Source organism: Triticum urartu, chromosome 6A, assembly GCF_056163025.1.
Source record: "Triticum urartu cultivar PI428250 chromosome 6A, HENAU_Tu73, whole genome shotgun sequence".
Classification (NCBI taxonomy): domain Eukaryota; kingdom Viridiplantae; phylum Streptophyta; class Magnoliopsida; order Poales; family Poaceae; genus Triticum; species Triticum urartu.
The window spans coordinates 22958912-23031000 of record NC_141878.1 but is presented as its reverse complement, the minus strand read 5'-3'; the positions used below and the strand labels follow the sequence as shown (position 1 = coordinate 23031000).

General features: G+C 45.6%; 2 protein-coding genes and 2 non-coding genes across 4 annotated transcripts in view; 2 read left to right on the top strand and 2 right to left on the bottom strand.

Annotated features, from left to right (window-relative positions):
- The first annotated feature begins 22356 nt into the window (after positions 1-22356).
- TRNAI-GAU (transfer RNA isoleucine (anticodon GAU)) lies at positions 22357-22430 on the top strand. Its single transcript has one exon. It is a non-coding gene; the product is annotated as a tRNA-Ile (tRNA).
- Positions 22431-26437: 4007 nt separating this feature from the next.
- Positions 26438-27439, bottom strand: LOC147963419 (uncharacterized). The gene has a single exon (XM_087529565.1). It carries the CDS (start codon positions 27437-27439, stop codon positions 26438-26440), a length of 1002 nt encoding a protein of 333 aa, XP_087385691.1.
- Positions 27440-40397: 12958 nt separating this feature from the next.
- Positions 40398-40471, top strand: TRNAI-GAU (transfer RNA isoleucine (anticodon GAU)). The gene has a single exon. It is a non-coding gene; the product is annotated as a tRNA-Ile (tRNA).
- A 31290-nt stretch (positions 40472-71761) lies between these two features.
- The window catches only part of LOC147963417 (uncharacterized), a 957-nt gene continuing 629 nt past the window's right edge, over positions 71762-72089 (bottom strand). The window contains exon 1 of the mRNA XM_087529564.1: positions 71762-72089. This exon is cut by the window's right edge and continues 629 nt beyond it. Coding sequence (XP_087385690.1) covers positions 71762-72089 — 328 coding nt within the window.

The following is a 72089-nucleotide window of genomic DNA, read 5'->3' as shown; positions in this document are numbered from 1 at the left end:
ATTCCGGACATCACGAGGAGTACCGGAATGGTCCGGAGGTAAAGATTTATATATGGGAAGTCCTGTTTTGGTCACCGGAAAAGTTTCGGGGTTTATCGGTAACGTACCGGGACCACCGGGAGGGTCCCGGGGGTCCACCAAGTGGGGCCACCAGCCCCGGAGGGCTTCATGGGCCAACTGTGGAAGGGGACCAGCCCCAGGTGGGCTGGTGCGCCACCCCCCCCCCCACAAGGGCCCAAGGCGCAAGGGTGAGGAGAAGGGGGCAAACCCTAGGGCAGATGGGCCCTAAGGCCCATCCTGGTGCGCCTCCCTCTCCCCCTCCCCCTTGGCCACCCCCCTTAGATGGGATCTAGGCTGGCCGCCACCCCTAGGGGTGGAAACCCTAAAGGGGGCGCAGCCCCTCCCCTTCCCCTATATATAGTTGAGGTTTGGGCTGCTCATAACACACGAGTTCCTCTCCCTGTTGGTGCAGCCCTACCTCTCTTTCTCCTCATATCTCGTAGTGCTTGGCGAAGCCCTGCTGGAGTACCACGCTCCTCCACCACCACCACGCCGTTGTGCTGCTGCAGGATGGAGTCTTCCTCAACCTCGCCCTCTCTCCTTGCTGGATCAAGGCATGGGAGACGTCGTCGGGCTGTACGTGTGTTGAACGCGGAGGTGCCGTCCGTTCGGCACTAGGATCTCCGGTGATTTGGATCACGACGAGTACGACTCCATCAACCCCGTTCACTTGAACACTTCCGTTTAGCGATGTACAAGGGTATGTAGATGCACTCTCCTTCCCCTCGTTGCTGGTTTCTCCATAGATAGATCTTGGTGACACGTAGGAAAATTTTGAATTTCTGCTACGTTCCCCAACAGTTGGTTCACTTTTGTTTGAAGTTACTAAAAATTTCAGAATTATTTTCAGAGAAAACAATATGCTTAGGAGGATGTTCCAAGGTGGTTCTTTAAGGAAGCAAGGTCCCAGACTTGCAATGCGTGATGGTGACGAGGAACCACCAAGAGACGCTCTCGTGAGGCCCTGTGAATGGCCTTCGGAAAATTTTATGAATCAAGTGGGAATTAAAGAAGAATTTTACGCATATGTGCGTAATGCCGGTCTTGAGGAGTTTGAAGCTGATAAATGCCCCCAGTATCGTTATCTCACAAGTTCATTTGTGGGGAGGTTTGATTATTCATCTTCGCGTAATTCTCCTTCAGTCATGTTTGACCTTTATGACAAGTCTTATACCATGGACTTAGAGGATTTCACTCGTGCATGCAAACTTCCATCTTGGGGTAGTATCAGGGATCCCCCTAAATCTGAATATAGAGATTTTCTTGCTAGAATAACTGTGGGGGAATCTAGAGATATAGCACAGGCCACTATAGGGAGCATTCACTTTCCTGCTATACATTATTTTGCTCTCTTCATTGGTAGATGTATAACTGCTAAGGATGAAGCATGTCACATGTGTGCCCCTAATCTCAGCATTCTCAGAAGTGTTGTGTTAGGGGACCAAGCTTATCATATGGGAGCCATTGTAGCTCGTAGGTTGCATCTTAATAGACGTAACGGAGATTTCTTTGGAGGAATTTATGCAACCCGCTTAGCTAATTTTCTTGATGTAGACATTCGTGAGGGCGATGTGGAGTTTCCCACTTCTTATTTAGATCTTGATCCTATGTTTTCCCACCAGTTCATTGAGAGGACTGGACCACCTTACCAGTATCGACTAATCTTTGACAGACGGCGTGTGGTCCGTGTTGCTCTTCCTGCTCCTACCTTCTTTGATTTTCAGGCGAGAGGAAGATATATTATTACCAGAGAGGAGGCAGATGAGTACGAGAGGGGAGTGGAAGCAGCCCGACGCCGTGCTGCTGCTCAACAGGCGGTAGCCGCTGCATCGCAGTACGACCCCAGCTTCGCCTACGGATATCAGCCAGGTTATCCCTGGCAATAGACCAACTTAGGCCAAAAGCCTAAGCTTGGGGGAGTACGTATTTCCCACCGACATTACATTCATGTTCAAACTCATTGCTAGATGTCGGTGCTCATACTCTTTCACTGTAATATCCATGCTAGTTTATTTTCCTTTTTCCTGCTTTCTTCTTGTGTGTTTAATAAACCTTAAGAAAAACAAAAAAATTAGTGTTAGTCTACTTTCCATGCTTGTAGTAGAATTAAAAAGAAAACCCAAAAATATTTCCCGTCCTTCTTTTGCTTGTTGGGAGCTTTCCTATGTAAATAGTTTTTATTTTTCTTTTCCTTTCTTTGGGGGTCGAGAAGACTATATTGAAAATGCTTAGTGGCTCTTATATGCATGATTGTTTATTTAACTTAGAGCCCATATTACTTGTCTTCTCTCTTGAGTCGAATGCTTGCAGATTCCAGCTTAGTCCAATGCACGTGCACTCTTATTATTATACACACCGTTCAGTCGTGCAAGTGAAAGGCAATAATGATGATATATGATGGACTCATTGGGATGAGAAAAGCTGGTATGAACTCGACCTCTCTTGTTTTTGTAAATATGATGATTCATCGTTCCTGATTCAGCTATTATGAAGTAAACATATTTGCAATGACATTTAGAGATTATAGTTGCTTGTGCCATGCTTGATTAGTTATGAGTTATAATGGTTAACCTTGCATGCCAACATGCTATTGAGATGATTATGATGTGGTATGATAGGATGGTATCCTCCTTTAAATGAATTGAGTGACTCGACTTGGCACATGTTCACGCATGTAGTTGAATCAAATCAACATAGCCTTCATGATATTTATGTTCATGGTGGATTATATCCTACTCATGCTTATATTCGGTGTGAATTAATTTTAATGCATGTTTACGACTGTTGTCGCTCTCTTAGTTGGTCGATTCCCAGTCTTTTGCTAGCCTTCACCTGTACTAAGCGGGAATACTGCTTGTGCATCCAAACTCCTTAAACCCCAAAGTTGTTCCATATGAGTCCACTATACCTTCCTATATGCGGTATCTACCTGCCGTTCCAAGTAAATTTGTATGTGCCAAACTCCAAACCTTCCAATGAAATTCTGTTTTGTATGCTCGAGCAGCTCATGTGCAACTATGGCTGCCTATATCTTCCATGCTAGGTGGGTTATTCTCAAGATGAGTGGACTCTGCTCCTCATTCACGAGAAAGGGCCGGTAACCTGGATGCCCAGTCCCATGATCCAAAAAGATCAAAGCAAATCAAAATAATTAAACAAAACTCCCCCTAGGACCCATTGAATGTTGGAGGCACTCGTTGTTTGGAGCAAGCCATGGACTGATGCTTGTGGAGGAGGGGGAGTATAAACCTTTACCATTCTGTTTGGGAACTGCCTATAATGCATGTAGTATGGAAGATACAGCCATCTCATAGTTGTTACGTTGACAGTGAAAGTATGCCGCTCAAAATATTATTTATCTCTATTTCAAAAATCGAGCTCTGGCACCTCTACAAATCCCTGCTTCCCTCTGCGAAGGGCCTATCTATTTACTTTTATGTTGAGTCATCAACCTTCTTATTATAAAGCACCCGCTGGAGAGCACATTGTCGTTTGCATTCATTATGATTGGTTTATATTGGGTATGACTTGACTGGATCTCTTTTACCATGAATTACAATGTTTAGTCAGTCCTTGATCTTTAAAGGTGCTCTGCATTTATGTTTTGCGGTCTCAGAAAGGGCTAGGAGATACCATTTTGTTATATCATGTTATTATTATTTTGAGAAAGTGTCGTCATCCGAGTTATATTATTATGGCTCGCTAGCTGATTATGCTATTGATATGAGTAATTGTGAGACCTACGTGTTATTGTGAGTATGGTTAGTTCATAATAATTGCTGAAACTTGAATGCTGCCTTTTTCATGTTTACAACAAGAAGAGCAAACAGAGTTTGTAAAAGGTTTTCTTTTTCTCTTTCAGTTTGTCAACTGAATTGCTTGAGGACAAGCAAGGGTTTAAGCTTGGGGGAGTTGATACGTCTCCGTCGTATCTACTTTTCCAAACACTTTTGCCCTTGTTTTGGACTCTAACTTGTATGATTTGAATGGAACTAACCCGGACTGACGCTGTTTTCAGCAGAATTGCCATGGTGTTGTTTTATGTGCAGAAAACAAAAGTTCTCGGAATGACCTGAAACTCCATGGAATATCTTAGAATAAATAATAAAAAATCCTCGCCAAAGATGAAGACCAGGGGGACCACTGAAGGAAATATGCCCTAGAGGCAATAATAAAGTTATTATTTATTTCCTTATATCATGATAAATGTTTATTATTCATGCTAGAATTGTATTAACCGGAAACATAATACATGTGTGAATACATAGACAAACTTAGTGTCACTAGTATGCCTCTACTTGACTAGCTCGTTAATCAAAGATGGTTATGTTTCCTAACCATGAACAAAGAGTTGTTATTTGATTAACGGGATCACATCATTAGGTGAATGATCTGATTGACATGACCCATTCCATTAGCTTAGCACCCGATCGTTTAGTATGTTTCCATTGCTTTCTTCATGACTTATACATGTTCCTATGACTATGAGATTATGCAACTCCCGTTTGCCGGAGGAACACTTTGTGTGCTACCAAACGTCACAACATAACTGGGTGATTATAAAGGAGCTCTACAGGTGTCTCCAAAGGTAGAAGTTGGGTTGGCGTATTTCGAGAATAGGATTTGTCACTCCGATTGTCGGAGAGGTATCTCTAGGCCCTCTCGGTAATGCACATCACATAAGCCTTGCAAGCATTACAACTAATGAGTTAGTTGCGAGATGATGTATTACGGAACGAGTAAAGAGACTTGCCGGTAACGAGATTGAACTAGGTATTGGATACCGACGATCGAATCTCGGGCAAGTAACATACCGATGACAAAGGGAACAACGTATGTTGTTATGCGGTCTGACCGATAAAGATCTTCGTAGAATATGTAGGAGCCAATATGGGCATCCAGGTCCCGCTGTTGGTTATAAAGGAGCTCTACAGGTGTCTCCAAAGGTAGATGTTGGGTTGGCGTATTTCGAGAATAGGATTTGTCACTCCGATTGTTGGAGAGGTATCTCTGGGCCCTCTCGGTAATGCACATCACATAAGCCTTGCAAGCATTACAACTAATGAGTTAGTTGCGAGATGATGTATTACGGAACGAGTAAAGAGACTTGCCGGTAACGAGATTGAACTAGGTATTGGATACCGACGATCGAATCTCGGGCAAGTAACATACCGATGACAAAGGGAACAACGTATGTTGTTATGCGGTCTGACCGATAAAGAACTTCGTAGAATATGTAGGAGCCAATATGGGCATCCAGGTCCCGCTGTTGGTTATTGACCGGAGATTTGTCTCAGTCACGTCTACATTGTTCTCAAACCATAGGGTCCGCACGCTTAATGTTACGATGACAGTTATTATGAGTTTATGCATTTTGATGTACCGAAGTTAGTTCGGAGTCCCGGATGTGATCACGGACATGACGAGGAGTCTCGAAATGGTCGAGACATAAAGATTGATATATTGGACGGCTATATTCGGACACCGGAAGTGTTCCGGGTGATTTCGGATAAAACCGGAGTGCCGGAGGGGTTACCGGAACCCCCCGGGGAAGTAATGGGCCTTATTGGGCCTAAGGGGAGAGAGAGGGCAGCAGCCCAAGAGGTGGCGCGCCCCCCCCTCATGGGGAGTCCGAATTTGACTAGAAGGGGGGGCGCGGCCCCCCTTTCCCTCTCCCTCTCCCTCTCTTTCCTTCCCCCTCAAGTCTCCTTGTTGGACTAGGAAAGGGGAGTCCTACTCCCACTAGGAGGAGGACTCCCCCTCCCCTTGGCGCGCCCCATAGGCCGGCCGGCCTCCCCCTTGGTCCTTTATATACGGGGGCAGGGGGCACCCTAGAACACACAAGTTGATCCACGTGATCGTTCCTTAGCCGTGTGCGGTGCCCCCTGCCACCATATTCCACCTCGATCATATCGTTGTAGTACTTAGGCGAAGCCCTGCGTCGGTAGAACATCATCATCGTCACCACGCCGTTGTGCTGACGGAACTCATCCCCGAAGCTTTGCTGGATCGGAGCCCGGGGAGCGTCATCGAGCTGTACGTGTGCTAAGAACTCGGAGGTGCCGGAGTAACGATGCTTGGATCGGTCAGATCGGGAAGACGGACGACTACTTCCTCTACGTTGCGTCAACGCTTCCGTTGCGGTCTACGAGGGTACGCAGACAACACTCTCCCCTCTCGTTGCTATGCATCACCATGATCTTGCGTGTGCATAGGAATTTTTTTTTGAAATTACTGCGTTCCCCAATAGTGGCATCCGAGCCTAAGTTTTATGGTTTGATGTTATATGCACGAGTAGAACACAAGTGAGTTGTGGGTGATATAAGTCATACTGCCTACCAGCATGTCATACTTTGGTTCGGTGGTATTGTTGGCTGAAGCGGCCCGGACCGACATTACGCGTACGCTTACACGAGACCGGTTCTCCCGACATGCTTTGCACAAAGGTGGCTTGCGGGTGACTGTTTCTCCAACTTTAGTTGAACCAAGTGTGGCTACACCCGGTCCATGCGAAGGTTAAAACGGCATCAACTTGACAAACTATCGTTGTGGTTTTGATGCGTAGGTGAGATTGGTTCTTGCTTAAGCCCGTAGCAGCCACGTAAAAATTGCAACAACAAATTAGAGGACGTCTAACTTGTTTTTGTAGGGCATGTTGTGATGTGATATGGTCAAGACATGATGCTAAATATTATTGTATGAGATGATCATGTTTTGTAACCGAGTTATCGGCAACTGGCAGGAGCCATATGGTTGTCGCTTTATTGTATGCAATGCAATCACGATGTAATGCTTTACTTTATCACTAAGCAGTAGCGATAGTCGTGGAAGCATAAGATTGGCGAGACGACAACGATGCTACGATGGAGATCAAGGTGTCGCGCCGGTGACGATGGTGATCATGACGGTGCTTCGGAGATGGAGATCACAGGCACAAGATGATGATGGCCATATCATATCACTTATATTGATTGCATGTGATGTTTATCTTTTATGCATCTTATCTTGCTTTGATTGACGGTAGCATTATAAGATGATCTCTCACTAATTATCAAGAAGTGTTATCCCTGAGTATGCACCGTTGCGAAAGTTCTTCGTGCTGAGACACCACGTGATGATCGGGTGTGATAGGCTCTACGTTCAAATACAACGGGTGCAAAACAGTTGCACACGCGGAATACTCAGGTTATACTTGACGAGCCAAGCATATACAGATATGGCCTCGGAACACGGAGACCGAAAGGTCGAGCGTGAATCATATAGTAGATATGATCAACATAGTGATGTTCACCAATGAAACTACTCCATCTCACGTGATGATCGGACATGGTTTAGTTGATTTGGATCACGTGATCACTTAGAGGATTAGAGGGATGTCTATCTAAGTGGGAGTTCTTAAATAATTTGATTAATTAAACTTAAATTTATCATGAACTTAGTACCTGATAGTATCTTGCTTGTTTATGTTTGATTGTAGATAGATGGCTCGTGCTGTTGTTCCGTTGAATTTTAATGCGTTCCTTGAGAAAGCAAAGTTGAAAGATGATGGTAGCAATTACACGGACTGGGTCCGTAACTTGAGGATTATCCTCATAGCTGCACAGAAGAATTACGTCCTGGAAGCACCGCTGGGTGCCAGGCCTGCTGCTGGAGCAACACCAGATGTTATGAACGTCTGGCAGAGCAAAGATGATGACTACTCGATAGATTAGTGTGCCATGCTTTACGGCTTAGAATCGGGACTTCAACGACGTTTTGAACGTCATGGAGCATATGAGATGTTCCAGGAGTTGAAGTTAATATTTCAAGCAAATGCCCGTATTGAGAGATATGAAGTCTCCAATAAGTTCTATAGCTGCAAGATGGAGGAGAATAGTTCTGTCAGTGAGCATATACTCAAAATGTCTGGGTATAATAATCACTTGATTCAATTGGGAGTTAATCTTCCGGACGATTGCGTCATTGACAGAATTCTCCAATCACTGCCACCAAGCTACAAGAGCTTCGTGATGAACTATAATATGCAAGGGATGAATAAGACTATTCCCGAGCTCTTCGCAATGCTGAAAGCTGCGGAGGTAGAAATCAAGAAGGAGCATCAAGTGTTGATGGTCAACAAGACCACTAGTTTCAAGAAAAGGGGCAAAGGGAAGAAGAAGGGAAACTTCAAGAAGAACGGCAAGCAAGTTGCTGCTCAAGAGAAGAAACCCAAGTCTGGACCTAAGCCTGAAACTGAGTGCTTCTACTGCAAGCAGACTGGTCACTGGAAGCGGAACTGCCCCAAGTATTTGGCGGATAAGAAGGATGGCAAGGTGAACAAAGGTATATGTGATATACAGGTTATTGATGTGTACCTTACTAATGCTCGCATTAGCACCTTGGTATTTGATACTGGTTCTGTTGCTAATATTTGCAACTCGAAACAGGGACTACGGATTAAGCGAAGATTGGCTAAGGACGAGGTGACGATGCGCGTGGGAAACGGTTCCAAAGTCGATGTGATCGCGGTCGGCACGCTACCTCTACATCTACCTTCGGGATTAGTATTAGACCTAAATAATTTTTATTTGGTGCCAGCGTTGAGCATGATCATTATATCTGGATCTTGTTTAATGCGAGATGGTTATTCATGTAAATCAGAGAATAATGGTTGTTCTATTTACATGAGTAATATCTTTTATGGTCATGCACCCTTGAAGAGTGGTCTATTCTTGTTGAATCTCGATAGTAGTGATACACATATTCATAATGTAGAAGCCAAAAGTTGCAGAGTTGATAATGATAGTGCAACTTATTTGTGGCACTGCCGTTTAGGTCATATCGGTGTAAAGCGCATGAAGAAACTCCATACTGATGGACCTTTGGAACCACTTGATTATGAATCACTTGGTACTTGCGAACCGTGCCTCATGGGCAAGATGACTAAAACACCGTTCTCCGGTACTATGGAGAGAGCAACAGATTTATTGGAAATCATACATACAGATGTATGTGGTCCAATGAATGTTGAGGCTCGTGGCGGATATCGTTATTTTCTCACCTTCACAGATGACTTAAGCAGATATGGGTATATCTACTTAATGAAACATAAGTCTGAAACATTTGAAAAGTTCAAAGAATTTCAGAGTGAAGTTGAAAATCATTGTAACAAGAAAATAAAGTTTCTACGATCTGATCGTGGAGGAGAATATTTGAGTTACGAGTTTGGTGTACATTTGAAAAATTGTGGAATAGTTTCGCAACTCACGCCACCCGGAACACCACAGCGTAATGGTGTGTCCGAACGTCGTAATCGTACTTTACTAGATATGGTGCGATCTATGATGTCTCTTACTGATTTACCGCTATCATTTTGGGGATACGCTCTAGAGACGGCCGCATTCACATTAAATAGGGCACCATCAAAATCCGTTGAGACGACGCCTTATGAACTGTGGTTTGGCAAGAAACCAAAGTTGTTGTTTCTGAAAGTTTGGGGCTGCGATGCTTATGTGAAAAAGCTTCAACCTGATAAGCTCGAACCCAAATCGGAGAAATGTGTCTTCATAGGATATCCAAAGGAAACTATTGGATACACCTTCTATCACAGATCCGAAGGCAAGACTTTTGTTGCTAAATTCGGAAACTTTCTGGAGAAGGAGTTTCTCTCGAAATAAGTGAGTGGGAGGAAAGTAGAACTTGACGAGGTAACTGTACCTGCTCCCTTATTGGAAAGTAGTACATCACAGAAAACTGTTTCTGCGACACCTACACCAATAAGTGAGGAAGTTAATGATAATGATCATGAAACTTCAGGGCAAGATACTACTGAACCTCGTAGATCAACTAGAGTGAGATCTGCACCAGAGTGGTACGGTAATCCAGTTCTGGAAGTCATGCTACTAGATCATGATGAACCTACGAACTATGAAGAAGCGATGGTGAGCCCAGATTCCGCAAAATGGCTTGAAGCCATGAAATCTGAGATGGGATCCATGTATGAGAACAAAGTATGGACTTTGGTTGACTTGCCCAATGATCGGCAAGCAATTGAGAATAAATGGATCTTCAAGAAGAAGACTGACGTTGACGGTAATATTACTGTCTACAAAGCTCGACTTGTCGCAAAAGGTTTTCGACAAGTTCAAGGGGTTGACTACGATGAGACCTTCTCACCCGTAGCAATGCTTAAGTCTGTCCGAATCATGTTAGCAATTGCCGCATTTTATGATTATGAAATTTGGCAGATGGATGTCAAAACTGCATTCCTGAATGGATTTCTGGAAGAAGAATTGTATATGATGCAACCGGAAGGTTTTGTCGATCCAAAGGGAGCTAACAAAGTGTGCAAGCTCCAGCGATCCATTTATGGACTGGTGCAAGCCTCTCGGAGTTGGAATAAACGTTTTGATAGTGTGATCAAAGCATTTGGTTTTATACAGACTTTCGGAGAAGCCTGTATTTACAAAAGAGTGAGTGGGAGCTCTGTAGCATTTCTGATATTATATGTGGATGACATATTACTGATTGGAAATGATATAGAATTTCTGGATAGCATAAAGGGATACTTGAATAAGAGTTTTTCAATGAAAGACCTCGGTGAAGCTGCTTACATATTAGGCATAAAGATCTATAGAGATAGATCAAGACGCCTAATTGGACTTTCACAAAGCACATACCTTGACAAGATTTTGAAAAAGTTCAAAATGGATCAAGCAAAGAAAGGGTTCTTGCCTGTGTTACAAGGTGTGAAGTTGAGTCAGACTCAATGCCCGACCACTGCAGAAGATAGAGAGAAAATGAAAGATGTTCCCTATGCTTCAGCCATAGGCTCTATCATGTATGCAATGCTGTGTACCAGACCTGATGTGTGCCTTGCTATAAGCTTAGCAGGGAGGTATCAAAGTAATCCAAGAGTGGATCACTGGACAGCGGTCAAGAACATCCTGAAATACCTGAAAAGGACTAAGGATATGTTTCTCGTATATGGAGGTGACAAAGAGCTCATCGTAAAAGGTTACGTTGATGCAAGCTTTGACACTGATCCGGATGATTCTAAATCGCAGACCGGATACGTGTTTACATTAAACGGTGGAGCTGTCAGTTGGTGCAGTTCTAAACAAAGCGTCGTAGCGGCATCTACATGTGAAGCAGAGTACATAGCTGCTTCGGAAGCAGAAAATGAAGGAGTCTGGATGAAGGAGTTCATATCCGATCTAGGTGTCATACCTAGTGCATCGGGTCCAATGAAAATCTTTTGTGACAATACTGGTGCAATTGCCTTGGCAAAGGAATCCAGATTTCACAAGAGAACCAAGCACATCAAGAGACGCTTCAATTCCATCCGGGATCTAGTCCAGGTGGGAGACATAGAGATTTTCAAGATACATACGGATCTGAATGTTGCAGACCCATTGACTAAGCCTCTTCCACGAGCAAAACATGATCAGCACCAAGACTCCATGGGTGTTAGAATCATTACTATGTAATCTAGATTATTGACTCTAGTGCAAGTCGGAGACTGAAGGAAATATGCCCTAGAGGCAATAATAAAGTTATTATTTATTTCCTTATATCATGATAAATGTTTATTATTCATGCTAGAATTGTATTAACCGGAAACATAATACATGTGTGAATACATAGACAAACTTAGTGTCACTAGTATGCCTCTACTTGACTAGCTCGTTAATCAAAGATGGTTATGTTTCCTAACCATGAACAAAGAGTTGTTATTTGATTAACGGGATCACATCATTAGGTGAATGATCTGATTGACATGACCCATTCCATTAGCTTAGCACCCGATCGTTTAGTATGTTTCCATTTCTTTCTTCATGACTTATACATGTTCCTATGACTATGAGATTATGCAACTCCCGTTTGCCGGAGGAACACTTTGTGTGCTACCAAACGTCACAACGTAACCGGGTGATTATAAAGGAGCTCTACAGGTGTCTCCAAAGGTAGATGTTGGGTTGGCGTATTTCGAGAATAGGATTTGTCACTCCGATTGTCGGAGAGGTATCTCTGGGCCCTCTCGGTAATGCACATCACATAAGCCTTGCAAGCATTACAACTAATGAGTTAGTTGCGAGATGATGTATTACGGAACGAGTAAAGAGACTTGCCGGTAACGAGATTGAACTAGGTATTGGATACCGACGATCGAATCTCAGGCAAGTAACATACCGATGACAAAGGGAACAACGTATGTTGTTATGCGGTCTGACCGATAAAGATCTTCGTAGAATATGTAGGAGCCAATATGGGCATCCAGGTCCCGCTGTTGGTTATTGACCGGAGATTTGTCTCAGTCATGTCTACATTGTTCTCGAACCGTAGGGTCCGCACGCTTAACGTTACAATGACAGTTATTATGAGTTTATGCATTTTGATGTACCGAAGTTAGTTCGGAGTCCCGGATGTGATCACGGACATGACGAGGAGTCTCGAAATGGTCGGGACATAAAGATTGATATATTGGACAGCTATATTCGGACACCGGAAGTGTTCTGGGTGATTTCGGATAAAACCGGAGTGCCGGAGGGGTTACCGGAACCCCCCGGGGAAGTAATGGGCCTTATTGGGCCTAAGGGGAGAGAGAGGGCAGCAGCCCAAGATGTGGCGCGCCCCCCTCATGGGGAGTCTGAATTGGACTAGGAGGGGGGGCGCGGCCCCCCATTCCCTCTCCCTCTCCCTCTCTTTCCTTCCCCCTCAAGTCTCCTAGTTGGACTAGGAAAGGGGAGTCCTACTCCCACTAGGAGGAGGACTCCCCCTCCCCTTGGCGCAACCCATAGGCCGGCCGGCCTCCCCCTTGCTCCGTTATATACGGGGGCAGGGGGCACCCTAGAACACACAAGTTGATCCACGTGATCGTTCCTTAGCCGTGTGCGGTGCCCCCTGCCACCATATTCCACCTCGATCATATCGTTCTAGTGCTTAGGCGAAGCCCTGCGTCGGTAGAACATCATCATCATCACCACGCCGTTGTGCTGACGGAACTCATCCCCGAAGCTTTGCTGGATTGGAGCCCAGGGAGCGTCATCGAGCTGTACGTGTGCTAAGAACTCGGAGGTGCCAGAGTAACGGTGCTTGGATCGGTCGAATCGGGAAGACATACGACTACTTCCTCTACGTTGCGTCAACTCTTCCGTTGCGGTCTACGAGGGTACGTAGACAACACTCTCCCCTCTCGTTGCTATGCATCACAATGATCTTGTGTGTGCGTAGGAAATTTTTTTGAAATTACTGCGTTCCACAACACCCACACCCTGTCCACGAGGGTGGGGGGCGCGCCCCTCCCCCTGGGCGCGCCCCCTACCTCGTGGGCCCCCTGGTGGCCCTCTGACGCCAACTCCAACTCCATATATTGGCTTTCGAGGAGAAAAAAATCAGAGAGAAAGTTTCATCGCGTTTTACGATACGGAGCCGCCGCCTAGCCCTAATCTATCTCGGGAGGGCTGATCTGGAGTCCGTTCGGGACTCCGGAGAGGGGGATTCCTCGCCGTCGTCATCATCAACCATCCTCCATCACCAATTTCATGATGGTCACCGCCGTGCGTGAGTAATTGCATCGTAGGCTTGCTGGACGGTGATGGGTTGGATGAGATTTATCATGTAATCGAGTTAGTTTTGTTAGGGTTTGATCCCTAGTATCCACTATGTTCTAAGATTGATGTTGCTATGACTTTGCTATGCTTAATGCTTGTCACTAGGGCCCGAGTGCCATGATTTCAGATCAGAACCTATTATGTTTTCATGAATATATGTGAGTTCTAGATCCTATCTTGCAAGTCTATAGTCACCTACTATGTGTTATGATCCGGCAACCCCGAAGTGACAATAATCGGGACCACTCCCGGTGATGACCATAGTTTGAGGAGTTCATGTATTCACTATGTGTTAATGCTTTGTTCCGGTTCTCTATTAAAAGGAGGCCTTAATATCCCTTAGTTTCCAATAGGACCCCGCTGCCACGGGAGGGTAGGACAAAAGATGTCATGCAAGTTCTTTTCCATAAGCACGTATGACTATTTACGGAATACATGCCTACATTATATTAATGAACTGGAGCTAGTTCTGTGTCACCCTATGTTATGACTGTTACATGATGAACCTCATCCGGCATAATTATCCATCATTAATCCGGTGCCTACGAGTTTTCCATATACTGGTTTACGCTTATTTACTTTTGCGTTTCTACTGTTACAATCACTACAAAAATACCAAAAAATATTACTTTTACTGTCTTTACCTTGTTACCGTTACCACCACTATCATATTACTTTGCTACTAAACACTTTGCTGCAGATACTAAGTTTCCAGGTGTGGTTGAATTGACAACTCGGCTGCTAATACTTGAGAATATTCTTTGGCTCCCCTTGTGTCGAATCAACAAATTTGGGTTGAATACTCTACCCTCGAAAACTGTTGCGATCCCCTATACTTGTGGGTTATCACATACCAGATAGCCCATAGTGTAACCACCACTTTAACAAAATCATCATGTTGCAAGCTATCAATTAGTGTGAATATCCACATTCTTGCTTCCGGTTCCTTATTGTTCTCAACAAGTTCAACTAGGTCTGGGTCATGCAAAGCCCACACGCATCTTGCCATGTTACAATGTAGGAGCGTGTGCTGCCAAGGATCATCCCGTCCACAAAGACTACATTAAGGAATTGTTGACATGTTCCTACTCTTTAAGAGATCAGTTGTGGGTAGTGATTGCTGAGCTAACCTCCATCAGAAAGTTTTAACATTTAAGGGAACGTTTGTTTTCCACATGCTTGTCCAGTCATTCGGACCCCTCTCTGAGTTTGAAGATTCCGCTCTGCCCTCGAGCCATGCTTCGCGGCGTAACTTCGTAGAGACTAACATTCTATAGACCGAGCGAACTGGAAAAAAACCCGCTCTTCACATGGGTCCAAGACCAGAAATCGTCCACCTGACATGTGCATAGGGGAATATAAGCAATAGCTTGTACATATGTAGGCAGGAAAGTTTGAGCTAGCTTGTCCATGTCCCACGATGCATCCACTGTGATCAGTTCGGCCACCACTTGGGGCGGGTCCAGTACATTACTTACAATGGGCCACATATTAATGTCCCGGGGAATCCAGTTATGCTGCCAGATCGGCGTGGATGTCCTGTCCTCTACTCTGCTAGTAAGGCCCTGTTTCATGGTGCCCCTACCATCCAATATCTATCGCCAGATTTGCGAAGGGGAATTCCCAAGCTCAGCATCAAGAAAATCTGAAGTAGGAAAGTATTTAGCCTTTAGTGTTCTCGCGCTTAGAAAAGCTGGGTCCATCAATATGCGCCAAGCCTGGCGGCCTAGCAGGGCAAGTTTAAAGAGTTCAATATCTCGAAAGCCGAGACCTCGACAAGATTTTGGCCTTGTCATAACACTCTAGGATACCTAGTATGGCTTTCTCCTCCCTTCTGTACTACCCCACCAAAACTTCCGAATAAGAGTATTAATATGCTCGGAAAGGTCATGCAGGAGCTTAAAACAAGACATAGAGTAAACATGTACTGCCTGAGCAATCGAGTTGATAAGAACTTCCTTACCACCAACTGACAGGATCTTCTCCATCCATCCCTTCACTTTTTCGCACACTCTATCTTTCAAGAACTTGAAGGCACCATTCATAGAATTTCCAACATCAGTCGGCATTCCTAGATATCTCTTAGACAAAGACTCATTTGGGACATACAAGGCCTCCTTAATTTCAAGCTTTAAACTTTCAGGACAACTTTAGGGAAGAAAATAGAATACTTTGATAGATATTCCTTTTGATGGGACGCGTTACAATAGGACTCCAAAAGAGCGGACAACTCATTACCTCCTTGACTACATGACTTGACAAATAGTAGGCTGTCATCTGCGAATAGCAAGTGGTCGACCAGCGGTGCCGAGGATGCCACTTTAATGCCACATAGGTGGGATGACTTATTCTTCTTTTGGAAGAGGCACGAAAGGACCTCTGCTGCAAACAAAAATAGGTAAGGAGATATTGGGTCCCCCTGTCGGATCCCCATCGTTGTCTTAAGTTCTTCTATTTTTTCTCCATTAAACATTACGGAGAATTTCACTGAACTAACAATCATCATTACAAGAGATTCCCAAGTTACTGCAAACCCCAACTTTGACATGGTATCCTCAAGATAAATTCCCTCGACCCGATCATAGGCTTTCATCATATCCAATTTAACCGCACAAAATCTATTTTTCTTTGCATTATTGCTCTACATCCATTGTAAACACTTGTATGGTGTGATAATATTATTAGTAATGAGACGTTCATTGTTCTTCTGAGAAGATATCGGAAAGAACTTGCTTCAGATGATTAGAGACCACTTTTGAGGCAATTTTGTAAAGGACATTGCAAAGGCTAATAGGATGAAACTGAGTGAATTGGGTGAGGTGTTTTACCTTATGGATAAGAAAAAGATTGTCTCATTTCTTACCTCTGGGCTCTCTTCACCTTGCAAAATTATCAGAAACGTGTTGGTGACCTCAACCCCACAGATCTCCCAATGACACGGAATGAAGTGTGCGGGGAAGCCATGTGTTTTGGGCGCCTTTGTTGGAAATATTTGAAAAAGAGCTGTCTTCATTTCCTCATTAGTGTATGCAGCAGTCAACATAGAACTCATCTCGTGAGTAACCTTGACCAGAACGCTATTAAGAACATCTTGCACACCCAGAAGACCTTCTGCTGTGAAAGGTTTTTGGTTAAAAGAATTCACCATAGATGCCATCTCCGTGGGTCTTGTGCTAGCGAGCCGTCTTCCCTCTCTAAGTGTTTTATTTTGTTTTTTCTATGTTGCATGCTCGCTGGCCTCTCGAAGTAATTGGTATTTTTGTCCCCCTCACGCAACCAGTCCGCCCGTGAACGTTGTATTTACAGTATCTCCTCCATATGATAAAGCTTGACCAGGCGATGCGAAATTTTTATCTCTGCATGTAACGGGTCAGAACGTTGGGTGTCTCCTTGCAAATTGCTAGTGCATTTTTTAGTTTCTTAATTTCTGTGCACATGTTACCAATATTGGCACCGCTCCATTGAGCCGGGCATGTTGACAAGTCAGGCAAGGTTTTTGCGGAGTGCGGCGACAGACTGAGCTACATGCAAATTCGCCCATTATGCCAACAGTGCATCTGGGAAATTATCATACCTTTATGAGAAAAGTTTGTAGATAAACAATTTTGTTGTTTTATTTGCTCCGGCCACTGGTTCCAACTGCAGACGAATATGACAATGGCCGGATGTTGCTCCCGTCTCATGGGGCGGAGTGGCCAATTGAAACAAAGCTTTCCACTTGTCAGTGTGATAGTTCATCTTCTTCTAAGATGAATATCTCATTGTGAAATTTCAGAAAATTCAACGATTTTCCTGATTTGCATAATCCTGTTACAAGTTTTAGGGTTTCTATATCCATAACTTACGGTTTATTTTGGAGACAATCTAACAGAAAAACTTCCGGTTTGTTAATCCTACTTATTACCACTAGAGATTCAATAATCCTTTCCAAGTTCTAGTATCCTCCCACTCATTTCTTTGACAAGAAAACACTTTCTTGAAAAAATATTCATCCGTGACAAACACTTTGCCTTTTGAACATTTCGATGCAAGGAATTCAGGTCATGTTTCTGAGATATCCTGCAGTTCAACATTTATCTGGTTTATAAACTCCATAAGTTATATGGTTTCTATTAGCAAGGCTAATATGCGGTGCTCTGTTTAGTGTATATCTTATTGTTTCAATTATACCCCAAATTTTATAAAAGCATATTGGTAATAAAATAATTCCACAATTATTCGAGTGTTTTCCTGAACTTATGACTCTCATAATTTTCTTCAATACTGAAGAATCACTTTATCTTTTGTCATAATGATCCTTATCTTCACTAAAAAAATATTTGAACTCTTCAAATAATATATTCTTAAATTCCTTTGAACTATTCAAATACTTCAGATTTTATGCTAGGTAAATAATATTTTCCTAATCTTTAATGAAGCATAATTATCCACCGCTCCCTCGGTTTTTCATCGAACCTTATACATCACTATGTATTCTTTTATTTGATTTCTCAATCAAGATAATTCAATAATGTTCAATGAGACTTTGTCGTAATTTTTACCACTGAACTGGGATGATTTTTAATTCATGCAAACCATGTTTGCAATGTTGTTCAAATCTTGCAATTACAGAATATATAACCAATGAAATTAGATTAAGTAAACTCGATATACTGTATGAAGATACATAGGGCTCCAAAACAAAACATGATGCAAGATTGAAATAAACTGAATGGGATAACCAATCTCCATACGTACAAATCAATTTAAATACCCATAATATGTTGCACGGAGATATTGCTCCGGATCTTAGGATATAAGTATATATGCAACAAACAACCGTAAAAAGAATGTGCTACCCTAACACTGTACATAACAACAATAAAAAAATACACCATGTTGGCAAGTCTGCTGGCATGCTTCAATCTTTGTTCCTGGTAGTTTGAGCTCCACTTATACTATATGTTACTCTGAAGGAATATAAGGTAGATGATACAAAAGAGAGATCCTTAGTATGTGAATGTAAGAAGAATATGACTGAGAACACGACTTGAACTGTGTCAGTATATTTGGGCAAGAACTTTTAAAATGATATGCTTCTTGGATGTATGCATCATACATAAGAAAAACGAAGGCAGGTGACCATAGTATGTACTTAAGCAAGATCGCTGGTGTACTTTGTTTCTCACCAAACACCTTGTCAACAGAAATTAGAGAAGATCCTACACAGAGAACATGTTGATATAATAGAAATATACAACAAAGCTTTTCTCAACAAAGACAACTACTCCACAAATAACGAACTGTGCCAGAAATCATTCAATCTACGTAATGATAAAGATTAGGAAGAGCAATATATCATACCTATCGAGAAGAGACATTGGATATTATTCTTACCATGCAAGCTAGATAACTGAGAGTCCATAAGATAAATAGGGTAAACTTTTTGAATTCCTTCTTCTCCAAAATAGTAAATTATGAACTGTTATATGAACTAATGAATTTGTTATGAATGAATGAATAAAAGTTTCATCAGATATATTGAGTAGACAGTGGAGCATAAAGATTACCTAGATTTATTTTCGACTGCAACATGCTAACATTTGCATCAAAGACCTTGCCAGCATGGATTAAAACATCTGCACAAACAAACATCAGTAGGATTGGGGGTTTTAATTGGCAAGCCAATGTGGCCCAATATGGCAGTTGTCACGCAAATAAACTATAAAGAGAAACTCGTCCCAAGAATATTAGTTTGAACGTATCTATATATGAACAACAGCGACATATATCATTGAAGAATTTTTTTGCAGAATTGAGAGGGGGGGGGGGGGGGGGGGGGGGGGTAGAGCGGAACAAAGAGGCCAAGATCGTGAGGTCAATAGACACATGTCCATACAGCAGAGGGAGACCTAAGGACGGGAGGTTTGCTTACCTACAGAAGGGGCAAAGGAGGCGAGGTTATTGGGATCAGTTTCCTCAGCATTTGTTGAACATGGTTAGCCTTCATAGTAGATGGACAGATCAGGCAAACCCACCCATGGAGCGGTCTCTGAAACGTTGAAACAGAAATATTTAGAACAGCAATCATGCACTCAAACTGCCATTAGATTGATCCCTACGAGCAGGGCAAGAAGCATTACAGGATCTTCCAATATGGTTGGTATGAGTTGCTGCATAACCAGGAAGGAAAAGCATGAGGTAAAAAGTACCACGTACAGGGGTCTGATCCAAAAAGATGGCGAGGCACCCTGTTCACTACAGTTGTATCAACCACGGGCATCACTGTTGCCAGCCCGACCGTAGTCTCCACCTCCGCCTAACTACAGTCCACGACCGCCTCCCCCGCCGCCATAGCGATTGTCACTGCCACCATAACGGTCGTCGCCATCGCCGTCCCCATGGCCTATGCAGCGTCCAGCCGTGCCTCGACAGTGCCCTTGGGTCACCGCCATGAACTCGCGGCAGTTATCAACTTCTCAACTTCATGCCCACCGATGCCGGCGGCATGGTTGCATCATCTTGCGGTCCTATTCAGGAATAAATTCTGGCAGGGGCGGTAGCTGTGGTGAAGGCTACAGGAATAGAGGAGATTGGTTACTTAAAAGGAGGATCAGATCTATCTGTTACTCTTCCATCAGTTTTCGATGGATAAGATGAAGACGAAGAGGAATACAGGATCTGTTGTCTACGATTAAGAGAGGCACGAAATTAGTCGGTGGATAAGATGAAGACGAAGAGGAATACATGGCACGAAATTAGCAGGGAATTGAGGAGACGGGGCTGCAGTAGTGGGGAGCTCCAACGTTTCTTCTTCTTTTCGTAAGGTAAGCTACTGAAACGTTGTTTTGAAGAAAAAAAAGGCAGTGACGTGGTAACTTTGCTGAGGTGGACGCACAAAATAGGAAACTGAACGCTGACGTGCCATGAAGCTGATGTGGACAGTGTGCATGTTAAGAGAATTTGTAGTAGTGGGGATCAACTTCTTAAGAATGTAAGATATGGCACCAATATATACGTACAAGCATGTATACATAACATTGGACAATACGTGGATTTTTCATCAGAGGGTCATCAAGATGGGTGGAGCATTATTTAATTATGTCTACACATGCATCATCTAATGAGCCTCACTTAACGAGCAAGTGGATGTACGTGTACATGCAAAGAGCTATGCATGGACATAGCTCACGTACATGCTATGATAGAAATCCCATGCGTGCATGGGGTTACTAGCTAGCTAGCTAAATTGACGGCTATTTGGCTTGACTACCCATGCAAGATGATCAGGACAGGCCGAACGTGCAAGCCGTGACCATGTGCAGGTCTAGCTGCTGCACCGCACGTACAAGGGATAAGTCTCAAAGAGATAACTTGCTTATCATTGCCGGGAGAATAACACCTGCCGAATAAAGTCTTCCGCAGAGTACGTGCATCTCATACTTATCCATTCCTGCGGCGCTTGCGTCCACGGCCACGGCACGTATGGCTGGCGTCGGTGCAAGGACAAATGCGAGAAGACCAGCGCGAGGATGCGGCGGCGGCGGCAGAGACACCTGTTGGGGCGGGACAATGGCGACGGCAACACACACGAGGCTGTTGTGTGTCAAGTCAAGCAAGGTACAAACAAAACAAGTAAGACAAAGAAAAATCTCTTCTTTGGAACCTAGCTAAACCTGAGAATCTTCTCCACAAGAAGAAAATAAAAATCACTAATCCAGCACACAAGATTAGAGGAGAAGAAACTCATCAAGCGGCACACGAACAAGCTCTACACATAATCATGAGGAGAATCCAAACGAACAGAGAGAAAAGAGGTTCAACCTCCAGGTCCATCTACATAGCAGTCGGAGGAACGCCACCGGCACCAAGAGAACGAGTAGAGATCCGAGAGATAGCAACCACCCGGCGTAAAAAATTAAAGGCAAATAAAAATCAATCTAAGCATGGAGAACCTAGGACAGTGGAAGAACGGATGTACAACAAGATCACCTTAACAGGCATCACGCCGCGCAGGAGCCATTGGAGCCCGATTCAATCTCCAGATCCGTTTGCGGCCTCGCTCTTCCTCCTGCCGAGCAGACGGCGGGGGCATGGCGGCCGTAGCGCTATGGTTAGCCTGGGCCGAGGGGGCGTCGGGGGAATGGGTCGCATTCCACCTCGTGCGGTGCGGCGGGGCCGACTGGGCGAAGGAGATGACGGCGGCGGGGCAGGGAGGCGTGGGCTGCTCCTGTGATTGGAGGGATAAAGAGACAGAGGGGCGAGGCGGGATGGAGAGAGGGCCACACTAGTGCTGGAGGAGGCGTCTTAGGTCTTCACAAGGGAAGTTGTTGCCCTTTTATACGCCTATGCGTGAAATGACAAAAATTCCCTTGGCGGTGCACTGTAATTGCACGCGGTGGCACACCGGGAGTGAAACTATTCATTGCAATAGTGCTCATGTTCGGTCCGACGGCCTAGGCCTTCCAAGCGCGCGATCCAACGGCCGAAAGTGGATCAAGGAATCGAGATGGACGGCCGGATGTCTCTAATAGTTGTGAGAGCTCAAAGCTTGCCTAGGTTCTTGTTTTTCGATAAACTGATGGCCGTGAGAGTGGATATTAAGATAAATGAAGCCTAACTCTCACGCGTCTTGATTTCGCCGTTCTTCGGTATTCTCAATTATTGAAGTATCAAAAAAGCTGTCTATTATTTTAATAAAAAAGGACTATCTACAAAGCAATTAAGTCCTGTAGCTCCGCTGGTTAGAGCGCTGGTCCGATGTACCAGAAGTCACGGGTTCAAGCCCCGTCGGGACTAATTCTTTTTCTTAATTGCGATTATGCTTTCCTTTCTTGTATATATACAATATATATATATATAGCCCGTACGGCCCAAAACGGATAGCCCAGCAAACGATCCATGAAGGAGCACCTCCGCGTAGCCACGATCGGTTAGTACGTTTCTTCAAGCGACACCATCTTTTTTTTAGTATCTATCTATTAGCTAACCAGAAAAAAGAAAATAAGCTAGAAAATCTCACAAAAATTAGAAACATCCAATCGTTAATTTAACACGTCATAAAATTACAGCCCTTTGATCTTGTGAGTGTCCAGCCTCGCCTTCTCTGTCATCACTCATCAGTTTGTGTTCTTGCTGAAGAATTATATGGGCTCCCTGCATATGGAGACACATGACATCAATGAAGTAAAGGCAAGAAAAGATGAATGTTTAGTGATGGAGCCGAGAAGAATAACTGACCAAAGTACAGACCATCGATCCTAAAATGGCTGCACGTTGCTGGAGATGGGCAGGGTTTAAATTCATTGTGAGTGTCTCTTTCATCAGGAAGACAGGAACTGCGAGTGTGGGAATTATTTTCGAAGATAATGTTCAAAATGTTCTGCTTGCTGCATGCAAGGTGTTACAGTCATGCAACGGTGCGCAGGAAGTAGAAGCCATGGCATGCCAAGATGGCTTTAGATTAGTAGCGACCTGGCTACACCATACTTTTGTTCTTCAATCAACCTGTTGTGTAGTGGGGTGTCAGCTATTCAAAGCACGGATAGGAACCTGTCAAGACACAAGTCCATCTACAAAGATATCAAAGTTGTAGGAACGGTAATCCCCTTGGTGGATAAAAGAAAATATGCGTGAGACAGAGACACAGAGCAGAATTCAGTGGTTCACGAATTAGCAAACTACATTAGTTAGAGATAGAGGTTCTGGTGATATGTCCGGATTTTGCATGGACAGGAGCCTATAGAAAGTGTTGTGACAAATGGTTGTAATTGTTTCCTAATTCAGCAAAGCTATATATTTGTTCCGTAAATTAAGTTCTGTTAAAGCTCTCTTTTGACCTAAAAAAATAGATTCACCAAATAGTAATACACTGTCGTGATCAAAATGGTGGTTTAGTGCGCGCTGGGTGTTCTTCCAATAAGAGAAATGACTTGCAGGTAGGAAGAATGATCATATGATCTCTACTTTCTAATATGCGCAATTCACTATCTCTTCTGTTCATTGCCTGGAGTTATCGGCAGGACACGATCACAAAGAATCAATTTGCAGGTTTGTGTACTTTACTGTGGCAAAAACATATTTGATTGTTGCTGAAACTTCTTCGCAGAACCATCCTTTGTTTCGGCGAGAAATTCTAGAAGCTGCAAATATAAGGTTATTCATATGCCAAATTTATCAAATAGTATTCCAAAGGGTAGAAAACTGAAGTGATATATAACTTATCATGTAAATGATGTTATGCTAGACTCTCTTATATGTATGATTTGGTTTTCTTTTTTTTCGAGAAAACGCAAAGGACTCTTTGCGTTTCATTTCATTGAAGAGATGAGAAAGTACAATCCTCCTAGGAGGTGGTGGTTACATGGATTAGCACCCTATCAGTGGACATCCCAGTTAGTGGGGAGGACTACCCTGAGACCCAAAGCGCCAGCTTGTGCCCAACATTTGGGTTCGGCCTTAATCCTATCTACGAGTGCGGTAACAGAGGGGCGTGCATTCTCGAAGACGCACTCGTTCCGCTGTTTCCAGATCATCCAAGGAACGAGCATGGCGATGGATTGCAGGCCTTTCCGTAGCGCCTGTGGGGTCTGCCCTTTCGTTCGTTGCCACCAGTCCGTGAGGCTGGGTTCATTGCTTGGCGGTTGAGAAGGTATCCTTGCCCAAGCCAGCACGTCGTACCAAACCTGCCGCGTAAACGGGCATTCTAGGAGCAGGTGCCACATCGACTCTGGGGCCTGATCATAGAGGAGGCATCGTGGATGGTGCTGTAGGCCGCGACGGGCGAGTCTATCCGCCGTCCAACACCGGTCCTGGCTAGCCAACCAGTGAAAGAAATGGACGCGTCGCGGTGCCCAGCTCTTCCAGGTAAGCTTCCAGGAGGGGCATTTCATAGATCCGTGGAAGGTTGCAGCGTAGCATGACCGTGCCGTATAGGTGCCACTAGCCGTCCATCTCCAGAGCATCCTGTCAGGCCGGTTTGGTAGGCTGATGTGCTGCATGGCATGCCAAAGTCTGAGATATTGGCCAATCTCATGAATCCCTATCACTCCTTGAATGTCACGAGCCCAAGCTTTGCCCGCAAGGCCTGCGGCCACCGTTCTCGACTTGCGTCGCCGTTTGGGGATGCATTGGTAGAGTGCCGGTGCGAGTTCACGCACGGACTGACCATTGAGCCATTGGTCATCCCAAAACAGTGCCGTCTGTCCATCACCAAGCTCTATGGTCGTCGATGCGAAGAACAACGCGCGCTCCTCGCGGGAAAACTGGAGGTCGAGGCCTTGCCATGCGCGATCGTCATCCGTGTGGGAGAGCCACATCCAGCGCAGGCGCAGCGCGAGGCCAGCACGCTCCAGATCCTGGACCCCAAGTCCGCCGTACTCGAGCGGGCGGCACACAAATCGCCAGTTGACGTGGCAGTGTCCACCATTAGCAACGGCGCTCCCGGCCCACAAGAAGCCGCGCTGGATCTTTTCGAGCTGTCTCAAGGTCTTCTTGGGCGGCGTGAACGCGAGCAGTTGATGTATCGGAATCGCGGCGAGCACCGATTTGACCAAAGCCAGCCGCCCGATTTTGTTCATGAGCCCTGCTTTCCATGTGGGGAGCCAAGCAGCCACTAAGTCGACAAGGGGTTGTAGTTGGGCAGCCGAGGGGCGGAGTAGCATGAGAGGGATGCCAAGATAAGTAATGGGCAGCTCCGCCTTCATGCATCCCACCTGGTCAATTGTTGCATCCGCCTCGGGGTCACCATTGAGGGTAGTGGCGGAGCTTTTGGCGTAGTTCACTCGGAGGCCGCTAGCTTCACTGAATATAGCCAGGATCGCGCATACGGCCTCCACGTCGCCATGCGTGGCGTGGCAGAATAGCATCACGTCGTCGGCGTACAGGGATATGGCCGGAATGTCTCGTCGGGGGTGCAGCCGCTGCAATATGCCGGCGTCGTGGGCGCGGCTGATTAGGCGCCCAAGGATGTCCACGGCGAGCACGAAGAGCTGCGGAGATACGGGGTCTCCCTGGCGCAGCCCACAGCGATGCCAAACTGGTGGTCCCGGTTCACCGTTGATCATGATCCGAGTGCTCGAGGATGATAGCAAGATCGCGAGCCACTCCCTGAAGCGAGGTCCGAATCCGTATTGGCCAAGAGCCTCGAAAAGGAAGGGCCATGACAGGGAGTCGAAGGCGCGCTTTAGGTCTAGCTTGAGCATCACTCTCGGAACCACAAGTTGGTGCAGCAGCTTCATCGATTGCTTGACGAGGACAAAGTTGTCGTGCAAGCTCCGTCCCGGAATGAAAGCGTTCTGGTGGCGGCTAACCATGTCTCCCAGTCTGGGCGCTAGGCGGAGCGATAGCACCTTCGCGAAGATCTTCGCCACAAGGTGGATGAGGCAGATTGGCCGGTAGTCGCGGAGTTGGCACGCGTCTACTCGCTTTGGGAGTAATGACAAGAGGGCCTGGTTGAGCTTGCTGAATCTGCGACCGCGCAGCTCAAAGAGCTGCTGGAAGACGTCGAAGAAGTGTTGCTTGATGATGCTCCAGCAGGCCCGCAAAAATTCCACGGTGAATCCATCCGGCCCCGGTGCTTTGCGAGCCGGGAGGCGCTTGACAGCGTCCCAAATCTCCTCCGGGCTGAATGGTGCCTCGAGGTCAGTCAGGTCATGGGGCTCGATGATATACGATAGATCCAGCGTGTGGTTGCGGGCGGCGGAGGAGCCAAGAAGCTCGTCAAAGTACGTGAAGGCCGCTTGGGCCATTCCCTCCTGATCAGTGATCACTTGTCCATCGGTCACAAGGCGGAATATGTGATTCTTCTATCGGCGGAATGAACATTGCCGGTGGAAGAAGGCTGTGTTAGCATCGCCGTCCTTGAGCGTGGTGATCTGCGCTCGTTGCCTCGCGATTGTGCGCTCGAGAGAAGCCAGCCCCAAGTATGAGATATTGAGCTGTTTTCGCAGCCAATCTTCCGGGGGAGAGAGCGCGCGATCTTCCTGGGCTTTGTCAAAACGCGATATGAGCTCGCGGGAGATGGCCATCTTGTCACGAATGCAACCCTTGGACCTAGTGCTCCAACTCGTCAGTGCGCGGGCCGTGCTCTTAAGGCGTAGCATGAGGCGTCGGAAAGGGTCCGGGTCGTGCACCGATCCCCAGGCCGCAGCAACCGTGTCGTGGAATCCGTCAAGCCGCAGCCAGAAATCCTCAAAGTGGAACCTCCGATGCACGACGTGCGTGGGTGCACAGTCAAGGAGGAGCGGGCAATGGTCGGACACGACGGAGGCAAGGCATCTCAAGTGGCAGTCACCATGCGCGTCCTCCCAGTCCACGGTGCAAAACACGCGGTCTAGGTGCACCAGGGTGGGCGGGGTTTGCTCATTGGACCACGTGAATCTTCTCCCATTGAGGTATACCTCCTTGAGCGCAAGATAATTGACGAGGCGGCGGAATCTTCCCATCATGCGGCGATCCAGGTTGCCGTTATTCTTGTCTTCATCACGAAGGATCAAGTTGAAGTCACCGCAAAGCAACCAAGGCCCTGGGCAGTCCGCACGTATATCGCGAATCTCCTGTGGAAAGGCGATCTTTTCCGCGTCCTCCTGGGGGCCGTAAACGACGGACATCCACCAAGGCGTGCCACTGGCGGTTGCCACTCTTGCGGTGACGGCGTTTGTCGTGAACAGGGGGTCAGTGATCGACACGGCCCTGCTCTTCCACGCGAGCAGGATGCCTCCCCTCGTGCCGTTCACCGGAAGGTATGTGTAGTCGTCAAACTGCGAACCGAGGGCATCGAGGACAACGGACGAGCACATCAAGGCCATTTTAGTTTCTTGTAAGCATACAATGGAGGCGGTGGTGTTGAGCAACGATCTAAGGGCAAAGCGCCGGGCACGCGCATTGAGGCCGCACACATTCTATATAGCTATCTTGATGTCATGATCCATGGGTGCAAATGATCGACGAGGCGAACGTCGTGGTATCCCTATGGCGAGCTGGCCAACCGAGCGGTGGCCGTCGTAGCAGCCGCGGTAGAGAAGTCCGCGGGTAGCTCTCGGTCTACTAGGGCAGCGATGACCGTGAGTATCGAGAGCGGGATGGGTACCGCAAACATGTCATCGTACGCCTTCATCTCGGCCGCGGTGATCCTCTGGTTGGTCCCGACTATCCCGAGCGTACGGAGGATCTGAACTTGCGCGCGGCGCTCGGCGGTGGGTGGCGCAGCCGACGAGACGGCAGTGGTGGCCGATCGGCCATGTCTGGGCGTGAAGTTCAGTGGGCGGCGCGGTTTCTTCCCTGGGGTTGGCAAGGCCGCGACAATGTGCTTCGTTGCTGCTGCGAGAAACTCGCCTAGAGTCCAAGTCTTCGGCGTGCAGGGGCGTGCGCGAGATCGGCGCAGCGTGATTGGCGGCGACGCGAACCTCCCCGGTGTCGGACGTGGGGAGCCATGCTGGGCTCCCATAGGCATAGGGGCGACGGGGCCCACGACGTCCTCCTGCATGGTGGGCTGGGCCTGGGGCCTGTCCAGTCATGACTCGTCCATCGGGGGCGCGGGATTGGGTGGTTGCGAGTCTGTCGGGGACGGCGCGCTGGCCTCCACGTGGGGTCCGGTGGGCAGGTAGTCGCCGTCACCAGGGCCCATCCCCCAGTCGCTGGCGTGGGGGGGTTGTTGCTTTGCCCCGACCGAGCCGCAGAATGGCCCACAGGCGCTAGCGGTGTATCAGAAACCACGCAGGCGGCGTCCAGATCCCGACAATGCATGGGATCGGGCGAGCCGGACATGGCCCCCACGCGATCGTCCTCGGGCGCGCCGTTCCCAGCCGGGTTCGAGTCCCGCACTGGTTCCAGTGAGTTCGCGGCCAACGAGAGTTCGTCATCTGGGGCCTTGCCCGCCACCACGCCCACCATCGGGGCCGCAGCAGCCAAAGTGTCGCCACCAACTGGCGCGGTCGTCGTGGTTCAGGGGACAACTGCGTCCCCGACAGTCTTATCCACAGGGCCCGCTTGCAAAGTGCCCCTTTGTGATCCTCTGCCTCTTCCTTTTCTGGCGCGTCGACGAGGGGGGTGGGTCCCCTGTTGACCAGGCCACAATGGCATGCAAAGTTCCCGGCCCAATACGGATGGCGGCGCGCCCTCGCCGGCGGGAGCAGGCCAAGCATGCGACATGGCGAGTCCATCCGCGCGTCCGGGCCGGTTTTGTGCTGGCCACAGCGTGTCGTCCATGGCCATGCCATCAGTGCGGCCGGGCGGCGCGACGTCCGTACGCCGGCGCTTGCGGCCCCGGCGGCGCGCTCTTCCTTGGCCTGGTGCGCGGTTATGGTTGTCATGGGCGCCGTCGTGCGCATCATCCCCACCCTGTCCCGTGCCATGCTGGCCACGGAGAACTGGAGCGCTAGCTGGCTCGATGTGGGCCACAACAATGGCAATGGGGTAAGTGAGGATCCTGATGGTGGGCTTGTCGGAACTCAGGTGCGCAGGGGTCTGCTCAACGATCTCCAGAACAGCGGCGCGGCGGATGCTGTCGGGGTGGTGAGTGCACGCGGCCAACTTGAACGTCGCAAGGTTGGCCCTGGAGCGTGTCCTGGGGTGAAGGCGCTCGATCCAGCAGCTCGTTCCCAGGACGTGCTCTGCAGTGGACAGGTGCCAAGCCTGTGCCGGAACACCGCGGAGCTCTAGTTCGATGCAGTTCTCGAACTCGCCGGAACCAGCGTGTGCTAGTTTGCTCCATGGCCTGTGTTGGGGAACGTAGTAATTTCAAAAAATTTCCTACGCACACGCAAGATCATGGTGATGCATAGCAACGAGAGGGGAGAGTGTTGTCTACGTACCCTCGTAGACCGAAGCGGAAGCGTTGACGCAACGTAGAGGAAGTAGTCGTACGTCTTCACGATCCGACCGATCCAAGCACCGTTACTCCGGCACCTCCGAGTTCTTGGCACACGTTCACCTCGGTGACGCTCCCCGGGCTCCGATCCAGCAAAGCTTCGGGGATGAGTTCCGTCAGCACGACGGCGTGGTGACGATCTTGATGTTCTACCATCGCAGGGCTTCGCCTAAGCACCGCTACAATATGACCGAGGTGTAATATCGTGGAGGGGGGCACCGCACACGGCTAAGGAACGATCACGAAGATCAACTTGTGTGTCTATGGGGTGCCCCCTACCCCCGTATATAAAGGAGTGGAGGAGGGGAGGGCCGACCCTCTCTATGGCGCGCCCTAGGGGAGTCCTACTCCCACCGGGAGTAGGATTCCCCCTTTCCTAGTCCAACTAGGAGTCCTTCCATGTATTAGGAGTAGGAGACAAGGAAGGGGAAAAGGGAAGAGAAGGAAGGAGGGGGCGCCGCCCCTCCCCCTAGTCCAATTCGGACTAGTTAATGGGGGGCACGCGGCCTGCCTCTCCCTCTCCCCTAAAGCCCAATAAGGCCCATATACTTCTTCCCCCGTATTCCCGTAACTCCCCGGTACTCCGAAAAATACCCGGACCACTCGGAACCTTTCCGATGTCCGGATATAGTCGTCCAATATATCGATCTTTACGTCTCGACCATTTCGAGACTCCTCGTCATATCCCCGATCTCATCCGGGACTCTGAACTCCTTCGGTACATCAAAACTCATAAACTCATAATATAACTGTCATCGAAACCTTAAGCGTGCGGACCCTACGGTTCGAGAACAATGTAGACATGACCGAGACACGTCTCCGGTCAATAACCAATAGCGGGACCTGGATGCCCATATTGGCTCCTACATATTCTACGAAGATCTTTATCGGTCAGACCGCATAACAACATACGTTGTTCCCTTTGTCATCGGTATGTTACTTGCCCGAGATTCGATCGTCGGTATCCAATACCTAGTTCAATCTCGTTACCGGCAAGTCTCTTTACTCGTTCCGTAATACATCATCTCACAACTAACTCATTAGTTGCAATGCTTGCAAGGCTTATGTGATGTGCATTACCGAGAGGGCCCTGAGATACCTCTCTGACAATCGGAGTGACAAATCCTAATCTCGAAATACGCCAACCCAACATGTACCTTTCGAGACACCTGTAGAGCTCCTTTATAATCACCTAGTTACGTTGTGACGCTTGGTAGCACACAAAGTGTTCCTCCGGCAAACGGGAGTTGCATAATCTCATAGTCATAGGAACATGTATAAGTCATGAAGAAAGCAATAGCAACATACTAAACGATCGGGTGCTAAGCTAACGGAATGGGTCATGTCAATCAGATCATTCATCTAATGATGTGATCCCGTTAATCAAATAACAACTCTTTGTTCATGGTTAGGAAACATAACCATCTTTGATTAACGAGCTAGTCAAGTAGAGGCATACTAGTGACACTCTCTTTGTCTATGTATTCACACATGTATTATGTTTCCGGTTAATACAATTCTAGCATGAATAATAAACATTTATCATGAAATAAGGAAATAAATAATAACTTTATTATTGCCTCTAGGGCATATTTCCTTCAGCCTGAGGGAGAGCGAGAACCGCGGCGAGTTGATGAAGTGCTCTTCGTCGAGACGGCGCTTGGTGGTGTGTGAGCCGAAGAGGATCAAGAAGTCCTCGGGGTGGTGCTCATGCACAGTGAAGTCGCCGTCGGCCAACTCGAACGTGTCGATGAGCACAGCGGAGACCTCAGCGCCGGACACACGTGGTCGGTTGCCGGTGATGGAGGCGACCAAGCCGCGGCTGAGGACGTCCTCCGCATCCTCCATCTCGACGGAGTGGGCCATGATTACCCGCACGGGCTCGGGCTCCGGCGTGCGTGGGAAGGAGCCACGACCAGGGCGGCCGTCTGCGGCAGGGGTGGCGGCGGAGGCACGGCTCGGCACGGCGGGTGGGTGCCATGGCGCGTGGCCGCATCCACGGCAGAGGGGGCGGAGGTGCGGGCTCGTCCGGCGGCATCGCGACGCCTGTTGTCGCAGGAGCACGAGTCGTGGCCGGACTCGAGGCATCGGCGGCAGCGTATGTCGTTGGTGCAGTCACGGACCCGGTGGCGATGGTCGAGGCAGCGGAAGCAGAGCCCCGCGACCTCCTCCGGCGATGGGCTACGACGGTGCAGCGGCGGGGGCTCGGCCCAGCCGGGGAGCGCGGGCGGTTGCCGCGGTGCCTGCGCCGCGGCTGCTGGAAGCCGTCCGCATCGACTTGAACTCCGCCGGAGATGCGGTGCACCTCAGAGCGAGGGCCGAGGCGTGTTGCGGCGGGCAGTCGGGGGGGGGGGGGGGCCTCCGGCGGGGTCCGGGCGACGTCGCTGTAGAAACGCAGCGAGGACTCGCTCTCCGATTCGAACACGCTGCCACTAGAGGACACGCGGTCGCCGTCGGAGAGGGTCGCTCGGCGCCCAGCAGGGTCAGCACTGGAGGAAGCCATGGCGGGGGCCATGAGGGGAGGGGCTGGGAGAGGCTCGCGGTTGGGAGGAGGGCCGCCGGCGGGGATTCGACGGCAGCTGGCTAGAGGTGGGAGAGGGCTAGGCAGGGATGCTTTATCAGATTAGGTTGTAGTATTTCACACAAGTGCAGATATACGTAAAGCTCCGGATGTGGCTGCAGTAGTTATCTTTCCATTATGTATTAGTTGTTTATTGTACGTCGAATGTTTTCACAAGGCTACACAATTTTCATCCTTTGGTTCGCTTTCTTAGATATATAGCGCATTTATCTGACATGATAGATGCTATGGATTGTACAACTATTTACTCGGCTAAAGGATATGCATTGCATCCCCATGGCAGGATATAAGGCACATATTTAGTTAACTGCATGTTTTCTATGGTACTCAGTTTAAAGAATCCGTTTGTCTGATTCAGTTATTAGCATGGGCATGAGACACACTCATATATAGTGAGGATAACAGAATATATCACTTGAACATTTAGTTTTACATTTTCCCCACCAAACCGCACGATCACGTCACTCTTTGGGCGTTGTTGTCGCTGCTGATTGTCAGCGTCAAATTCATATCCGATTATCATAGTGGAAAGCATATATAAGTTGTTCGAGATATTCGTACATGACTCCAGCAACTATATCTCTTGTACGAGATATAATGTACTTATTTAAAGGGAAGCAATTTGTGCATGCATGCTAGAAATGCTCCTAATCTGATTTTTTTACACGTTACTCCTAATCAGTTCTATGCCACCTAGATTAAATTCTATATATCTGACCTGAAATCTCTGAAATTATGTACGTTCAGATGTAGAAATTACTATAACCTATGGCTTAGTACTTTTTTATGTGGAGGTGAGCACAATACGAATGTGTGTGCTCACATAATCATCTAATCATTAGGTTGTCGTGGTCAGCAACTGAGATAATAGTTCTTGGCACACAAACAAGCATCTTCATGACTTCATCATAAGATGGAAGAACTAATCTAGAATGCATCGACTAAGCTTGGCCGAGCTAATTAACTTTAGCTTTGACCAGGCACTAATGGCATGATTCCACATTTACGATACTAAGAGAACTTATCTGCAATCTGATTGTTGTGCCATAGCTTCATTTCTTCCATGTAGTGACAATCTTGCAAATATTCTGTTTTCGATAGAGACAACAAATTTAGATTCAGTTTTGTATTTCGAAAATCGGCAATTTTAAGAACTTTTTCAAGTCAGATTTGATATAGGGTTTGAAAGCTTTCTATTCTATATGAATAGAGCCGAGCAGACTATAGATTCTCAACATGGTGTAGTGTCAATGGATATATATCTATCTGTGTGTGTGTGTGTCTATATATATATATTTGTGTTGCTATCATCTAATACTACTAAATCAGTTTATCCCGGCGGTTACTATTTATTCTTTCATAAGTTAGTACAGCTATATTTGTGTTGAAATTTCCCTTTTAGTTTAATCTACAAAAACATAACAAATTTCTCTAAAAGAATTCTCAGTGTATTTAATCCATTCACTCTAAATCAGTTTCCCATTACTCTAACAAAAATAAATCGCAAAAAAATTAAGCAAGTTAAATTTAGATAACATATGAGTTAGTTTATTCTCAACAAAAATGTCTCTTAGTGATTGCGAAATAATTATATCCTATATAAGACTAAAACATGAAATAACTTGATGTGCACTCAAAATATAACTACCACTCATAAAAATCATTACATATTGCTAGAGTTTTATCTTAAACAAAAAACAAATGCAAACAAGAATTTAAAATATAATTAAAATTGTACATAATTATATTAATTACATCTTTTCATAAAATATAATGAAATTTTGTCATCTTCAACAATATAATCATATATTCATAGTAATAGGTATTAAAATTTCACCTTTAGAAAATAACAATTTCTAAAATATGTATTATACAATGAAGAGTGTAATTAGGAGTAAAAACATGTCTACATAAAATTGAATTAAATATTTATAATATTTTTAGCAAATTAAAGATGATGCCTTCGCAAAATAAAAAATTGGTAAAAGGAATAATTATATCATCTAACCTTTGTAAGTAATAGACTTTTCCTAAAGCATGATATATGCAATATCTTTGACGACAATGTTCACTCATATATACAAAAATGCTAAATAATTTTATAGCATTATAAATTACTATTAAAAATGTAAACCTATAAGGACGCGACCAATTTCTCTTTACGCAATGCGAATAATATGTGCCATTTTTCAACTGTCTAACGTTCTAGCCCGCGCATCGAGCGGGCCACTTTGCTAGTTCCTCAAAAAATAGTATGTTTTTTTAGTCTAAACACATTTTATTCATTAATCATCAGCCAAATACATTGGGATACAATTTAGTTCCGGACGATCGAGAAGCCACAGATGGCGTCCTAAAGAAAGGCCTAATGTGTCCTTAGCCTGGCTATGAGCCATAATATTAGTTTCACGTCCCTCAAAGATGAGAGGAAATGCCGTGAACTGTGCCGAGGTAGCTTTAATCTCCTTGACGATGCTCCCATTTAAGCCTCCTGCATTGATTTTGATATTTGTAACAACTTCTTTGCAATCAGAAGGTATTATCACATGTGTGAGTCGAGATCCCGGGCTAGAGAAAGAGCTTCTCGACAAGCTAGCATTTACAAAGTAGTCGGGTCTGTTATGCCATCAAACTTTATCGCTGAAGCACCCAGGTATTTGACTGCTCCATCTGTACACACAGTACTGAAAGATCAAGTACTTCAGTTCCTCGCCATTGCCCCATCTACCTTGATCTTAGCAAAACCTGCCGCTGCGTGGGCGAGGTGCCCTCGCTATCAGCAATGGGTGTGTCCTGGCTGGATCACTCACCGAGCTCCTGGATGTAGTTGTTATGAAGTGATGATTTGCATGGGGGGTCTGAAATTGTTGCTCTTGGAGAGATTTTCTACGTGCATACCAGATAGCCCATAGTGTAACCACCACTTTAACAAAATCATCATGTTGCAAGCTATCAATTAGTGTGAATATCCACATTCTTGCTTCCGGTTCCTTATTGTTCTCAACAACTTCAACTAGGTCTGGGTCATGCAAAGCCCACACGCATCTTGCCATGTTACAATGTAGGAGCGTGTGCTTCCAAGGATCATCCCGTCCACAAAGACTACATTAAGGAATTGTCGACATGTTCCTACTCTTTAAGAGATCAGTTGTGGGTAGTGATTGCTGAGCTAACCTCCATAAGAAAGTTTTAACATTTAAGGGAACGTTTGTTTTCCACATGCTTGTCCAGTCATTCGGACCCCTCTCTGAGTATGAAGATTCCGTTCTGCCCTCGAGCCATGCTTCGCGGCGTAACTTCGTAGAGACTAACATTCTATAGACCGAGCGAACTGGAAAAAAACCCGCTCTTCACATGGGTCCAAGACCAGAAATCGTCCACCTGACATGTGCATAGGGGAATATAAGCAATAGCTTGTACATATGTAGGCAGGAAAGTTTGAGCTAGCTTGTCCATGTCCCACGATGCATCCACTGTTATCAGTTCGGCCACCACTTGGCGCGGGTCCAGTACATTACTTACAATGGGCCACATATTAATGTCCCGGGGAATCAAGTTATGCTGCCAGATCGGCGTGGATGTCCTGTCCTCTACTCTGCTAGTAAGGCCCTGTTTCATGGTGCCCCTACCATCCAATATCTATGGCCAGATTTGCGAAGGGGAATTCCCAAGCTCAGCATCAAGAAAATCTGAAGTAGGAAAGTATTTAGCCTTTAGTGTTGAAAAGCTGGGTCCATCAATATGCGCCAAGCCTGACGGCCTAGCAGGGCAAGTTTAAAGAGTTCAATATCTCGAAAGCCGAGACCTCGACAAGATTTTGGCCTTGTCATAGAACTCTAGGATACCTAGTATGGCTTTCTCCTACCTTCTGTACTACCCCACCAAAACTTCCAAATAAGAGTATTAATATGCTCGGAAAGGTCATGCAGGAGCTTAAAACAAGACATAGAGTAAACATGTACTGCCTGAGCAATCGAGTTGATAAGAACTTCCTTACCACCAACTGACAGGATCTTCTCCATCCATCCCTTCACTTTTTCCCACACTCTATCTTTCAAGAACTTGAAGGCACCATTCATAGAATTTCCAACATCAGTCGACATTCCTAGATATCTCTTAGACAAAGACTCATTTGGGACATACAAGGCCTCCTTAATTTCAAGCTTTAAACTTTCAGGACAACTTTAGGGAAGAAAATAGAATACTTTGATAGATATTCCTTTTGATGGGACACGTTACAATAGGACTCCAAAAGAGAGGACAACTCATTAGCTCCTTGACTACGTGACTTGACAAATAGTAGGCTGTCATCTGCGAATAGCAAGTGGTCGACCGGCGGTGCCGACAATGCCACTTTAATGCCACATAGGTGGGATGACTTATTCTTATTTTGGAAGAGATACGAAAGGACCTCTGCTGCAAACAAAAATAGGTAAGGAGATATTGGGTCCCCCTGTCGGATCCCCATCATTGTCTTAAGTTCTTCTATTTTTTTCTCCATTAAACATCACGGAGAATTTCATTGAACTAACAATCTTCATTACAAGAGATTCCCAAGTTACTGCAAACCCCAACTTTGACATGATATCCTCAAGATAAATTCCCTCGACCAGATCATAGGCTTTCATCATATCCCATTTAACCGCACAAAATCTATTTTTCTTTGCATTATTGCTCTACATCAATTGTAAACACTTGTATGTTGTGATAATATTATTAGTAATGAGACGTTCATTGTTCTTCTGAGATGATATCGGAAAGAACTTGCTTCAGATGATTAGAGACCACTTTTGAGGCAATTTTGTAAAGGACATTGCAAAGGCTAATAGGATGAAACTGAGTGAGTTGGATGAGGTGTTTTACCTTATGGATAAGAAAAAAGATTGTCTCATTTCTTACCTCTGGGCTCTCTTCACCTTGCAAAATTATCAGAAACGTGTTGGTGACCTCAACCCCACAGATCTCCCAATGACACGGAATGAAGTGTGCGGGGAAGCCATGTGTTTTGGGCGCCTTTGTTGGAAATATATGAAAAAGAGCTGTCTTCATGTCCTCATTAGTGTATGGAGCAGTCAACATAGAACTCATCTCGTGAGTAACCTTGACCAGAACGCTATCAAAAACATCTTGCACACCCGGAAGACCTTCTGCTGTGAAAAGGTTTTGGTAAAAAGAATTCACCATAGATGCCATCTCCGTGGGTCTTGTGTTGGCGAGCCGTCTTCCCTCTCTAAGTGTTTTATTTTGTTTTTTCTATGTCGCATGCTCGCTGGCCTCTCGAAGTAATTGGTATTTTTGTCCCCCTCACGCAACCAGTCCGCCCGTGAACGTTGTCTTTACAGTATCTCCTCCATATGATAAAGCATGACCAGGCGATGCGAAATTTTTATCTCTGCATGTAACGGGTCAGAACATTGGGTGTCTCCTTGCAAATTGCTAGTGCCTTTTTTAGTTTCTTAATCTCTGTGCACATGTTACCAATATTGGCACCGCTCCATTGAGCCGGGCATGTTGACAAGTCAGGCAAGGTTTTTGCGGAGTGCGGCGACAGACTGAGCTACATGCAAATTCGCCCATTATGCCAACAGTGCATCTGGGAAATTATCATACCTTTATGAGAAAATTTGAAGATAAACAATTTTGTTGTTTTATTTGCTCCGGCCACTGGTTCCAACTGCAGACGAATATGACAATGGCCGGATGTTGCTCCCGTCTCGTGGGGCGGAGTGGCCTATTGAAACAAAGCTTTCCACTTGTCAGTGTGATAGTTCATCTTCTTCTAAGATGAATATCTCATCGTGAAATTTCAGAAAATTCAACGATTTTCCTGATTTGCATAATCCTGTTACAAGTTTTAGGGTTTCTATATCCATAACTTACGGTTTATTTTGGAGACAATCTAACAGAACAACATCCGGTTTGTTAATCCTACTTATTACCACTAGAGATTCAATAATCCTTTCCAAGTTCTAGTATCCTCCCGCTCATTTCTTTGACAAGAAAACACTTTCTTGAAAAAATATTCATCCGTGACAAACACTTTGCCTTTTGAACATTTCGATGGAAGGAATTCAAGTCATGTTTCTGAGATATCCTACAATTTAACATTTATCTGGTTTATAAACTCCATAAGTTATATGGTTTCTATTAGCAAGGCTAATATGCGGTGCTCTGTTTAGTGTATATTTATTGTTTCAATTATACCCCAAATTTTATAAAAGCATATTGGTAATAAATAATTCCACAATTATTCGAGTGTTTTCCTAAACTTATGACTCACATAATTTTCTTCAATACTGAAGAATCACTTTATCTTTTGTCATAATGATCCTTATCTTCACTAAAAAAATATTTGAACTCTTCAAATAATATATTCTTAAATTCCTTTGAACTATTCAAATACTTCAGATTTTATGCTAAGTAAATAATATTTTCGTAATCTTTAATGAAGCATAATTATCCACCGCTCCCTCGGTTTTTCATCAAACCTTATACATCACTATGTATTCTTTTATTTGATTTCTCAATCAAGATAATTCAGTAATGCTCAATGAGACTCTGTCGTAATTTTGTACTTATCATATATAAAAATATGGCACCAATATATACGTACAAGCATGTATACATAACATTGGACAATACGTGGATTTTTCATCAGAGGGTCATCAAGATGGGTGGAGCATTATTTAATTATGTCTACACATGCATCATCTAATGAGCCTCACTTAACGAGCAAGTGGATGTACGTGTACATGCAAAGAGCTATGCATGGACATAGCTCACGTACATGCTATGATAGAAATCCCATGCGTGCATGGGGTTACTAGCTAGCTAGCTAAATTGACGGCTATTTGGCTTGACTACCCATGCAAGATGATCGGGACAGGCCGAACGTGCAAGCCGTGACCATGTGCAGGTCTAGCTGCTGCACCGCACGTACAAGGGATAAGTCTCAAAGAGATAACATGCTTATCATTCCCGGGAGAATAACACCTGCTGAATAAAGTCTTCCGCAGAGTACGTGCATCTCATACTTATCCATTCCTGCGGCGCTTGCGTCCACGGCCACGGCACGTATGGCTGGCGTCGGTGCAAGGACAAATGCGAGAAGACCAGCGAGAGGATGCGGCGGCGGCGGCAAAGACACCCGTTGGGGCGGGACGATGGCGACGGCAACACACACGAGGCTGTTGTGTGTCAAGTCAAGCAAGGTACAAACAAAACAAGTAAGACAAAGAAAAATCTCTTCTTTGGAACCTAGCTAAACCTGAGAATCTTCTCCACAAGAAGAAAATAAAAATCACTAATCCAGCACACAAGATTAGAGGAGAAGAAACTCATCAAGCAGCACACGAACAAGCTCTACACATAATCGTGAGGAGAATCCAAACGAACAGAGAGAAAAGAGGTTCAACCTCCAGGTCCATCTACATAGCAGTCGCAGGAACGCCACCGGCACCAAGAGAATGAGTATAGATCCGAGAGATAGCAACCACCCTGCGTAAAAAATTAAAGGCAAAATAAAAATCAATCGAAGCATGGAGAACCTAGGACAATGGAAGAATGGATGTACAACAAGATCACCTTAACAGGCATCACGCCGCGCAGGAGCCATTGAAGCCCGATTCAATCTCCAGATCCGTTTGCGGCCTCGCTCGTCCTCCTGCCGAGCAGACGGCGGGGGCATGGCGGCCGTAGCGCTATGGTTAGCCTGGGCCGAGGGGGCGTCGGGGGAATGGGTCGCATTCCACCTCGTGCGGTGCGGCGAGGCCGACTGGGCGAAGGAGATGACGGCGGTGGGGCAGGGAGGCGCGGGCTGCTCCTGTGATTGGAGGGATAAAGAGACAGAGGGGCGAGGCGGGATGGAGAGAGGGCCACACTAGTGCTGGAGGAGGCGTCTTAGGTCTTCACAAGGGAAGTTGTTGCCCTTTTATACGCCTATGCGTGAAATGACAAAAATTCCTTTGGCGGTGCACTGTAATTGCACGCGGTGGCACACCGGGAGTGAAACTATTCATTGCAATAGTGCTCATGTTCGGTCCGACGGCCTAGGCCTTCCAAGCGCGCGATCCAATGGCCGAAAGTGCATCAAGGAATAGAGATGGACGGCCGGATGTCTCTAATAGTTGTGAGAGCTCGAAGCTTGCCTAGGTTCTTGTTTCTCGATAAACTGATGACCGTGAGAGTGGATATTAAGATAAATGGAGCCTAACTCTCACGCGTCTTGATTTCGCCGTTCTTGGGTATTCTCAATTATTGAAGTATCAAAAAAGCTGTCTATTATTTTAATAAAAAAGGACTATCTGCAAAGTAGTTAAGTCCTGTAGCTCAGCTGGTTAGAGCGCTGGTCCGATGTACCAGAAGTCACGGGTTCATGCCCCGTCGGGACTAATTCTTTTTCTTAATTGCGATTATGCTTTCCTTTCTTGTATATATACTATATATATTGCCCGTACGGCCCAAAACGGATAGCCCAGCAGACGATCCATGAAGGAGCACCTCCGCGTAGCCACGATCGGTTAGTAGTACGTTTCTTCAAGCGACACCATCTGTTTTTTTTAGTATCTATCTATTAGCTAACCAGAAAAAAGGAAATAAGCTAGAAAATCTCACAAAAATTAGAAACATCCAATCGTTAATTTAACACGTCATAAAATTACAGCCCTTTGATCTTCCCAATACCCTTTGGACATAAAACTTGATAAAAATTACCCACCAATGCCAAGTAGTCCATACTAATCCTGTTTGTGAAAAAAAAATCTAGACTAACCCTCAACTCACCTCACGTCAAAGCAAAAAAAAACTCAGCTCATCTTCCGTGTAAAAGAAAACCTAAACTCACCTGTACGCGCGGCCACCTCCTGACCTATCAATCCAATCGCATCTCCCCCCTGCACTCGCCGCCATTAGTGTTCCCAATCTTCCTCCCCAAGCTCCACAAGATCTGGGATACTCGCCCTCGCCCAGCACGACTCCCTAGCCATATTACTCATATGTTAATCGATATACTTGGATTTCAACACATCAAGGATTCAAGGGTTGGACAATGCACAACATGCATTGGCCGGTAACGCGATCATCGTGTCCGGGCGTGTCCGGGAAGATTCGGTATTGACATCAGGGTATTTGTTTCTTTCTTTTTTCTATGAACTACTAATTTCATGGCCAATGTGTTGATGCATAATAAATAAATCTTATAGTTCAGCTTCAGATTTCATTCTATATGTACTACTCATATCGCTTTGATGTGTTCTGAAAGCATCTTGCTATATATTTCATATGGATCACAACTCTGAACTTAGTGACTAATCTGCTGATGCAGAGTTTTGTAATGTTGATTCAGTTTTGTCCCTCTTGCACACACCTTATCCTCGCCATCGCGCAGTCCATTGATGTGTTTGCTCTTCCTCGCAGAGTTGTCGTTGTTGTTCAGATTGATCCGAAGTTCAAGACCACACCTTCAGTCCACAAAGTTATAGTCTTCCAGATCACATCATAAGCCATCTTGTACGTCCCCAGCCTCGCCTTCTCTATCATCACTAATCAGTCTATGTTCTTCCTGAAGAATAATATGGACTCCCTGCATATATGGAGACGCATGACATCAATGAAGTAAAGGCGTGAAACGATGAATGTTCAGTGATGGAGCGGAGAGGACTAAGATGCGTGTATCTGACCAAAGTACAGACCATCCATCCTACAATGGCTGCACGCTGCTGGAAACGGGCACGGTTTAAATTCATTGTGAGTGTCCAGCCTCGCCTTCTCTGTCATCACTCATCAGTTTGTGTTCTTCCTGAAGAATTATATGGGCTCACTGCATATGGAGACACATGACATCAATGAAGTAAAGGCAGGAAAAGATGAATGTTTAGTGATGGAGCGGAGAAGAATAACTGACCAAAGTACAGACCATCGATCCTAAAATGGCTGCACGTTGCTGGAGATGGGCAGGGTTTAAATTCATTGTGACTGTCTCTTTCATCAGGAAGACTTTTTACTGCGAGTGTGGGAATTATTTTCGAAGATAATGTTCAAAATGTTCTGCTTGCTGCACGCAAGGTGTTACAGTCATGCAAGGGTGCGCTGGAAGTAGAAGCCATGGCATGCCAAGATGGCCTTAGATTAGTAGCGACCTGGCCACACCATACTTTTGTTCTTCAATCAACCTGTTGTGTAGTGGGGTGTCAGCTATTCAAAGCACGGATAGGAACCTGTCAAGACACAAGTCCATCTACAAAGATATCAAAGTTGTAGGAACGGTAATCCCCTTGGTGGATAAAAGAAAATATGCGTGAGACAGAGACACAGAGCAGAATTCAGTGGTTCACGAATTAGCAAACTACATTAATTAGAGATAGAGGTTCTGGTGATATGTCCGGATTTTGCATGGACAGGAGCCTATAGAAAGTGTTGTGACAAATGGTTGTAATTGTTTCCTAATTCAGCAAAGCTATATATTTGTTCCGTAAATTAAGTTCTGTTAAAGCTCTCTTTTGACCTAAAAAATAGATTCACCAAATAGTAATACATTGTCGTGATCAAAATGGTGGTTTAGTGCGCGCTGGGTGTTCTTCCAATAAGAGAAACGACTTGCAGGTAGAAGAATGATCATATGATCTCTACTTTCTAATATGCGCAATTCACTATGTCTTCTGTTCATTGCCTGGAGTTCTCGGCAGGACACGATCTCAAAGAATCAATTGGCAGGTTTGTGTACTTTACTTTGGCAAAAACATATTTGATTGTTGCTGAAACTTCTTCGCAGAACCATCCATTGTTTCGGCGAGAAATTCTAGAAGCTGCAAATATAAGGTTATCCATATGCCATATTTATCAAATAGTATTCCAAAGGGTAGAAAACTGACGTGATATATAACTTATCATGTAAATGATGTTATGCTAGACTCTCTTATATGTATGATTTGGTTTTCTTATCGCCTCTTTATCAGATTAGGTTGTAGTATTTCACACAAGTGCAGATATACGTAAAGCTCCGGATGTGGCTGCAGTAGTGATCTTTCCATTATGTATTAGTTGTTTATTGTACGTCGAATGTTTTCACAAGGCTACACAATTTTCATCCTTTGGTTCACTTTCTTAGATATATAGCGCATTTATCTGACATGATAGATGCTATGGATTGTACAGCTATTTACGCGGCTAAAGGATATGCATTGCATCCCCATGGCAGGATATAAGGTACATATTTAGTTAACTGCATGTTTTCTACAGTACTCAGTTTAAAGAATTCGTTTGTCTGATTCAGTTATTAGCATGGGCATGAGACACACTCATATATAGTGAGGATAACAGAATATATCACTTGAACATTTAGTTTTATATTTTCCCCACCAAACCGCACGATCACGTCACTCTTTGGGCGTTGTTGTCGCTGCTGATTGTCAGCGTCAAATTCATATTTGATTATCATAGTGGAAAGCATATATAAGTTGTTCGAGATATTCGTACATGATTCCAGCAACTATATCTCTTATACGAGATATAATGTACCTATTTGAAGGGAAGCAATTTGTGCATGCATGCTAGAAATGCTCCTAATCTGATTTTTTTTACACATTACTCCTAATCAGTTCTATGCCACCTATATTAAGTTCTATATATCTGACCTGAAATCTCTGAAATTATGTACGTTCAGATGTAGAAAGTACTATATCCTATGACTTAGTACATTTTTATGTGGAGGTGAGCACAATACGAATGTGTGTGCTCACATAATCATCTAACCATTAGGTTGTCATGGTCAGCAACTGAGATAATAGTTCTTGGCACACAAACAAGCATCTTCATGACTTCATCATAAGATGGAAGAACTAATCTAGAATGCATCGACTAAGCTTGGCGGAGCTAATTAACTTTAGCTTTGACCAGGCACTAATGGCATGATTCCACATTTACGATACTAAGAGAACTTATCGGCAATCTGATTGTTGTGCCATAGCTTCATTGCTTCCATGTAGTGACAATCTTGCAAATATTCTGTTTTTGATACAGACAACAAATTTAGATTCAGTTTTGTATTTGGAAAATCGGCAATTTTAAGAACTTTTTCAAGTCAGATTTGATATAGGGTTTGAAAGCTTTCTATTCGATATGAATAGAGCCAAGCAGACTATAGATTCTGAACATGGTGTAGTGTCAATGGATATATATCTGTCTCTCTGTGTGTGTGTGTGTGTGTGTGTCTATATATATATTTGTGTTGCTATCATCTAATACTACTAAATCAGTTTATCCCGGCGGTTACTATTTATTCTTTCATAAGTTAGTACAGCTATATTTGTGTTGAAATTTCCCTTTTAGTTTAATCTACAAAAACATAACAAATTTCTCTAAAAGAATTCTCAGTGTATTTAATCCATTCACTCTAAATCAGTTTCCCATTACTCTAACAAAAATAAATCGCAAAAAAATTAAGCAAGTTAAATTTAGATAACATATGAGTTAGTTTATTCTCAACAAAAATGTCTCTTAGTGATTGCGAAATAATTATATCCTATATAAGACTAAAACATGAAATAACTTGATGTGCACTCAAAATATAACTACCACTCATAAAAATCATTACATATTGCTAGAGTTTTATCTTAACCAAAAAACAAATGCAAACAAGAATTTAAAATATAATTAAAATTGTACATAATTATATTAATTACATCTTTTCATAATATATAATGAAATTTTGTCATCTTCAACAATATAATCATATATTCATAGTAATAGGTATTAAAATTTCACCTTTAGAAAATAACAATGTCTAAAATATGTATTATACAATGAAGAGTGTAATTAGGAGTAAAAACATGTCTACATAAAATTGAATTAAATATTTATAATATTTTTAGCAAATTAAAGATGATGCCTTCGCAAAATAAAAAATTGGTAAAAGGAATAATTATATCATCTAACCTTTGTAAGTAATAGACTTTTCCTAAAGCATGATACATGCAATTTCTTTGACGACAATGTTCACTCATATATACAAAAATGATAAATAATTTTATAGCATTATAAATTACTATTAAAAATGTAAACCTATAAGGACGCGACCAATTTTTCTTTACGCAATGTGAATAATATGTGCCATTTTTCAACTGTCTAACGTTCTAGCCCGCGCATCGAGCGGGCCACTTTGCTAGTTCCTCAAAAAATAGTATGTTTTTTTAGTCTAAACACATTTTATTCATTAATCATCAGCCAAATACATTGGGATACAATTTAGTTCCGGACGATCGAGAAGCCACAGATGGCGTCCTAAAGAAAGGCCTAATGTGTCTTTAGCCTGGCTATGAGCCATAATATTAGTTTCACGTCCCTCAAAGATGAGAGGAAATGCCGTGAACTGTGCCGAGGTAGCTTTAATCTCCTTGACGATGCTCCCATTTAAGCCTCCTGCATTGTTTTTGATATATGTAACAACCTCTTTGCAATCAGAAGGTATTATCACATGTGTGAGTCGAGATCCTGGGCTAGAGAAAGAGCTTCTCGACAAGCTAGCATTTACAAAGTAGTCGGGTCTATTATGCCATCACACTTTATCGCTGAAGCACCCAGGTATTTGACTGCTCCATCTGTACACACGGTACTGAAAGATCAAGTACTTCAGTTCCTTGCCATTGCCCCATCTACCTTGATCTTAGCAAAACCTGCCGCTGCGTGGGTGAGGTGCCCTCGCTATCAGCAATGGGTGTGTCCTGGCTGGTTCACTCACCGAGCTCCTGGATGTAGTTGTTATGAAGTGATGATTTGCATGGGGGGTCTGAAATTGTTGCTCTTGGAGAGCTTTTCTACGTGCATACCAGATAGCCCATAGTGTAACCACCACTTTACCAAAATCATCATGTTGCAAGCTATCAATTAGTGTGAATATCCACATTCTTGCTTCCGGTTCCTTATTGTTCTCAACAACTTCAACTAGGTCTGGGTCATGCAAAGCCCACACGCATCTTGCCATGTTACAATGTAGGAGCGTGTGCTGCCAAGGATCATCCCGTCCACAAAGACTACATTAAGGAATTGTCAACATGTTCCTACTCTTTAAGAGATCAGTTGTGGGTAGTGATTGCTGAGCTAACCTCCATAAGAAAGTTTTAACATTTAAGGGAACATTTGTTCTCCACATGCTTGTCCAGTCATTCGGACCCCTCTCTGAGTTTGAAGATTCCGCTCTGCCCTCGAGCCATGCTTCGCGGCGTAACTTCGTAGAGACTAACATTCTATAGACCGAGCGAACTGGAAAAAAACCCGCTCTTCACATGGGTCCAGGACCAGAAATCGTCCACCTGACATGTGCATAGGGGAATATAAGCAATAGCTTGTACATATGTAGGCAGGAAAGTTTGAGCTAACTTGTCCATGTCCACGATGCATCCACTGTGATCAGTTCGGCCACCACTTGGGGCGGGTCCAGTACATTACTTACAATGGGCCACATATTAATGTCCCGGGGAATCCAGTTATGCTGCCAGATCGGCGTGGATGTCCCGTCCTCTACTCTGCTAGTAAGGCCCTGTTTCATGGTGCCCCTACCATCCAATATCTATCGCTAGATTTGCGAAGGGGAATTCCCAAGCTCAGCATCAAGAAAATCTGAAGTAGGAAAGTATTTAGCCTTTAGTGTTCTCGTGCTTAGAAAAGCTAGGTCCATCAATATGCGCCAAGCCTAACGGCCTAGCAGGGCAAGTTTAAAGAGTTCAATATCTCGAAAGCCGAGACCTCGACAAGATTTTGCCCTTGTCATAACACTCTTGGATACCTAGTATGGCTTTCTCCTACCTTCTGTACTACCCCACCAAAACTTCCGAATAAGAGTATAAATATGCTCGGAAAGGTCATGCAGGAGCTTAAAACAAGACATAGAGTAAACATGTACTGCCTGAGCAATCAAGTTGATAAGAACTTCCTTACCACCAACTGACAGGATCTTCTCCATCCATCCCTTCACTTTTTCCCACACTCTATCTTTCAAGAACTTGAAGGCACCATTCATAGAATTTCCAACATCAATCGGCATTCCTAGATATCTCTTAGACAAAGACTCATTTGGGACATACAAGGCCTCCTTAATTTCAAGCTTTAAACTTTCAGGACAACTTTAGGGAAGAAAATAGAATACTTTGATAGATATTCCTTTTGATGGGATGCGTTACAATAGGACTCCAAAAGAGAGGACAACTCATTAGCTCCTTGACTACATGACTTGACAAATAGTAGGCTGTCATCTGCGAATAGCAAGTGGTCGACTGGCGGTGCCGACGATGCCACTTTAATGCCACATAGGTGGGATGACTTATTCTTCTGTTGGAAGAGGCACGAAAGGACCTCTGGTGCAAACAAAAATAGGTAAAGAGATATTGGGTCCCCCTGTCGGATCCCCATCGTTGTCTTAAGTTCTTCTATTTTTTCTCCATTAAACATTACGGAGAATTTCACTGAACTAACAATCTTCATTACAAGAGATTCCCAAGTTACTGCAAACCCAAACTTTGACATGACATCCTCAAGATAAATTCCCCTCGACCCGATCATAGGCTTTCATCATATCCAATTTAACCGCACAAAATCTATTTTTCTTTGCATTATTGCTCTACATCAATTGTAAACACTTGTATGTTGTGATAATATTATTAGTAATGAGACGTTCATTGTTCTTCTGAGATGATATCGGAAAGAACTTGCTTCAGATGATTAGAGACCACTTTTGAGGCAATTTTGTAAAGGACATTGCAAAGGCTAATAGGATGAAACTGAGTGAGTTGGGTGAGGTGTTTTACCTTATGGATAAGAAAAAAGATTGTCTCATTTCTTACCTCTGGGCTCTCTTCACCCTGCAAAATTATCAGAAACGTGTTGGTGACCTCAACCCCACAGATCTCCCAATGACACGGAATGAAGTGTGCGGGGAAGCCATCTGTTTTGGGCGCCTTTGTTGGAAATATCTGAAAAAGAGTTGTCTTCATTTCCTCATTAGTGTATGGAGCAGTCAACATAGAACTCATCTCGTGAGTAACCTTGACCAGAACGCTATCAAAAACATCTTGCACACCCGGAAGACCTTCTGCTGTGAAAGGTTTTGGTTAAAAGAATTCACCATAGATGCCATCTCCGTGGGTCTTGTGCTAGCGAGCCGTCTTCCCTCTCTAAGTGTTTTATTTTGTTTTTTCTATGTCGCATGCTCGCTGGCCTCTCGAAGTAATTGGTATTTTTGTCCCCCTCACGCAACCAGTCCGCCCGTGAACGTTGTCTTTACAGTATCTCCTCCATATGATAAAGCTTGACCAGGCGATGCGAAATTTTTATCTCTGCATGTAACGGGTCAGAACGTTGGGTGTCTCCTTGCAAATTGCTAGTGCATTTTTTAGTTTCTTAATCTCTGTGCACATGTTACCAATATTGGCACCGCTCCATTGAGTCGGGCATGTTGACAAGTGAGGCAACGTTTTTGCGGAGTGCGGCGATAGACTGAGCTACATGCAAATTCGCGCATTATGCCAACAGTGCATCTGGGAAATTATCATACCTTTATGAGAAAAGTTTGTAGATAAACAATTTTGTTGTTTTATTTGCTCCGGCCACTGGTTCCAACTGCAGACGAATATGACAATGGCCGGATGTTGCTCCCGTCTCGTGGGGCGGAGTGGCCTATTGAAACAAAGCTTTCCACTTGTCAGTGTGATAGTTCATCTTCTTCTAAGATGAATATCTCATCGTGAAATTTCAGAAAATTCAACGATTTTCCTGATTTGCATAATCCTGTTACAAGTTTTAGGGTTTCTATATCCATAACTTACGGTTTATTTTGGAGACAATCTAACAGAACAACTTCCGGTTTGTTAATCCTACTTATTACCACTAGAGATTCAATAATCCTTTCCAAGTTCTAGTATCCTCCCGCTCATTTCTTTGATAAGAAAACACTTTCTTGAAAAAATATTCATCCGTGACAAACACTTTGCCTTTTGAACATTTCGATGGAAGGAATTCAAGTCATGTTTCTGAGATATCCTACAATTCAACATTTATCTGGTTTATAAACTCCATAAGTTATATGGTTTCTATTAGCAAGGCTAATATGCGGTGCTCTGTTTAGTGTATATCTTATTGTTTCAATTATACTCCAAATTTTATAAAAGCATATTGGTAATAAAATAATTCCACAATTATTCGAGTGTTTTCCTAAACTTATGACTCACATAATTTTCTTCAATACTGAAGAATCACTTTATCTTTTGTCATAATGATCCTTATCTTCACTAAAAAATATTTGAACTCTTCAAATAATATATTCTTAAATTCCTTTGAACTATTCAAATACTTCAGATTTTATGCTAAGTAAATAATATTTTCCTAATCTTTAATGAAGCATAATTATCCACCGCTCCCTCGGTTTTTCATCGAACCTTATACATCACTATGTATTCTTTTATTTGATTTCTCAATCAAGATAATTCAGTAATGTCCAATGAGACTTTGTCGTAATTTTGTACTTATCATATATGAAAATATGGCACCAATATATACGTACAAGCATGTATACATAACATTGGACAATACGTGGATTTTTTATCAGAGGGTCATCAAGATGGGTGGAGCATTATTTAATTATGTCTACACATGCATCATCTAATGAGCCTCCCTTAACGAGCAAGTGGATGTACGTGTACGTGCAAAGAGCTATGCATGGACATAGCTCACGTACATGCTATGATAGAAATCCCATGCGTGCATGGGGTTACTAGCTAGCTAGCTAAATTGACGGCTATTTGGCTTGACTACCCGTGCAAGATGATCAGGACAGGCCGAACGTGCAAGCCGTGACCATGTGCAGGTCTAGCTGCTGCACCGCACGTACAAGGGATAAGTCTCAAAGAGATAACATGCTTATCATTGCCGGGAGAATAACACCTGCCGAATAAAGTCTTCTGCAGAGTACGTGCATCTCATACCTATCCATTCCTACGGCGCTTGCGTCCACGGCCACCGCATGTATGGCTGGCGTCGGTGCAAGGACAAATGCGAGAAGACCAGCGAGAGGATGCGGCGGCGGCGGCAGAGACACCCGTTGGGGCAGGACGATGGCGACGGCAACACGCACGAGGCTGTTGTGTGTCAAGTCAAGCAAGGTACAAACAAAACAAGAAAGACAAAGAAAAATTTCTTCTTTGGAACCTAGCTAAACCTGAGAATCTCCTCCACAAGAAGAAAATAAAAATCACTAATCCAGCACACAAGATTAGAGGAGAAGAAACTCATCAAGCAGCACACGAACAAGCTCTACACATAATCGTGAGGAGAATCCAAACGAACAGAGAGAAAAGAGGTTCAACCTCCAGGTCCATCTACATAGCAGTCGCAGGAACGCCACCGGCACCAAGAAAACGAGTAGAGATCTGAGAGATAGCAACCACCCTGCGTAAAAAATTAAAGGCAAAATAAAAATCAATCGAAGCATGGAGAACCTAGCACAGTGGAAGAACGGATGTACAACAAGATCACCTTAACAGGCATCACGCCGCGCAGGAGCCATGGGAGCCCGATTCAATCTCCAGATCCGTTTGCGGTCTCGCTCTTCCTCCTGCCGAGCAGACGCCGCGGGCATGGCGGCCGTAGCGCTATGGTTAGCCTGGGCCGAGGGGGCGTCGGGGGAATGGGTCGCATTCCACCTCGCGGCGAGGCCGACTGGGCGAAGGAGATGACGGCGGCGGGGCAGGGAGGCGCGGGCTGCTCCTGTGATTGGAGGGATAAAGAGACAGAGGGGCGAGGCGGGATGGAGAGAGGGCCACACTAGTGCTGGAGGAGGCGTCTTAGGTCTTCACAAGGGAAGTTGTTGCCCTTTTATACGCCTATGCGTGAAATGACAAAAATTCCCTTGGCGGTGCACTGTAATTGCACGCGGTGGCACACCGGGAGTGAAACTATTCATTGCAATAGTGCTCATGTTCGGTCCGACGGCCTAGGCCTTCCAATCGCGCGATCCAACGGCCGAAAGTGCATCAAGGAATCGAGATGGACGGCCGGATGTCTCTAATAGTTGTGAGAGCTCGAAGCTTGCCTAGGTTCTTGTTTCTCGATAAACTGATGGCCGTGCGAGTGGGTATTAAGATAAATGGATCCTAACTCTCACGCGTCTTGATTTCGCCGTTCTTCGGTATTCTCAATTATTGAAGTATCAAAAAAGCTGTCTATTATTTTAATAAAAAAGGACTATCTACAAAGCAATTAAGTCCTGTAGCTCAGCTGGTTAGAGCGCTGTTCCGATGTACCAGAAGTCACGGGTTCAAGCCCCGTCGGGAGTAATTCTTTTTCTTAACTGCGATTATGCTTTCCTTTCTTGTATATATACTATATATATATAGCCCGTACGGCCCAAAACGGATAGCCCAGCAAACGATCCATGAAGGAGCACCTCCGCGTAGCCACGATCGGTTAGTACGTTTCTTCAAGCGACACCATCTGTTATTTTTTAGTATCTATCTATTAGCTAACCAGAAAAAAAGAAATAAGCTAGAAAATCTCACAAAAATTAGAAACATCCAATCGTTAATTTAACACGTCATAAAATTACAGCCCTTTGATCTCCCCAATACCATTTGGACATAAAACTTGATAAAAATTACCCACCAATGCCAAGTAGTCCATACTAATCCTGTTTGTGAAAAAAAAATCTAGACTAACCCTCAACTCACCTCACGTCAAAGCAAAAAAAAAACTCAGCTCATCTTCCGTGTAAAAGGAAACCTAAACTCACCTGTACGCGCAGCCGCCTCCTGACCTATCAATCCAATCGCATCTCCCCCCTGCACTCGCCGCCATTAGTGTTCCCAATCTTCCTCCCCAAGCTCCACCAGATCTGGGATGCTCGCCCTCGCCCAGCACGACTCCCTTGCCATATTACTCATGTGTTAATCGATATACATGGATTTCAACACATCAAGGATTCAAGGGTTGGACAATGCACAACATGCATGGGCCGGTAACGCGATCATCGTGTCCGGGAAGATTCGGTATTGACATCAGGGTATTTGTTTCTTTCTTTTTTCTATGAACTACTAATTTCATGGCCAATGTGTTGATGCATAATAAATAAATCTTATAGTTCAGCTTCAGATTTCATTCTATATGTACTACTCATATCGCTTTGATGTGTTCTGAAAGCATCTCTCTATATATTTGATATGGATCACAACTCTGAACTTAGTGACTAATCTGCTGATGCAGAGTTTTGTATTGTTGATTCAGTTTTGTCCCTCTTGCACGCACCTTATCCTCGCCATCGCGCAGTCCATTGATGTGTTTGCTCTTCCTCGCAGAGTTGTCGTTGTTGTTCAGATTGATCCAAAGTTCAAGACCACACCTTCAGTCCACAGAGTTATAGTCTTCGAGATCACATCATAAGCCATCTTGTACGTCCCGAGCCTCACCTTCTCTATCATCACTAATCAGTCTATGTTCTTCCTGAAGAATTATATGGACTCCCTGCATATATGGAGACGCATGACATCAATGAAGTAATGGCATGAAACGATGAATGTTCAGTGATGGAGCGGAGAGGAATAAGATGCGTGTATCTGACCAAAGTACAGACCATCCATCCTACGATGGCTGCATGCTGCTGGAGATGGGCACGGTTTAAATTCATTGTGAGTGTCCAGCCTCGCCTTCTCTGTCATCACTCATCAGTTTGTGTTCTTCCTGAAGAATTATATGGGCTCCCTGCATATGGAGACACATGACATCAATGAAGTAAAGGCAGGAAAAGATGAATGTTTAGTGATGGAGCGGAGAAGAATAACTGACCAAAGTACAGACCATCGATCCTAAAATGGCTGCACGTTGCCGAAGATGGGCAGGGTTTAAATTCATTGTGAGTGTCTCTTTCATCAGGAAGACAGGAACTGCGAGTGTGGGAATTATTTTCGAAGATAATGTTCAAAATGTTCTGCTTGCTGCACGCAAGGTGTTACAGTCATGCAACGGTGTGCTGGAAGTAGAAGCCATGGCATGCCAAGATGGCCTTAGATTAGTAGCGACCTGGCCACACCATACTTTTGTTCTTCAATCAACCTGTTGTGTAGTGGGGTGTCAGCTATTCAAAGCACGGATAGGAACCTGTCAAGACACAAGTCCATCTACAAAGATATCAAAGTTGTAGGAATGGTAATCCCCTTGGTGGATAAAAGAAAATATGCGTGAGACAGAGACACAGAGCAGAATTCAGTGGTTCACGAATTAGCAAACTACATTAATTAGAGATAGAGGTTCTGGTGATATGTCCGGATTTTGCATGGACAGGAGCCTATAGAAAGTGTTGTGACAAATGGTTGTAATTGTTTCCTAATGCAGCAAAGCTATATATTTGTTTCGTAAATTAAGTTCTGTTAAAGCTCTCTTCTGACCTAAAAAAATAGATTCACCAAATAGTAATACATTGTCGTGATCAAAATGGTGGTTTAGTGCGCGCTGGGTGTTCTTCCAATAAGAGAAATGACTTGCAGGTAGGAAGAATGATCATATGATCTCTACTTTCTAATATGCGCAATTCACTATCTCTTCTGTTCATTCCCTGGAGTTATCGGCAGTACACGATCTCAAAGAATCAATTTGCAGGTTTGTGTGCTTTACTGTGGCAAAAACATATTTGATTGTTGCTGAAACTTCTTCGCAGAACCATCCATTGTTTCGGCGAGAAATTCTAGAAGCTGCAAATATAAGGTTATTCATATGCCATATTTATCAAATAGTATTCCAAAGGGTAGAAAACTGAAGTGATATATAACTTATCATGTAAATGATGTTATGCTAGACTCTTATATGGATGATTGGTTTTCTTTTTTTTTCGAGAAAACGCAAAGGACTCTTTGCGTTTCATTTCAGTGAAGAGATGAGAAAGTACAATCCTCCTAGGAGGTGGTGGTTACATGGATTAGCACCCCATCAGTGGACATCCCAGTTAGTGGGGAGGACTACCCTGAGACCCAAAGCGCCAGCTTGTGCCCAACATTTGGGTTCGGCCTTAATCCTATCTACGAGTGCGGTAACAGAGGGGCGTGCATTCTCGAAGACGCACTCGTTCCGCTGTTTCCAGATCATCCAAGGAACGAGCATGGCGATGGATTGCAGGCCTTTCCGTAGCGCTTGTGGGGTCTGCCCTTTCGTTCGTTGCCACCAGTCCGTGAGGCTGGGTTCATTGCTTGGCGGTTGAGAAGGTATCCTCGCCCAAGCCAGCACGTCGTACCAAACCTGCCGCGTAAACGGGCATTCTAGGAGCAGGTGCCACATCGACTCTGGGGCCTGATCATAGAGGAGGCATCGTGGATGGTGCTGTAGGCCGCGACGGGCGAGTCTATCCGCCGTCCAACACCGGTCCTGGCTAGCCAACCAGTGAAAGAAATGGATGCGTCGCGGTGCCCAGCTCTTCCAGGTAAGCTTCCAGGAGGGGCATTTCATAGATCCGTGGAAGGTTGCAGCGTAGCACGACCGTGCCATATGGGTGCCACTGGCCGTCCATCTCCAGAGCATCCGGTCAAGCCGGTTTGGTAGGCTGATGTGCTGCACGGCATGCCAAAGTCTGAGATATTGGCCAATCTCATGAATCCCTATCACTCCTTGAATGTCACGAGCCCAAGCATTGCCCGCAAGGCCTGCGGCCACCATTCTCGACTTGCGTCGCCGTTTGGGGATGCATTGGTAGAGTGCCGGTGCGAGTTCACGCACGGACTGACCATTGAGCCATCGGTCATCCCAAAACAGTGTCGTCTGTCCATCACCAAGCTCTATGGTCGTCGATGCGAAGAACAACGCGCGCTCCTCGCGGAAAACTAGAGGTCGAGGCCTCGCCATGCGCGATCGTCGTCCGTGTGGGAGAGCCACATCCAGCGTAGGCGCAGCGCGAGGCCAGCACGCTCCAGATCCTGGACCCCAAGTCCGCCGTACTCGAGCGGGCGGCACACACGTCGCCAGTTGACATGGCAGTGTCCGCCATTAGCAACGGCGCTCCCGGCCCACAAGAAGCCGCGCTGGATCTTTTCAAGCTGTCTCAAGGTCTTCTTGGGCGGCGCGAACGCAAGCAGTTGATGTATCAGAATCGCGGCGAGCACCGATTTGACCAAAGCCAGCCGCCCGGTTTTGTTCATGAGCCCTGCTTTCCATGTGGGGAGCCGAGCAGCCACCGAGTCGACGAGGGGTTGTAGTTGGGCAGCCGAGGGGCAGTGTAGCGTGAGAGGGATGCCAAGATAAGTAATGGGCAGCTCTGCCTTCGTGCATCCCACCTGGTCAATTGTTGCATCTGCCTCGGGGTCGCCATTGAGGGTAATGGTGGAGCTTTTGGCGTAGTTCACTCGGAGGCCGCTAGCTTCACTGAATATAGCCAGGATCGCGCGTACGGCCTCCGCGTCGCCATGCGTGGAATAGCATAATAGCATCACGTCGTCGGCATACAGGGATATGGCCGGAATGTCTCATCGGGGGTGCAGCCGCTGCAATATGCCGGCGTCGTGGGCGCGGCTGATTAGGCGCCCAAGGATGTCCACGGCGAGCACGAAGAGCTGCGGAGATACGGGGTCTCCCTGGCGCAGCCCGCAGCGATGCCAAACTGGTGGTCCCAGTTCACCGTTGATCATGATCCGAGTGCTTGAGGATGATAGCAAGATCGCGAGCCACTCCCTGAAGCGAGGTCCGAATCCGTATTGGCCAAGAGCCTCGAAAAGGAAGGGCCATGACAGGGAGTCGAAGGCGCGCGTTAGGTCTAGCTTGAGCATCACTCTCGGGACCCCAAGTTGGTGCAGCAGCTTCATCGATTGCTTGCCGAGGACAAAGTTGTCGTGCAAGCTCCGTCCCGGAATGAAAGTGTTCTGGTGGCGGCTAACCATGTCTCCCAGTCTAGGCACTAGGAAGAGCGATAGCACCTTCGCGAAGATCTTCGCCACAAGGTGGATGAGGCAGATTGGCCGGTAGTCGCGGAGTTGGCACGCGTCTGCTCGCTTTGGGAGTAATGTCAAGAGGGTCTGGTTGAGCTTGCTGAATCCGCGACCGCGCAGCTCAAAGAGCTGCTGGAAGACGTCGAAGAAGTCTTGCTTGATGATGCTCCGGCAGGCCCGCAAAAATTCTGCGGTGAATCCATCCGGCCCCGGCGCTTTGCGAGCCGGGAGGCGCTTGATGGCGTCCCAAATCTCCTTCGGGTTGAATGGTGCCTCGAGGTCAGTCAGGTCATGGGGCTCGATGATCTGCGATAGATCCAGAGTGTGGTTGCGGGCGGCCGAGGAGCCAAGAAGCTCGTCAAAGTACGTGAAGGCCGCTTGGGCCATTCCCTCCTGATCAGTGATCACTTGTCCATCGGTCACAAGGCGGAATATGTGATTCTTCTGTCGGCGGAATGAACATTGCCGGTGGAAGAAGGCTGTGTTAGCATCGCCGTCCTTGAGCGTGGTGATCCGCGCTCGTTGCCTCGCGATTGTGCGCTCGAGAGAAGCCAGCCCCAAGTATGAGATCTTGAGCTGTTTTCGCAGCCAATCTTCCGGGGGAGAGAGCGCCCGGTCTTCCTGGGCTTTGTCAAAACGTGATATGAGCTCGCGGGAGATGGCCATCTTGTCACGAATGCAACCCTTGGACCTGGCGCTCCAACTCGTCAGTGCGCGGGCCGTGCTCTTAAGGCGTAGCATGAGGCGCCGGAAAGGGTCCGGGTCGTGCACCGATCCCCAGGCCGCGACAACCGTGTCATGGAATCCGTCAAGCCGCAGCCAGAAATCCTCAAAGTGGAACCTCCGATGCGCGACGTGCGTGGGTGCGCAGTCAAGGAGGAGCGGGCAATGGTCGGACACGACGGAGGCGAGGCATCTCAAGTGGCAGTCACCATGCGCGTCCTCCCAGTCCACGGTGCAAAACACGCCGTCTAGGTGCACCAGGGTGGGCGGGGTTTGCTCGTTGGACCACGTGAATCTTCTCCCATTGAGGTATACCTCCTTGAGCGCAAGATCATTGACGAGGCGGCGGAATCTTCCCATCATGCGGCGATTCAGGTTGTCGTTATTCTTGTCTTCATCACGAAGGATCAAGTTGAAGTCACCGCAAAGCAACCAAGGCCCGGGGCAGTCCGCACGTATATCACGAATCTCCTACAGAAAGGCGATCTTTTCCGTGTCCTCCTAGGGGCCGTAAACGACGGACATCCACCAAGGCGTGCCACTGGCCGTGGCCACTCTTGCGGTGACGGCGTTTGTGGTGAACAGGGGTCAGTGATGGACACGACCCTGCTCTTCCACGCGAGCAGGATGCCTCCCCTCGTTCCGTTCGCCGGAAGGTATGTGTAGTCGTCAAACTCCGAACCGAGGGCATCGGGGACAACGGACGAGCACATCAAGGCCATTTTAGTTTCTTGTAAGCATACAATGGAGGCTCCGGTGGTGTTGAGAAACTATGGGGTGAAGGTCTCCGATGGAGCGTGTCCTGGGGTGAAGGCGCTTGATCCAGCAGCTCGTTCCCGGGACATGCTCTGAAGTGGACAGGTGCCAAGCCTGCGCCGGAAAGCCGCGGAGCTCTAGTTCGACGCAGTACTCGAACTCGCCGAAACCAGCGCGTGCTAGTTTGCTCCATGGCCTAAGGGAGAGCGAGAACCGCGGCGAGTTGATGAAGTGCTCTCCGTCGAGACGGCGCTTGGTGGTGTGTGAGCCGAAGAGGATCAAGAAGTCCTCGGGGTGGTGCTCATGCACAGTGAAGTTGCCGTCGGCCAGCTCGAACGTGTCGATGAGCACAGCGGAGACCTCAGCGCCGGACACACGTGGTTGGTTGCCGGTGATGGAGGCGACCAAGGCGCGGCGGAGGATGTCCTCCGCCTCCTCCATCTCGACGGAGTGGGCCATGATTACCCGCACGGGCTCGGGCTCCGGCGTGCGGGGGGAAGGCGCCACGACCAGGGCGGCCGTCTGCGGCAGGGGTGGCGGCGGAGGCGCGGCTCGGCGCGGCGGGGGGGGGGGGTGCCATGGCGCGTGGCCGCATCCATGGCAGAGGGGGCGGAGGTGCGGGCTCGTCCGGCGGCGTCGCGACGCCTGTTGTCGCAGGAGCGCGAGTCGTGGCCGGACTTGAGGCATCGGCGGCAGCGTATGTCGTTGGTGCAGTCACGGACCCGGTGGCGATGGTCGAGGCAGTGGAAGCAGAGCCCCTCGACCTCCTGTGGCGACGAGCTGCGACGGCGCAGCTGCGGGGGGCTCGGCCCGGCCGGGGAGCGCAGGGGGTTGCCGCGGTGCCTGCGCCGCGGCTGCTGGAAGCCGACCGCATCGACTTGAACTCCGCCGGAGACGCGGTGCACCTCAGAGCGGGGGCCGAGGCGTGTTGCGGCGGGCTGTCGGGGGGGCGCCGGGGCCGGCGGGGTCCGGGCGACGTCGCTGTAGGAACGCAGCGAGGACTCGCTCTCCGAGTCGAACACGCTGCCACCAAAGGACACGCGGTCGCCGTCGGAGAGGGTCGCTCGGCGCCCAGCAGGGTCAGCACCGGAGGAATCCATGGCGGGGGCCATGAGGGGAGGGGCTGGGAGAGGCTCGCGGTTGGGAGGAGGGCCGCTGGCGGGGATTCGACGGCAGCTGGCTAGAGGTGGGAGAGGGCTAGGCAGGGGTGCTTTATCAGATTAGGTTGTAGTATTTCACACAAGTGCAGATGTACGTAAAGCTCCGGATGTGGCTGCAGTAGTTATCTTTCCATTATGTATTAGTTGTATATTGTATGTCGAATGTTTTCACAAGGCTACACAATTTTCATCCTTTGGTTTGCTTTCTTAGATATATAGCGCATTTATCTGACATGATAGATGCTATGGATTGTACAGCTATTTACGCGGCTAAAGGATATGCATTGCATCCCCATGGCAGGATATAATGTACATATTTAGTTAACTGCATGTTTTCTACGGTACTCAGTTTAAAGAATTCGTTTGTCTGATTCAGTTATTAGCATGGGCATGAGACACACTCATATATAGTGAGGATAACAGAATATATCACTTGAACATTTAGTTTTATATTTTCCCCACCAAACCGCACGATCACGTCACTCTTTGGGCGTTGTTGTCGCTGCTGATTGTCAGCGTCAAATTCATATTTGATTATCATAGTGGAAAGCATATATAAGTTGTTCAAGATATTCGTATATGACTCCGGCAACTATTATCTCTTGTACGAGATATAATGTACTTATTTGAAGGGAAGCAATTTGTGCATGCATGCTAGAAATGCTCCTAATCTGATTTTTTACACATTACTCCTAATCAGATCTATGCCACCTAGATTAAATTCTATATATCTGACCTGAAATCTCTGAAATTATGTACGTTCAGATATAGAAATTACTATATCCTATGGCTTAGTACTTTTTTATGTGGAGGTGAGCACAATACGAATGTGTGTGCTCACATAATCATCTAACCATTAGGTTGTCATGGTCAGCAACTGAGATAATAGTTCTTGGCACACAAACAAGCATCTTCATGACTTCATCATAAGATGGAAGAACTAATCTAGAATGCATCGACTAAGCTTGGCCGAGCTAATTAACTTTAGCTTTGACCAGGCACTAATGGCATGATTCCACATTTATGATACTAAGAGAACTTATCTGCAATCTGATTGTTGTGCCATAGCTTCATTGCTTTCATGTAGTGACAATCTTGCAAATATTCTATTTTCGATACAGACAACAAATTTAGATTCAGTTTTGTATTTGGAAAATCGGCAATTTTAAGAACTTTTTCAAGTCAGATTTGATATAGGGTTTGAAAGCTTTCTATTCTATATGAATAGAGCCGAGCAGACTATAGATTCTGAACATGGTGTAGTGTCAATGGATATATATCTGTCTGTTTGTGTGTGTGTGTGTGTGTCTATATATATATTTGTGTTGCTATCATCTAATACTACTAAATCAGTTTATCCCGGCGGTTACTATTTATTCTTTCATAAGTTAGTACAGCTATATTTGTGTTGAAATTTCCCTTTTAGTTTAATCTACAAAAACATAACAAATTTCTCTAAAAGAATTCTCAGTGTATTTAATCCATTCACTCTAAATCAGTTTCCCATTACTCTAACAAAAATAAATCGCGAAAAAAAATTAAGCAAGTTAATTTAGATAACATATGAGTTAGTTTATTCTCAACAAAAATGTCTCTTAGTGATTGCGAAATAATTATATCCTACATAAGACTAAAACATGAAATAACTTGATGTGGACTCAAAATATAACTACCACTCATAAAAATCATTACATATTGCTAGAGTTTTATCTCAAACAAAAAACAAATGCAAACAAGAATTTAAAATATAATTAAAATTGTACATAATTATATTAATTACGTCTTTTCATAAAATATAATGAAATTTTGTCATCTTCAACAATATAATCATATATTCATAGTAATAGGTATTAAAATTTCACCTTTAGAAAATAACAATGTCTAAAATATGTATTATACAATGAAGAGTGTAATTAGGAGTAAAAACATGTCTACATAAAATTGAATTAAATACTTATAATATTTTTAGCAAATTAAAGATGATGCCGTCGCAAAATAAAAAATTGGTAAAAGGAATAGTTATATCATCTAACCTTTGTAAGTAATAGACTTTTCCTAAAGCATGATATATGCAATTTCTTTGACGACAATGTTCACTCATATATACAAAAATGCTAAATAATTTTATAGCATTATAAATTACTATTAAAAATGTAAACCTATAAGGACGCGACCAATTTTTCTTTACGCAATGCGAATAATATGTGCCATTTTTCAACTGTCTATCGTTCTAGCCCGCGCATCGAGCGGGCCACTTTGCTAGTTCCTCAAAAAATAGTATGTTTTTTTAGTCTAAACACATTTTATTCATTAATCATCAGCCAAATACATTGGGATACAATTTAGTTCCGGACGATCGAGAAGCCACAGATGGCGTCCTAAAGAAAGGCCTAATGTGTCTTTAGCCTGGCTATGAGCCATAATATTAGTTTCACGTCCCTCAAAGACCAGAGGAAATGCCGTGAACTGTGCCGAGGTAGCTTTAATCTCCTTGACGATGCTGCCATTTAAGCCTCCTGCATTGTTTTTGATATTTGTAACAACCTCTTTGCAATCAGAAGGTATTATCACATGTGTGAGTCGAGATCCTGGGCTAGAGAAAGAGCTTCTCGACAAGCTAGCATTTACAAAGTAGTCGGGTCTGTTATGCCATCACACTTTATCGCTGAAGCACCCAGGTATTTGACTGCTCCATCTGTACACACGGTACTGAAAGATCAAGTACTTCAGTTCCTCGCCATTGCCCCATCTACCTTGATCTTAGCAAAACCTGCCGCTGCGCGGGCGAGGTGCCCTCGCTATCAGCAATGGGTGTGTCCAGGCTGGTTCACTCACCGAGCTCCTGGATGTAGTTGTTATGAAGTGATGATTTGCATGGGGGGGGGGGGTCTGAAATTGTTGCTCTTGGAGAGCCTTTCTACGTGCATACCAGATACCCCATAGTGTAACCACCACTTTACCAAAATCGTCATGTTGCAAGCTATCAATTAGTGTGAATATCCACATTCTTGCTTCCGGTTCCTTATTGTTCTCAACAACTTCAACTAGGTCTGTGTCTTGCAAAGCCCACATGCATCTTGCCATGTTCCTACTCTTTAAGAGATCAGTTGTGGGTAGTGATTGCTGAGCTAACCTCCATAAGAAAGTTTTAACCTTTAAGGGAACGTTTGTTTTCCACATGCTTGTCCAGTCATTCGGACCCCTCTCTGAGTTTGAAGATTCCGCTCTGCCCTCGAGCCATGCTTCGCGGCGTAACTTCGTAGAGACTAACATTCTATAGACCGAGCGAACTGGAAAAAAACCCGCTCTTCACATGGGTCCAAGACCAGAAATCGTCCACCTGACATGTGCATAGGGGAATATAAGCAATAGCTTGTACATATGTAGGCAGGAAAGTTTGAGCTAACTTGTCCATGTCCCACGATGCATCCACTGTGATCAGTTCGGCCACCACTTGGGGCGGGTCCAGTACATTACTTACAATGGGCCACATATTAATGTCCCGGGGAATCCAGTTATGCTGCCAGATCGGCGTGGATGTCCTATCCTCTACTCTGCTAGTAAGGCCCTGTTTCATGGTGCCCCTACCATCCAATATCTATCGCCAGATTTGCGAAGGGGAATTCCCAAGCTCAGCATCAAGAAAATCTGAAGTAGGAAAGTATTTAGCCTTTAGTGTTCTCGCGCTTAGAAAAGCTGGGTCCATCAATATGCGCCAAGCCTGACGGCCTAGCAGGGCAAGTTTAAAGAGTTCAATATCTCGAAAGCCGAGACCTCGACAATATTTTGCCCTTGTCGTAACACTCTAGGATACCTAGTATGGCTTTCTCCTACCTTCTGTACTACCCCACCAAAACTTCTGAATAAGAGTATAAATATGCTCAGAAAGGTCACGCAGGAGCTTAAAACAAGACATAGAGTAAACATGTACTGCCTGAGCAATCAAGTTGATAAGAACTTCCTTACCACCAACTGACAGGATCTTCTCCATCCATCCCTTCACTTTTTCCCACACTCTATCTTTCAAGAACTTGAAGGCACCATTCATAGAATTTCCAACATCAATCGGCATTCCTAGATATCTCTTAGACAAAGACTCATTTGGGACATACAAGGCCTCCTTAATTTCAAGCTTTAAACTTTCAGGACAACTTTAGGGAAGAAAATAGAATACTTTGATAGATATTCCTTTTGATGGGATGCGTTACAATAGGACTCCAAAAGAGAGGACAACTCATTAGCTCCTTGACTACATGACTTGACAAATAGTAGGCTGTCATCTGCGAATAGCAAGTGGTCGACTGGCGGTGCCGACGATGCCACTTTAATGCCACATAGGTGGGATGACTTATTCTTCTTTTGGAAGAGGCACGAAAGGACCTCTGGTGCAAACAAAAATAGGTAAGGAGATATTGGGTCCCCCTGTCGGATCCCCATCGTTGTCTTAAGTTCTTCTATTTTTTCTCCATTAAACATTACGGAGAATTTCACTGAACTAACAATCTTCATTACAAGAGATTCCCAAGTTACTGCAAGCCCCAGCTTTGACATGACATCCTCAAGATAAATTCCCCTCGACCCGATCATAGGCTTTCATCATATCCAATTTAACCGCACAAAATCTATTTTTCTTTGCATTATTGCTCTACATCAATTGTAAACACTTGTATGTTGTGATAATATTATTAGTAATGAGACGTTCATTGTTCTTCTGAGATGATATCGGAAAGAACTTGCTTCAGATGATTAGAGACCACTTTTGAGGCAATTTTGTAAAGGACATTGCAAAGGCTAATAGGATGAAACTGAGTGAGTTGGGTGAGGTGTTTTACCTTATGGATAAGAAAAAAGATTGTCTCATTTCTTACCTCTGGGCTCTCTTCACCTTGCAAAATTATCAGAAACGTGTTGGTGACCTCAACCCCACAGATCTCCCAATGACACGGAATGAAGTGTGCGGGGAAGCCATCTGTTTAGGGCGCCTTTGTTGGAAATATCTGAAAAAGAGTTGTCTTCATTTCCTCATTAGTGTATGGAGCAGTCAACATAGAACTCATCTCGTGAGTAACCTTGACCAGAACGCTATCAAGAACATCTTGCACACCCGGAAGACCTTCTGCTGTGAAAGGTTTTGGTTAAAAGAATTCACCATAGATGCCATCTCCGTGGGTCTTGTGCTAGCGAGCCGTCTTCCCTCTCTAAGTGTTTTATTTTGTTTTTTCTATGTCGCATGCTCGCTGGCCTCTCGAAGTAATTGGTATTTTTGTCCCCCTCACGCAACCAGTCCGCCCGTGAACGTTGTCTTTACAGTATCTCCTCCATATGATAAAGCTTGACCAGGCGATGCGAAAGTTTTATCTCTGCATGTAACGGGTCAGAACGTTGGGTGTCTCCTTGCAAATTGCTAGTGCATTTTTTAGTTTCTTAATCTCTGTGCACATGTTACCAATATTGGCACCGCTCCATTGAGCCGGGCATGTTGACAAGTGAGGCAAGGTTTTTGCGGAGTGCGGCGACAGACTGAGCTACATGCAAATTCGCCCATTATGCCAACAGTGCATCTGGGAAATTATCATACCTTTATGAGAAAAGTTTGTAGATAAACAATTTTGTTGTTTTATTTGCTCCGGCCACTGGTTCCAACTGCAGACGAATATGACAATGGCCGGATGTTGCTCCCGTCTCGTGGGGCGGAGTGGCCTATTGAAACAAAGCTTTCCACTTGTCAGTGTGATAGTTCATCTTCTTCTAAGATGAATATCTCATCGTGAAATTTCAGAAAATTCAACGATTTTCCTGATTTGCATAATCCTGTTACAAGTTTTAGGGTTTCTATATCCATAACTTACGGTTTATTTTGGAGACAATCTAACAGAACAACTTCCGGTTTGTTAATCCTACTTATTACCACTAGAGATTCAATAATCCTTTCCAAGTTCTAGTATCCTCCCGCTCATTTCTTTGACAAGAAAACACTTTCTTGAAAAAATATTCATCCGTGACAAACACTTTGCCTTTTGAACATTTCGATGGAAGGAATTCAAGTCATGTTTCTGAGATATCCTACAATTCAACATTTATCTGGTTCATAAACTCCATAAGTTATATGGTTTCTATTAGCAAGGCTAATATGCGGTGCTCTGTTTAGTGTATATCTTATTGTTTCAATTATACTCCAAATTTTATAAAAGCATATTGGTAATAAAATAATTCCAAAATTATTCGAGTGTTTTCCTAAACTTATGACTCACATAATTTTCTTCAATACTGAAGAATCACTTTATCTTTTGTCATAATGATCCTTATCTTCACTAAAAAATATTTGAACTCTTCAAATAATATATTCTTAAATTCCTTTGAACTATTCAAATACTTCAGATTTTATGCTAAGTAAATAATATTTTCCTAATCTTTAATGAAGCATAATTATCCACCGCTCCCTCGGTTTTTCATCGAACCTTATACATCACTATGTATTCTTTTATTTGATTTCTCAATCAAGATAATTCAGTAATGTCCAATGAGACTTTGTCGTAATTTTGTACTTATCATATATGAAAATATGGCACCAATATATACGTACAAGCATGTATACATAACATTGGACAATACGTGGATTTTTTATCAGAGGGTCATCAAGATGGGTGGAGCATTATTTAATTATGTCTACACATGCATCATCTAATGAGCCTCCCTTAACGAGCAAGTGGATGTACGTGTACGTGCAAAGAGCTATGCATGGACATAGCTCACGTACATGCTATGATAGAAATCCCATGCGTGCATGGGGTTACTAGCTAGCTAGCTAAATTGACGGCTATTTGGCTTGACTACCCGTGCAAGATGATCAGGACAGGCCGAACGTGCAAGCCGTGACCATGTGCAGGTCTAGCTGCTGCACCGCACGTACAAGGGATAAGTCTCAAAGAGATAACATGCTTATCATTGCCGGGAGAATAACACCTGCCGAATAAAGTCTTCTGCAGAGTACGTGCATCTCATACCTATCCATTCCTGCGGCGCTTGCGTCCACGGCCACCGCATGTATGGCGGGCGTCGGTGCAAGGACAAATGCGAGAAGACCAGCGAGAGGATGCGGCGGCGGCGGCAGAGACACCCGTTGGGGCAGGACGATGGCGACGGCAACACGCACGAGGCTGTTGTGTGTCAAGTCAAGCAAGGTACAAACAAAACAAGAAAGACAAAGAAAAATTTCTTCTTTGGAACCTAGCTAAACCTGAGAATCTCCTCCACAAGAAGAAAATAAAAATCACTAATCCAGCACACAAGATTAGAGGAGAAGAAACTCATCAAGCAGCACACGAACAAGCTCTACACATAATCGTGAGGAGAATCCAAACGAACAGAGAGAAAAGAGGTTCAACCTCCAGGTCCATCTACATAGCAGTCGCAGGAACGCCACCGGCACCAAGAAAACGAGTAGAGATCTGAGAGATAGCAACCACCCTGCGTAAAAAATTAAAGGCAAAATAAAAATCAATCGAAGCATGGAGAACCTAGCACAGTGGAAGAACGGATGTACAACAAGATCACCTTAACAGGCATCACGCCGCGCAGGAGCCATGGGAGCCCGATTCAATCTCCAGATCCGTTTGCGGTCTCGCTCTTCCTCCTGCCGAGCAGACGCCGCGGGCATGGCGGCCGTAGCGCTATGGTTAGCCTGGGCCGAGGGGGCGTCGGGGGAATGGGTCGCATTCCACCTCGCGGCGAGGCCGACTGGGCGAAGGAGATGACGGCGGCGGGGCAAGGAGGCGCGGGCTGCTCCTGTGATTGGAGGGATAAAGAGACAGAGGGGCGAGGCGGGATGGAGAGAGGGCCACACTAGTGCTGGAGGAGGCGTCTTAGGTCTTCACAAGGGAAGTTGTTGCCCTTTTATACGCCTATGCGTGAAATGACAAAAATTCCCTTGGCGGTGCACTGTAATTGCACGCGGTGGCACACCGGGAGTGAAACTATTCATTGCAATAGTGCTCATGTTCGGTCCGACGGCCTAGGCCTTCCAATCGCGCGATCCAACGGCCGAAAGTGCATCAAGGAATCGAGATGGACGGCCGGATGTCTCTAATAGTTGTGAGAGCTCGAAGCTTGCCTAGGTTCTTGTTTCTCGATAAACTGATGGCCGTGCGAGTGGGTATTAAGATAAATGGATCCTAACTCTCACGCGTCTTGATTTCGCCGTTCTTCGGTATTCTCAATTATTGAAGTATCAAAAAAGCTGTCTATTATTTTAATAAAAAAGGACTATCTACAAAGCAATTAAGTCCTGTAGCTCAGCTGGTTAGAGCGCTGTTCCGATGTACCAGAAGTCACGGGTTCAAGCCCCGTCGGGAGTAATGCTTTTTCTTAACTGCGATTATGCTTTCCTTTCTTGTATATATACTATATATATATAGCCCGTACGGCCCAAAACGGATAGCCCAGCAAACGATCCATGAAGGAGCACCTCCGCGTAGCCACGATCGGTTAGTACGTTTCTTCAAGCGACACCATCTGTTATTTTTTAGTATCTATCTATTAGCTAACCAGAAAAAAAGAAATAAGCTAGAAAATCTCACAAAAATTAGAAACATCCAATCGTTAATTTAACACGTCATAAAATTACAGCCCTTTGATCTCCCCAATACCATTTGGACATAAAACTTGATAAAAATTACCCACCAATGCCAAGTAGTCCATACTAATCCTGTTTGTGAAAAAAAAATCTAGACTAACCCTCAACTCACCTCACGTCAAAGCAAAAAAAAAAACTCAGCTCATCTTCCGTGTAAAAGGAAACCTAAACTCACCTGTACGCGCAGCCGCCTCCTGACCTATCAATCCAATCGCATCTCCCCCCTGCACTCGCCGCCATTAGTGTTCCCAATCTTCCTCCCCAAGCTCCACCAGATCTGGGATGCTCGCCCTCGCCCAGCACGACTCCCTTGCCATATTACTCATGTGTTAATCGATATACATGGATTTCAACACATCAAGGATTCAAGGGTTGGACAATGCACAACATGCATGGGCCGGTAACGCGATCATCGTGTCCGGGAAGATTCGGTATTGACATCAGGGTATTTGTTTCTTTCTTTTTTCTATGAACTACTAATTTCATGGCCAATGTGTTGATGCATAATAAATAAATCTTATAGTTCAGCTTCAGATTTCATTCTATATGTACTACTCATATCGCTTTGATGTGTTCTGAAAGCATCTCTCTATATATTTGATATGGATCACAACTCTGAACTTAGTGACTAATCTGCTGATGCAGAGTTTTGTATTGTTGATTCAGTTTTGTCCCTCTTGCACGCACCTTATCCTCGCCATCGCGCAGTCCATTGATGTGTTTGCTCTTCCTCGCAGAGTTGTCGTTGTTGTTCAGATTGATCCAAAGTTCAAGACCACACCTTCAGTCCACAGAGTTATAGTCTTCGAGATCACATCATAAGCCATCTTGTACGTCCCGAGCCTCACCTTCTCTATCATCACTAATCAGTCTATGTTCTTCCTGAAGAACTATATGGACTCCCTGCATATATGGAGACGCATGACATCAATGAAGTAATGGCATGAAACGATGAATGTTCAGTGATGGAGCGGAGAGGAATAAGATGCGTGTATCTGACCAAAGTACAGACCATCCATCCTACGATGGCTGCATGCTGCTGGAGATGGGCACGGTTTAAATTCATTGTGAGTGTCCAGCCTCGCCTTCTCTGTCATCACTCATCAGTTTGTGTTCTTCCTGAAGAATTATATGGGCTCCCTGCATATGGAGACACATGACATCAATGAAGTAAAGGCAGGAAAAGATGAATGTTTAGTGATGGAGCGGAGAAGAATAACTGACCAAAGTACAGACCATCGATCCTAAAATGGCTGCACGTTGCTGAAGATGGGCAGGGTTTAAATTCATTGTGAGTGTCTCTTTCATCAGGAAGACAGGAACTGCGAGTGTGGGAATTATTTTCGAAGATAATGTTCAAAATGTTCCGCTTGCTGCACGCAAGGTGTTACAGTCATGCAACGGTGTGCTGGAAGTAGAAGCCATGGCATGCCAAGATGGCCTTAGATTAGTAGCGACCTGGCCACACCATACTTTTGTTCTTCAATCAACCTGTTGTGTAGTGGGGTGTCAGCTATTCAAAGCACGGATAGGAACCTGTCAAGACACAAGTCCATCTACAAAGATATCAAAGTTGTAGGAATGGTAATCCCCTTGGTGGATAAAAGAAAATATGCGTGAGACAGAGACACAGAGCAGAATTCAGTGGTTCACGAATTAGCAAACTACATTAATTAGAGATAGAGGTTCTGGTGATATGTCCGGATTTTGCATGGACAGGAGCCTATAGAAAGTGTTGTGACAAATGGTTGTAATTGTTTCCTAATGCAGCAAAGCTATATATTTGTTTCGTAAATTAAGTTCTGTTAAAGCTCTCTTCTGACCTAAAAAAATAGATTCACCAAATAGTAATACATTGTCGTGATCAAGATGGTGGTTTAGTGCGCGCTGGGTGTTCTTCCAATAAGAGAAATGACTTGCAGGTAGGAAGAATGATCATATGATCTCTACTTTCTAATATGCGCAATTCACTATCTCTTCTGTTCATTCCCTGGAGTTATCGGCAGTACACGATCTCAAAGAATCAATTTGCAGGTTTGTGTGCTTTACTGTGGCAAAAACATATTTGATTGTTGCTGAAACTTCTTCGCAGAACCATCCATTGTTTCGGCGAGAAATTCTAGAAGCTGCAAATATAAGGTTATTCATATGCCATATTTATCAAATAGTATTCCAAAGGGTAGAAAACTGAAGTGATATATAACTTATCATGTAAATGATGTTATGCTAGACTCTCTTATATGTATGATTTGGTTTTCTTTTTTTTCGAGAAAACGCAAAGGACTCTTTGCGTTTCATTTCATTGAAGAGATGAGAAAGTACAATCCTCCTAGGAGGTGGTGGTTACATGGATTAGCACCCTATCAGTGGACATCCCAGTTAGTGGGGAGGACTACCCTGAGACCCAAAGCGCCAGCTTGTGCCCAACATTTGGGTTCGGCCTTAATCCTATCTACGAGTGCGTTAACCGAGGTGCATGCATTCTCGAAGACGCACTCGTTCCGCTGTTTCCAGATCATCCAAGGAACGAGCATGGCGATGGATTGCAGGCCTTTCCGTAGCGCTTGTGGGGTCTGCCCTTTCGTTCGTTGCCACCAGTCCGTGAGGCTGGGTTCATTGCTTGGCGGTTGAGAAGGTATCCTCGCCCAAGCCAGCACGTCGTACCAAACCTGCCGCGTAAACGGGCATTCTAGGAGCAGGTGCCACATCGACTCTGGGGCCTGATCATAGAGGAGGCATCGTGGATGGTGCTGTAGGCCGCGACGGGCGAGTCTATCCGCCGTCCAACACCGGTCCTGGCTAGCCAACCAGTGAAAGAAATGGATGCGTCGCGGTGCCCAGCTCTTCCAGGTAAGCTTCCAGGAGGGGCATTTCATAGATCCGTGGAAGGTTGCAGCGTAGCACGACCGTGCCATATGGGTGCCACTGGCCGTCCATCTCCAGAGCATCCGGTCAGGCCGGTTTGGTAGGCTGATGTGCTGCACGGCATGCCAAAGTCTGAGATATTGGCCAATCTCATGAATCCCTATCACTCCTTGAATGTCACGAGCCCAAGCATTGCCCGCAAGGCCTGCGGCCACCATTCTCGACTTGCGTCGCCGTTTGGGGATGCATTGGTAGAGTGCCGGTGCGAGTTCACGCACGGACTGACCATTGAGCCATCGGTCATCCCAAAACAGTGCCGTCTGTCCATCACCAAGCTCTATGGTCGTCGATGCGAAGAACAACGCGCGCTCCTCGCGGAAAACTAGAGGTCGAGGCCTCGCCATGCGCGATCGTCGTCCGTGTGGGAGAGCCACATCCAGCGTAGGCGCAGCGCGAGGCCAGCACGCTCCAGATCCTGGACCCCAAGTCCGCCGTACTCGAGCGGGCGGCACACACGTCGCCAGTTGACATGGCAGTGTCCGCCATTAGCAACGGCGCTCCCGGCCCACAAGAAGCCGCGCTGGATCTTTTCAAGCTGTCTCAAGGTCTTCTTGGGCGGCGCGAACGCAAGCAGTTGATGTATCAGAATCGCGGCGAGCACCGATTTGACCAAAGCCAGCCGCCCGGTTTTGTTCATGAGCCCTGCTTTCCATGTGGGGAGCCGAGCAGCCACCGAGTCGACGAGGGGTTGTAGTTGGGCAGCCGAGGGGCAGTGTAGCGTGAGAGGGATGCCAAGATAAGTAATGGGCAGCTCTGCCTTCGTGCATCCCACCTGGTCAATTGTTGCATCTGCCTCGGGGTCGCCATTGAGGGTAGTGGTGGAGCTTTTGGCGTAGTTCACTCGGAGGCCGCTAGCTTCACTGAATATAGCCAGGATCGCGCGTACGGCCTCCGCGTCGCCATGCGTGGAATAGCAGAATAGCATCACGTCGTCGGCATACAGGGATATGGCCGGAATGTCTCATCGGGGGTGCAGCCGCTGCAATATGCCGGCGTCGTGGGCGCGGCTGATTAGGCGCCCAAGGATGTCCACGGCGAGCACGAAGAGCTGCGGAGATACGGGGTCTCCCTGGCGCAGCCCGCAGCGATGCCAAATTGGTGGTCCCAGTTCACCGTTGATCATGATCCGAGTGCTTGAGGATGATAGCAAGATCGCGAGCCACTCCCTGAAGCGAGGTCCGAATCCGTATTGGCCAAGAGCCTCGAAAAGGAAGGGCCATGACAGGGAGTCGAAGGCGCGCGTTAGGTCTAGCTTGAGCATCACTCTCGGGACCCCAAGTTGGTGCAGCAGCTTCATCGATTGCTTGCCGAGGACAAAGTTGTCGTGCAAGCTCCGTCCCGGAATGAAAGTGTTCTGGTGGCGGCTAACCATGTCTCCCAGTCTAGGCACTAGGAAGAGCGATAGCACCTTCGCGAAGATCTTCGCCACAAGGTGGATGAGGCAGATTGGCCGGTAGTCGCGGAGTTGGCACGCGTCTGCTCGCTTTGGGAGTAATGTCAAGAGGGTCTGGTTGAGCTTGCTGAATCCGCGACCGCGCAGCTCAAAGAGCTACTGGAAGACGTCGAAGAAGTCTTGCTTGATGATGCTCCGGCAGGCCCGCAAAAATTCTGCGGTGAATCCATCCGGCCCCAGCGCTTTGCGAGCCGGGAGGCGCTTGACGGCGTCCCAAATCTCCTCCGGGTTGAATGGTGCCTCGAGGTCAGTCAGGTCATGGGGCTCGATGATCTGCGATAGATCCAGAGTGTGGTTGCGGGCGGCCGAGGAGCCAAGAAGCTCGTCAAAGTACGTGAAGGCCGCTTGGGCCATTCCCTCCTGATCAGTGATCACTTGTCCATCGGTCACAAGGCGGAATATGTGATTCTTCTGTCGGCGGAAT

Coding starts and splice junctions, on each gene's coding strand:
- LOC147963419 (XM_087529565.1), bottom strand. CDS start 27,439: ATGGCCTTGATGTGCTCGTCCGTTGTCCTCGATGCCCTCGGTTCGCAG.